This window comes from Passer montanus, unplaced genomic scaffold (assembly GCF_014805655.1).
Source record: "Passer montanus isolate IOZ18808 unplaced genomic scaffold, ASM1480565v1 scaffold63, whole genome shotgun sequence".
NCBI lineage: Eukaryota > Metazoa > Chordata > Aves > Passeriformes > Passeridae > Passer > Passer montanus.
This window is the reverse complement of record NW_024371371.1, coordinates 1,703,072-1,774,634: the sequence shown is the minus strand read 5'-3', so window position 1 is coordinate 1,774,634 and position 71,563 is coordinate 1,703,072. Positions and strand designations below refer to the sequence as shown.

Here is a 71,563-nt window from a genome sequence, read left to right as displayed (position 1 = left end):
ACATCTGGAGATGCTGCCTAACTTAAACCAACTGGATGTTAAGCAGTTAAACACAGTTTAAGGAAATTTTGTAAATAAAATTTAGGTAACAAGGAAGTTTAATTACACATGCACTATCTTAGATCCAGGATATGTTATGGCAGGAATCCAAGTGGAGTTTATCAGTATAGCTGCACTGATAAACCCAGGGCAAGTGACTCTATAAAGCACAAATAGTTTGCTTTTTAAAGGAACACTAAAACCAGCTCTGTGCCAAGAGAATTAGCAGCACCTGGTACACAACAGATATAAAACTGCCATTTGTGCAAAATTAGGAATCAGTAAGTGCTGTCAGAAAGTTTATAATCAGGTTTCATAAAACACTCCAAGTCAATATAAGACAATTACAAGATTCATCAGTTCCTTGGACTTCCTCCTTTCACTTTCCCACAATTCTAACTAACAAAGAATTGCCTTTTTTGTTCAGATCCATATGTGATTACACATCAAGAAAACAGAATCCACTGAGTTACAAACCAAACAAGCTGCCATTTACATCACTTGGGATGAATAAAGTTCCCCAGAGCAGCATGTTTTAATCACCTGACCCACATCTAGAGCCATTTGAAACAAATCTCTTTGAAAATGTTCTACAGCACGCTATACTTCAAGAATAAAAAAGTGCTTATAGTGCTATATTCCACTGAAGCCCTGTGGAGTTTTAGCAGCATTAACTCTGTGCCATAATCAACAGGTGCATTTTGCTGGACCAGCATTTTCTGCATTTTCTTTTAGCAAGGCTGCTCTTTTCTTCCCATACTTTCTTCAGTGTATCCTTCTCCCTCAAGTCTAATTCTCACCTACTTGAAAACTTTCAATCTGTTCCCTTTATATCTCCCTGCACTTTCTTCTCATGTGCATTTCTGCTTCTCTTTCAAGGCTGATTGAAACATTTTGTCACATTTTGTCTCTAAATTTACAAAATCCTTAGGGGCTCAAGCTCCACTTCTGTTTCAGCATTTCCCACTTATGGGGTTAAAGCCTTAAACCTTTCCACTCAAATAACACAGTGCTCTCCCACACCCTCATATCCCACAAATGTGCTGCTCCTCCTTGCAGTCCCTACAGCAATCAGGAGAAAAATCTCTGGAACCATCTCACCATTCTGAATGGCAGTGAACAAAAAGAACTGTCAGGTGGAAAATCAGCAAGGGCCTTCTGTGAATATTTAGGCAAAATACACCAAAAAAAATTCCAACTATTAGAAATATCAGTAGACAAGGACTGCAGAACAACACATGGACATACACTATGGGAGATGGCCTAAAGAGAAGCCACGCAAAAATGAAGAGGTAGAGGAAATGGATAGAAAATGTCAGACAACACAGACCTGATCTCAAAGGAAGTACAGACTGACAGAGAGGAACTCCACTTCAGTAAGGGGGGAAAAACCCTAATGACACTGGAAGCCTCAAGCTGTTCACTTCCACTACAAATGAATCCATGCTTCCAACTTCACATGTGTACACACACACAAATTAATTCAACTTTGGTGGGACAGGGATGTACTTTCACCACTGACAGACAAGTCAGAGCCACCAGCCTACACAAAGTGCTCACAGTCTGTAAGGCAGACTAAATGTCAGACCACTTCTAATTAAAAATAATTCTTTTCAGGTCTGCTCTGAAGGACCCAACATGTGTAAGTATAATTATGTAGTATTACCCAGTGGTTGCAATCATCCCACTCTTACCGTAATTGTACTTGGAAGGGAATCTGTTACACGGAGATGTGGAACCTTGCAGTCCACTTCCCTGGAATGCCCCAAGTCCACATCAAACACTAGGGAGGATTGGAATAAAGGGAACCTAAAGAATCAGTGTCTTTCAACTGCTTTGTTGGCATTCCCTCCAAAGCATTCTCATGTTAATGAATATGCAAATAAGTGTCTACAGTGCATCATCTGTATATAAATTGCACAGAGCTAACTGTATACGAATTACCCTTTCAGCTGAAATGAAGGCAATCATACTTATTAAAGATGCTCTGATTAAAGAGTGCACAAGGATGCTGGGAAGTGCAAACCTTCACCTTTCACTCTTGCTAAAGCCAGGCAATCAAACTCATTTTCCATCAGGCCTGTTAGATCTCATCTTGGTGCAGACAGCAGGACAACCATCCTCCTCTGAAACCCAGGTTTTGGGAAGCTGAGCACAAAGGCCAACCACTGCTAATGCTGTAGCACTCCCGGTTGGATCTCTTCTGCACACAGCTTTTCCTGAAACACTCAGGACAACATGCTTCTAGGAAACTCTGCTTCTAAAAATCATTTCAGAGATGAATGTAAAAACCCACAGATCAATGCAAACACTGGGAGACAAACTGCACATTCCTTTGCAACACATGTATTTTCTTCAGAATAAGATCTACCAAATGCCATTTAATGCTCTTTTGATGACAACTCCATCACAAGAGCTGGGGAGGAATCTCCAAGTACCTGGGCAGAAGCACACTACTGTGGCCCAGCAATGCTTTCCTTCTAGGATCTCAAGCAGACTCACACACACCAAGTCACTGCAGTGTTTAACATCGATCCATTCTGGAACACTTTCAGAATGTCATTTGCCATGAAATTGTACAAATGACCCAATTTGCACTTGCTAAGTTACTTACCATCTTAGTAACACTCCACATTTTACCCGTTTGACTTCCAGTCAAAGCATAATACAAGTAAAATACATAAGTGCCTGGTAATGTAAAAGAAGTAATTTCCACTGCTAAGTAACAAAGAAAATAGTTCATGACACTTCAGCTCTTCAAATAACTGACAATTAAAGTCTCAGTTACACTATGTTCTGTTAAACCTTCAGCCCCAAACAGGCCATTTAATGTAAATCCAAGGCCAAACAACAGGCACTTTTCTCACAATCAGTTAAAAAAGGGGGGCTTATATTATAAAGACCAAAACAAGGCATCCCATGCTGTACTGGTACCAGCAGGTAGTACTTAATTAATTCTATTCATCCAAAGACCTCAAAAAAAGTCGCTGCATTTTCCCAGGAAGGAGGGGAAGCCTGTTCAGGTGAGGGCAGGGGTTTATGGCAGCCCAGGACTGCAGGCAGCTGGAATCAGTGCTCACAGAAGTGCCATGCAAGCAATCCCTGCACTGGAACCCCTCACCAGGCTAGGGCAGATAAACTGCCTGCCAGGATTCTGGCTCTGCTGGAGGAATTCTGGATAAAGGATTTGGATTTTGGATAAAGTTTCCATCTGTCAGCTTGAGAGACACATCCCCCGATGTGTCTCTGAGACACATCCCCCGATGGCCAAGACCAGTTCCAGAGCAAGGAAGGGAGCAGGACTGGACAGTGACAGCACAGACTGAGGCTGCAGAACCACAGCCTAGAAAAGCACAGCTAACAACTCTGCTCAAAGCTCACACACAAAGTGAAACACAAAGCTGGAACTCTCATTCCCATGCAAGTCTTCCTCCCCTGCTTGAGTTACAAGATATCACAGAGAAACAATAAGACACCTCCAAGCACTCTACGTTTTGTGTGCATGCCTTCTTTCCTAAGGCTAAAACAGGAATGGAGCAGTTTAGGCTTTTTAATCCTTTCTAGTGAATACAACTCTCACCTGCAAGCCTGATCTACACCAAGAGTTTGTGAAGGGTTTTTTCCTACGTAAAATACACCTACATTAACACCAACACTACCTGTACTCAGTGTCAGTAAGGATGGAGACAAAGTGATTAGATGTGAAAGACTCAACAGTTTCACATGGCATTCACACAAAGAAAACCTACACTAAAAACATAACACGAAGATCCCGACTGTGGTGCAACTTTATTTGTGCATTGTGGTATTGCTCTAGTCTTCAAAATATCCCAGAACATTACCAAAACCTTCTTTTCTTAAAAAAAAACCTTCCAACTTACATAAATATTAAACAAACTGCACAGTATTTCTCAAAGCCTACAATTTCTGTTGTTGCTATGGCACAAGGGGATAGAGGTTGCCAGCTCCAATCCCTGCATCTCCTGTGTAACTTTGAATTTGTGGGTATTCTCACCTCAAACAAGTCCTCAAATCACCAAGTCCTTACTGTAAGAGTCATAGAAGCCTGTCTATCGCCAAATTTAGGGGAAGTTCATCAATTATGAGAAATAATTGATGAAATAAGGGGAAAAAAATCAAATTGATAAGAGTCATAGAAGCCTGTCTATCGCCAAATTTAGGCGAAGTTCATCAATTATGAGAAACAGGGGAAAAAAATCAAATTGGAAGAGTACAGCCTCACTACATGAAGGAATTATATTTCGAACTTGTATTTAGCCCCAGAGCTCTGCTTCTTCCTAAAGTCCTATAAAGCACTTTTTCATTAAACTAATTTTCAATTTATTCCCTATTACCTTCTGAAATAACGTGAAACTGTCGCAGACCACAAGGAACACAGAATTTCCCAAAGCCTCCAGAGCCCTCCTCCGTCCCAGAGTTAAAGTGTGCCATTACCACCCCAAAGGCGCAGGAGAGGCTGCGTTCTACCCGCCTGCAACTTTTCGTGACACTGACAATTGCACATCCTGCAGCAAAATCGCACCGGAGCCGACAGAAAGCCTGCTCGCAGGAGGGAACACGCACACCGCCATCCAGCACTCAAGAACAAACCACGCTTCACAGGGATGAATGCAAAAACCCACAGGTCGATGCAAACGCTACGAGACAAACTGCGCATTCCTCCGCAGCACATGTACGTTCTTACTCCTGATTTCCACAGCCGTGCGGACACGCTATGGGGACAAGATCTGCCCCTGAGAGCGGGCTGGCTGCCCTCATCGAACCCCCGACTTTTCACCTTTCACCACCCGGCTGCTGCTTCCACGGCTCCGAACGATGCAGAAAAGCCCCGCACGCCCCGCTTGCGCCTCCTCCCCTTCAGCCTCACCGGAGGGCGCGGAGCCGGCTCCGCTGCCCGCCGCTCACAAAGGTACCGGGCCCGCCCGGCCCGCGCCCCGCGGAGAGCGCGCCCGGAGCCCTCACGACGCCGCGCCGCGCTGCCGGCAAGTTCGCAGCCGGACGATGCCGCGCTGCCGCCAGCGCCGCACCGCACAACTGCGCACCGACCGCCCTGACGTCACGTCCGCGCGGCCGGGGAGGGGCGGCGGTCACGCGTGCGGAAGGCGCGGGCACGTGACGGCGCGGCGCCATGGCGGGCGGGGCCTGCGCGGCCCGGCCCCTCAGAGGGAGCGGCGCTGCCCGCGGCTCTGTGGGAGTGGAAGATGCTGCTAAAGGGGCCAGCGGAGTGGTGTAACCGCTCGGCTCAGTGTCCCAGGCAGCCTTAATGGCTGCGTAGTTCAGTGAAGCACCTGCCAGTCCAGCCCGATGGCACTACCCTCAGCCTCGGGTTCACGTCCATAAAACCAATCCCGTGTGGCACATATCCATAAAACCAATCCCGTGTGGCACAGCAGCTCACGGTGCGGGAACTGAGGCTGGCTGGCACGGTTCTGGAAGTGTCACCTAGTTCTCACATCTGTTTTTTGAAAAAAAAATCCCGTTTCCATGAAAACCTCTCCAAGTCAAACAGGGTTCGGGAGCTGCGCAGAGCCTTTAGAGCCGCTCCTTTCATGCGGAGTGTGCCAAGGATCAGGGACAGCTGCTGAGGAAACAGCCAGAGCCTGAGCCTGAGGGTCTGTGTGAGCTGAAATTTAGGGAAAAGAGGGTTTAATCCAGGATTAAACATTCCCTCCAAGGGTGCCAGCAGCCTAGTAAGGCACTCCTGCCACTGTGGAACACCTCCTTAAAACCTCTGCTTTCCCAACAGTTTTTGTTTGAACCCAGGAAACTTTGCTAGAAGTTTGAACTGCACCAAGCTACGTACAAAACTGAAACGAAGAGCACAGTGAATTAAAACAGATGGGATTTATAAGAGAGCTTTGTAACTAATTCTGCATTCTCCAGGTGATGGACGCGAGCCAGCCCTGCAAGTGTTACACCTGCCTGGCTCTGTCAAGGTGTGATCCCAGACAAAGCACTCGGAGCTCCCATCTCAAGAGAGCTAAAATTGACCTTTTAATTACCTGCTGAGGGTGGCCAAGGCAGCAGTGAGGGGCAGGTGGATTTAGCCCAGAACCTGTGGGCATTCCTGAACAGGGCAGCACTGGAGAGCTGAGGGACAGCTGAGCAGGACTGACATTGCTGACCCTCCAAAACTGGAGTGAAATGGGGTGGGAAGAGGAAGCCACACTCCTGACACTGGTATGAGGAGAAACAAAGGGTGCCAGACTAAGGGATATTCTATACAGATATGAAGAAAAACTGCTGCCCCATAATACTAACTCTGAAAAGAGGATGTGGTACCTCCATCCTTAGAGGTGATCAATGCACTGCTGAACAAAGCCTGACCTAGCTGGACTCACTCAGAAGTGCACTGAGTGCTGTGCCCAGCTCTGGGCCCTCAGTTTGGGAAGGACCTTGGGACACTGAGCACATCCAGAGGAGGCAGCGAGGCTGGAGAGGGGCTGGGAACACAAACCCTGAGAGGAACCCCTGAGGGAGCTGGGGGTGCTCCCCTGGAGAAAAGGAGACCCAGGTGTGCCCTCATCACCCTGCACAGCTCCTGAAAGGTGCCTGTGCTCAGCTGGGGCTGGGCTCTGTCTCCAGAGGAAGAACCAGAGGGCAAGCTGCACCAAGGAAATTTAGGTTGGATATTAGGAAAAAAGTTTTTTTACAGAAAGAGTGATAAAGTTCTGGAATGGCCGCCCAGGGAGGTGGTGCAGTCACCATCCCTGGGTGTGTTTAACAAAGCCTGGATGTGGCACTGGGTGCCAGGGTTTAGTTGAGGTGTTGGGGCTGGGTTGGACTCCATGATCTTGAAGGTCTCTTCCAGCCTGGTCATTCTGGGGATTCTGTGAAAACACTCACCTGGAGCTGCACACACCTGTGGGAAAGGCCCAAGCAAGCCAACACTCACAGTGCCCAACAGCTGTCAAAGAAACAGAATTTTATGATGGCTGAGCAGAGGGGATTTGTCCTGAGAAGTCAGTGCAAATAGCATCACTGGCTCTGGGAGCTCCTGGCAAGCACCACGACTGACACCACCAAAGAGGGGCTGCTGGCAGCACAGCAAACCCATTTTTGTTGGTCCTGGGCTGCACAGGAATGCATAAACCAGGGAGAGTCACACTGGCAGCAGGCACAGACAGCTGGTGACAGGTAAAAGCTCCGTGGCCCAGTGCCCTGGCCCTGCTGAGCCCTGGTGATGTCCCTGGGCTGCTGGAGCAATCCACAAATGTGGGTAAATCAACACCCTCAGCCCCAAGGAGAGAAGTGAAGGATGCCAGGCCGTGCTTTGCTTACAGAAGGCCCCATACAAGCAGTGGAGCCCTGGGCAGCACACAGCCCACACAGATGAGCCTGGCACCCAGAGGGATGTGTGTGACCCCCTGAGGTTACAGGGGGCTCAGGAGGCAGGTGAGCTCAGCTTTCACTGGTGTTTCCCTCACTTAGGGGTGTGCAACACCATGAACACCCCACGAGTTACCCCACTGTTAAAACCACAGGGCTGCTGGTCTTTGTGCCAGACAGAATTCTGCAAACTGCTGTAAGTTCAGCTGTAAGTTCCAGCTTGTCTCCTGGTGTAATTCCATACATCACAACAGGAAATATCCCAGCCCAAACAAAAACCTGATACCAAAGAGATGACAAAGCAGCACTCTGAGCTCTTACACCCTGGCAGCACATTCAGAAGGCAATCTCTGTCTGGTTTGTGCAATTATTAGTCCAATCTATTAACTACAGATCAGTTGTGTGGTGCACAACCCCTGTCAACCAGGCAAATACTCACACATAAATGTGGTTGGAAAAAATCACAGTAAAATGGATATTATTGTTAAAAATGAATAAAACTGGAGACCTTCTGATACTTCCCTTGTGCAGTGTCATATTTTCAGTAGTAAAATAGTAGAGGTGATAATGTTCTCTGTAGGAGAAATGCAAATAGATTCTCAGCTTGCTGACATTTATAACAGGTAGGGCAGCTTACACTTTTCTGATTATCCTCAAATGCCTCCCTCTCGTTGTAGCACACTTCCCAGAAATGTGAGCTGACATTCATCCCTCATGCTGGTCACCTGCAGAGGAATCTTGCAGTAAATGGCAGCTACAGGACAAGAAGAATGGTACCATTAATACCTCAGCAGGAATGGGCAGGAAGGGGACTCAGAAATTGTGTCATGAGCCCTTCTGAGTGGGGTTTGTGGGAGGGGAGAGGGTCTGTCTGGGGGATCAGAGGTCACCACTGCTGCAGTGGCACCAAGAGCTGCTTGCAGAGGTGTGGGGGTGACCCTGCAGTGTCTGTTGGGGACTCAGTTTGCAGTAATGAGCCTGTGGAAACAAAGGCACTGCAGGGAGTTGTGCCATCTGCACTGAGGTGATACTTGCTCCAGGATGATTCCCTGTGTTTTGTGGGGTTTTCCAGAGTATTTGAAGCACCCAACATCCCTCTGTTCTGCACGGTAAGATCTGGCTCCCTTGGAATTGCTTGGACTGCTCGGGAAACCTGTGCATCTCCAGTCCCCTGGGGCTGCCTGAAAGGGCAGGTCCCTGCCTGGGATCCCCCACCCAGTGCCAGTGAAACCTGCTGCAACCCTCTGGCATTTTCATCCCGGTAGCAGTCTTGTATGAAACAAATAGTTACTTACTTACTGTCTTCTTAGTGCTTTGTGTAGTGGTTTTGGTGATTTTTTGGTTGGTTGTTTTTTTGGTTGGGTTTTTTTTTGGTTTTGTTTTTTTTTGGTTTTTTTTTTGGTTTTTGGGGTTTTTTTTTGTGAAAAACGCCTTTACTTCCTTGTGAAAATTTCAAAAGTTTAATAAAGAACAGTAGGAGACAGAAATAAAGGTTAAAAACGGCTGGGTGTTGGGTATTTATTTGAGTACACTTGTTATTTTGGAAATACTTGTTATATATTATTTTTATTACATCACTTTGTTAAATATTTATAAACAATTACATATAGTAAACTTTTCCCCCTAAATTAGTTTACATATTCTAAGAACTGTTTAGTGTGGCTCTTTTTTTTTTTTAGAGTATTCTTTGTGGTTTTAGTTTATTTTTATCACTTTCAGTTTTTGGGTCTTGGTCTACACTGTTTTTAGGCAGTGAGAGTTGATAGTTGGTATATCTGTAGTAGTAATTTTCTTTATATGTTTATTGGATGTTATTTCATTTAAGTAAGTATTTTGATACAAGTAAATTTATATCAGCTATTGTATTAAGTTTAATTAACAATAGAAACAAAACTTACATTTTTATAACAAATTAATTTAAACATTACACATATAGAATCTATTTTAATATTTGCAAAAGGCCAATATTATAATATGCATCTATGACAATTTTGAATTTTACTATCTGTGTATTTTAAACCCATGATACAAACTCCAAAGGAAGCAAAACTTGCAGTTAGGACCTGGAATGGAGATGTGTGGAGGGTTGTGTTAATTCAGGATACGTTTTTATTGCTTGTTGTTCAGCACTCTCAAGTGGCCCTGTATTTAAAAAATATCCCTAAAAACTGGCAAAAAAAGTAATTGAAAAGTAGATTTTAGGCAGTTTTGGTTGTCCTCAATAAGACTGGTGAATGCTATAAAAGTATTCACAAGCATTTCTCATTTTTAGCTTCTTCCATTCCTACCCCTTTCTTCATCATCCAGGAATTCTCATGCTTTTCCCTCTTATTTTTTTCCACAAGCTCAAAATTCCATCTCTTTAGGCCTTATCATTCTCCTTCATTAAAAATCTTCAAAAATACATGTTTTGATCAAACACTTAGGGTGGCAAACACATTTCAAAGGGTGGCATACAGAACAGGAAATGTGCAAACTCGTTCTGATTTTTGAAAACCTCCCTGACCCATCAGCCATATGAAAATACCTCAGGGTGTTATTATCCCCCAAACTTGCCCTTTCTCAAGAGTGGACACATTCCCTTTTTTACAAGTTTAATTTTGGTATGGGACACGTGCTTTCCTCTAATGTAAAGTCCCTCACAGGTATCTTTGTCAGGTACACAAAAGCCTCTGAAAACAGCATGTGGACACCAGCTGTGGCACAATTCTAACTCACATCAGACATGATTTATTACTCACCAGAACGGTTTCTTTTGATACTGTTTTATGGGCATCAGAGGCATTTTCACTGAGCATACCTCCTTCATGCACAGAGATACACGGGGGCTGTTAACAGCACTCAGCCAGGCTCTTCATTCCCAAACACAGCATGATAAAAGTAAGTCATACATGGAGTTCACTCACCAGACAAAATACTAGTTCCATCATACTGAGGATTCAAAATGTGGGACAGAAAACGTGGTAAGAACTTCATAATGATCCCTAACATCTGAAAATCAGGAATTACACAATTAAAGAAAGAAAATTAAACAGATTTCGGAGTGTATGTAAATATCACTGTGTCATAAATAGCTCAACTCTGTTACTACATGGGTAAATGAATCTATGAGGTGAAATCCTTGATTTCCTGGTTAGATTTCTTTTGCTCTAATTGCAGACAGATTTTAAACCATTGTGTCCTACTGGCAAACATGTGAACAGCTTTTGCAGAGAAACTATATAGCTGCTTAAAGGTTGAGGAAATAATAAGAGATATTTCCTATGTTTCTATTGTGAGAGCTTACAGTGAGGACCAGTGCCTTGTGGCATTTAGTGAGGCTTTACAATGTTTGTTGCTGTTGTGACTTATTTTAATGATGCAAATATTCAGACACATCTTTGCTGAGTATTGTTGACAGCACTGTAATAATCTCCTTTAGTTCAAAACCCTTCCCAGACCTGCAGGCCATCAGCAGTTCTGGCAGAGTGAACACCTGCTCAGATTTTATAGAGCTCTGAGCCACCGCCAGCCTCTACAAACAAAACTGGCAAATTCTTGTGTTGGAATTTAACAATAAAAATCCAACATAGAACTGTTGTAACTAACAACTAGTTAGCTCCACCCCCAAATTTAATACAAATAAACTGCAACAGATAAATGTTTAACATCATTTAGTCCAGTATCAGCAGAATATTTGGCAATTCCCAGAGAGTGTTATGGAATACTACATTCAATTTTCCCTTGTGTTTGCCAGAATCAGGAGTAAGAACCATAGCACTTAGAAAAGGAGGCTAATTTGTATTCCCTGACACTGACTTATTGCTGTTTATTTGATGCCAACACTTTGCAAAAGACAAGAGAAGCAAGGTTAATTCAGTGCTGCAAAGAAAAATAATGTTATAATGTTTATATATTAAACACAACAAAACATCTACAATTTATGCTTCCTTTTTCATTTGTTCACTACTAAAGTGAATGAGTATATTTGATCTTTCTTATTATTAAAGTAACCAAGCTCTTTTCTGTGCATTTCTCCAGACACCTCAACAAAAAATGACTTAAAGCAGGAGGAAGTTAGGAGCATTACAGAATCTGCTGCAGACAGATCCCAGCTTCTGTTGTCTGTGTTCCAGCCCCCTGGGAAGCAGGTAACAGGACTCCTGCAGGAATCACCCAGAATTAATGTGCTTCACTTCAGGTGTCTATCTGCAAAAATTAGGATCATTTCCTAGAATGTGGAAGGGAAAAAAGAAAATGTTAATATTTTCCCAGTATTTCTAAGTTTTAAGCATGTTTCAAATAACTGGCATTTCTCATTAATTCATTTTTGCACAATGGAACCATTTAACTTTGGTTAAACAAACCTGCAAGGACTTTTCTGCTGCTATTTTTTTCTTTAAAATGGTGTCCTGTTGTGAGTGAGGGATGTGTTCCAGAATTCATGGGGATAACCAGTGACCTTTTAGGCAGGATAAATGTAGGAAAGACAGGTTTCTCTCTGGAATAGCTTTAGAATCGTGGCCAGAATGAACTTCTCTGGCCAAGTGCAAACTGGGAGGGACTAGATGCTGAGTAAAGCAACTCTGTTTAATTCCACCTGTGCCCAAGGAAATGGACCTTTGTGTTTTCTTTGGAAAAGGGCTACATCAAATTAATTCTCCACTTCATTCTCCATTTCTCCTAATAGAAAACAACTGACAAGATTCCAATACAGGCCATTGACTCAGATCAAACCCAAAAGCTGTATTCTTGGTGTTTAATTCCACAGGAAGAGGTGTTGTGGGGATGCAAGGTGGATGGTATTGTATTTGCAGGGATCCCCATGGCAGGAGGATCTGACTCCATGTTCTCAGAAGGCTAATTTATTATTTTATGATACTGTATTATATTAAAGAATACTCAACTATAGTAAAGAATACAGAAAGGATACTTACAGAATGCTAAAAAGATAATAATGAAAACTGGTGACTCTCTCCAGAGTCCTGACACAGCCTGGCCCTGATTGGCCAAAGAGTGAAAACAACTCCCAGCAGAATCCAATGGAACAATCACCTGTGGGTAAACAATCTCCAACCACATTCCACATGAGCACAACACAGGAGAAGCAAATGAGATGAGAAGTTTTTTTGTTTTCTCTGAGGCTTCTCAGCTTCCCAGGGGAAAAATCCTGGGCAAAGGGATTTTTCAGAGAATGTGAATGGCACAGGATGGTTTAGAGATGGGAAAGAAGCTTAAGTTTGCAAGGGATGAGATTTGAGATATTCAAGGAAATGGCTTTGTTAAAAATGCTCTGTGTCCTTACTCTGGAAAGCCTTTAAATACCTGTTTGATGTTAACCAGATGTGCAGGTCTCACAGCAGAGTCCTTCTGCTGCTCTCTTGCTCTCTGTTCTGTCCCCACTGCTTGTCCCCAGTCTGCCCTGGAGCCGAGCAGAGGCAGGAAGGCATCAAGTGTCATTCCATGCTGGAGCAGCACACAGGAGTTCTCATGGACCAAACTGTTCTTAGTGCAGATAGAAACTCCAGCAAATTCCAGCTATGAATAGTAGGAAATCTAGATTGTGTATATGAGAAATAACAGTTCTCAGAAGATTAAAAGTTGGCCCAATTTGTGATAATTCTTAGTAGACAAGAAAAAGCTGTGTGTGTCAGCAAGGTATTATCCATGCCCTGTTCCCAGACTTGCTGAAAAAGCTGTAAGGATCCTGTCCATGAAGTCAAACCTTTCTTTCCTTCCATAGCCACATTTTTGGCCACAACTGAAAAAAGTTAGTTGAAACTCCAAAAGAAATCTCTGGAATGTGAATTGGGCCAAATGGCATTCAACCTGAGTGGCCTGGACTTGGCAACGTTGTAAGAAGTTAAAAAATAAAGATTTATAATGGGATGTGCCATTGCCAGAGAATGTTCATTTTGTGTCAGTGCATGCACAGACCCCCACACATCTGTATTACATACAGATGTACTACAGTGCTACTGCATCACTGAAGATTTCTTAAACAGAAATATCCCCAATAATTAACTATGCTGACAGAAAGACTGTAAGAAGGTAAGAGCTGGACATTTCAAGAATGTTAAAATTGTAGCAAAAAATGTTCAGAATGGCTGTGAAGTTAAATGGGTAGTTGCTATTTACAAATATGATGATTACATACTGTTACCATGGAAACTTGAGATGGAAAATAAAAAGTGACTTTAGCTTCATCTTGGAACTGCCCTGATTGGGAGGAGAACAATAGCTGACATTCCTCCAGCAGGAGGCTAATCGCCCCTCTTGAAGAATGTACAGCATGTTTTTCTGTATTTTTAGCTACTATGCAAAGTTTTAAACCTGCAGCCAACTGAAGCTAAGGCTCAGATAAGAGACACATCTGTTATTAGAATCACAGCACAGTATGATTTATTCTTTTTCCTACTCTATTTACTGAAACACTCACTGTTCAACATTTTCTCTTCTAAGAGTACTTCAAGTGATTTTGGGTCCCATCTAAGCCCATGGCCTGGTAATTCTCCCTAAGTACATTTTTTCATTATCTGTGTCTCTGTTCTGACAAGATAATGAGTGAAGCATGCTCTAAGGATGTGACTCATTTCCATCAAAATGGGCTTCCTGAGAAAGAGGCAGGAGGATGACAACTGGCCCTGGACATTTTTAGGACAATTCTAAATGTGAATCAATAAAAGAATATATGTAACAATAACTGAACAGGTCATTCCTGAATAAAATTTGTACCCAGTGAGATGGCAGCGAGCACTAAGGCAGGAAGTCAGAAGACTGCACAGGTGGTACCATCTGTCTGTCCCTTGGGAATCCTCCTGGTGCTGAAAAAGCCCTTGTGGGGCAGATGCTGAGAGCCAGGGAGGTGTTTGCTGCCAGCCGCTCCTGCTGCACCTGGCAGAGCTCTGTGGATGTGAGTGTAGCCAGGGGGGCTGGCATGTTCAGTGTGCCACACATGGAGATCAGTGAGTGCCAGGTCTGGTTACCACAGGTTGGAAATACCATTAAAAATGGGATTCCAAGAAGGGCAGCAGACCAAGAGCTATGTGTATGGACACTGCAACTTTAGGATGAGTCTTCCACTTTCTCTGATATTACCTTTTCTTGTAAGTTTGTTCCTTTTGTTATCTACACCAGCTTACAGGCCAGTAGTTCATTTTATATGGACACACAGAATCTAATTTACATCAGTTCCAATTCTTGCCTATTTAATTGTAAATGTTGTTCTTGCTACATGGAAACAACATTTGCAGAACTGCTGAACTTGCATTTTTCTTCTTTTGGGGGATGAACTCCTTTCCAAAACTGTGCTTTTTGACAACTGAACTCCTTTGGCTTTTTCACTGTGTTTTTAGAGTTCTTCCAAATTATTAGAATTAACAACAAAAATGAGACACTTTCAGATGGTAATGATTGTACACTTCTGCTCTGATGGGTACCTGTCTCACTCCAATACATATTTGAAGCACTTTAACATAGAAACATCCACGAAGATAAATAAACTCAGCTTGTGAGTTTCTAGTCCAAGTGCTTATAATGGGAGAGATGCAAGTCTTGAGTAGTTATGTAGAAAAGCAAATGACAATTATCTGCCAGACATTTCCATGACATTTTAAAGAGAAAGTGAACATTCAGTGTTCTTTGCACCTCCTCTGTGCAGTGATTTCCATTTGCTGATCAATACACTCCACTTGGAAAGTTCAGGCCATTCACTTAAGTGCTGACACTTGCATGACAGTAATAAGGCCCTGCAGAAAACTGTTTTTTTCCCCAAACTCCTGCCAGAATCTTATTAGAATTAGGAGAACACGGTTGTCACTAAAATGAATAAAAAGCTCTTCCTTGTGTTCCATCCCTGTCAACCTTGTACCTAAAACTCTCCTTGGTCCCCAGGGCTGCCAGCCTGGTGACGAGGAGGGACAAGGCTCTGTTCCTGTAACACCATTCCCAGCAGCAGGGATCGGGCTGGGCATTGCCCCAGGGCAGAGATGGGGCAAGCACAGGGAAACGGAACTTAGCTGTGTCTGCCTTGGACAATATTGAATATATTTCCTGTTATAGGTAAAAATGGATCCAGCCCAGTAGATCAAAAATAAAAATAAAATTTATTCGCGACTGATATACAGTCCTGAGTACCAACAATCAAAGGGATGGCAGTGGGTGAACATCTGTGGCACCGGATCCCCCTGCTCACCCCCGAGGCCGGGCAGAGGTTGATTTTTATACTCTTTTTTTTTTTTTCTTGCCCGCGGTGGAGTCCCTTTGTCCCCTCCTGGAGTCCTTCATATTCATGCTGTGTCTGTTCTCTGTCCTGCGCTGGCCAAAGCCTTATCCAGGCACTGATGTGTATCTGCCCCTCGGTTCCTGGAATCCCGCATTCAGATGTATGTCCCTGACTGTCCTGTCTATCTGGGGTGGGCATCTCCATGGGCAATCATCGCTGGGCGTTCTCTCGTTCATGCCATCGGGAGCGCCCATCTCCTGTGCGAGCTAGGTTTATTTTGTATGTTAATGATGCACCTCCTCCTCGGCTGCCGGCTGTCCTGTGTGGCAATCACCCTCTCCCCTCGGCTGGCATGATGTTAAAGCTGTATTTTATATTACAGGAATAATCTTATATTTCCAGCACGAATTACCCCCTTATTCATAACATTCCCCTTCTCAGTGCAAAGCCTGAGCCACCAAATTAGTGACCTTCCTCTCATTTTTAATTACCAATTTCAAGTTACCCAATCTAAATGCAGCCTTTATCAGGTGAGCCCATTTCCCACACCACATTCTGCATTGCTTTTTTCTTGTTGTTGAGCGATATCCAGGGAAGTACTAGATACTGAAACTCCATTCAGTAGGGGTATCTTTCATTATTTATTCAGGTCCAGAAAACATTTTTTATGATGAAGTTAGGCCCCCTTAATGAAATAGCTCGTGTTTATAGCCCTCTACCACAGGAAAATTCAGTTCTCAGTTGATGTAATTGTTTACCATGTGCTATTTTGCATTGTTTAGTGAATAAGCAAAGAGGGACACTTCACTGAGACTGATCCATAAGACGTTAATTACATAAAACTACTGTGTTGCTTGTCTTGATATAAGCAATGTTTTCAACTGCATTCTCTGATACTTGATGTTAAACTACCACACAGAACTATTTCCAGTCTTCATGGTGCCCTGGATTTTACACTGCAGTTTCTGAATTTGCTAACAGATATGTTAAACATCTCAAGCAGAGACTCTTCCTACAGCTATGGAGCTAAGTAGTGCCTAGAGTACAATTCATTGTACCAAGTAAAATATGTCACATTTCAAGATAAAAACAGAACATTCCTGTTTTTCCAGAGGCTTCATGTGAATAACTAATGTGTAAGGTCTGCATTTACAACAAGAAATCTTCTGTATCAACCAAGGGGTTTTATGCCTTTTCAACATCTGGGGTATGGAATGCTGATATCAGTCTTTTATTCTTTTCTTTTTTCTTTTCTTTTCTTTTTTTTTTTCTTTTCTTTTCTTATCTTTTCTCTTTTCTTTTCTTTGCTTTTCTTTTCTTTTTTTTTTTCTTTTCTTTTCCCATTCCATTCCATTCCAGGCCATTCCATTTTTCCTCATGCAGCTGGTTTCAGCACACTTCTGCAGGAAGGTGTAATACTTCACACCTGTGTGCAAATGCTGGGTGCTCTCATCAAGTTCGACACTCTCTGTTAGTTAGTGCTGCTTTCTGTGGGAGCCTTGACCTTGAATTCTTTGTGACTTTCTGATGCTTGTGGATTTTTTTCTGGGATATCCAGACTTTTAAAATTTGTCTTGGCATGAAAGTAGTACCCGACTCCCATAAATTGAATTCTGGATTAGGTGACTCTTTGGTGGCTGTATCAGAATTGCTTTGCTGGTGGGCTAATGGTACATGTTCAACCCTGCCTGTCTCTAATAAAATTTTACTTTTCAGCATAGGTAGTTTACAGGATTTAACAGCTGCTCTCTTTCTACAAAGTCAGCTTTCTAAAATTATAAGGTTGGATGATGAACTTTAGATGAACCTATTTCACTTGCTTTTCCTGCTATCAGCCTAAGAAGGTATCTAGTCACAAAAAATATTACAAATATTAACTACATCATACCACAGTAAGACTTCTTTTGATATACAGAAAAGTAATCAAATAAAGACAATTCTGTAGCACCACATATTGATGGAATGTGGCTTACAAATATCATTAAACTCCTGTAAACAGTTTACTAAGAAATGGAGGGCAGTCAATCCAATGAAAATGGATACAATAAGCTGTTCACAGCTCTGTATTGCCTTGCCCTTCAGAGCCTTGCACTTGGGCACAGGGACAATGCCTTGGAGTGGAATCTGTGTGACTTGATGTTTCTTAATGGCTTTATGAAGTTCTTCTAAACTGGATTATGTTTGGTATTCTTTCTAACATCCTTCTTCCCTCATGTAACACATACCTGAGAGGGACATAGGACAAAGATCTGAAACATCTCGGAGAAACTTCAATTTTGTTTGAAAAGGAATAAAAAACCCAGAACAAATTCATAACTGAGTATCATGAGCTCCCTGCATTTCTGCAAGTATCCAGAAAATACCAGATACACCCTTTCTAAACAAGCTCTGGGTTTGTGACCCCGTGGTACAAGTCTGATCAGTTCCATGGAATTTCCCCTGCACTTTCCTCCCAGTTCAGCTGGCTGAACTCACCCTCACAGGTTTTTCTCTCTGCCAGTGCAGAAGCTTTCTGCAGCAAAGATTAAGAACAAAAGAGACCCTTCAAAAGTGAGATCCTCATGACAGACACAGTGGCTGCAGCCCCTTGGTTGGTGCTTCAATCCAGCCCGTTCTGCAGCCAGCAGCTGCACTCCTGTGCCCACATGTGCAGCCCTGAGAGCCAGCTCCAGGCCATGGCAGGGCACAAACTGCTGCAGCCAGCGAGGGGTGCAGGGAGAAGAGAGAATGCAAACACCCTGATGCCACAGGCACCTTGCAGGACTTTAATGAACCAGAGCCTGAAGAAGTTACAGGCTTTAAAATGAACCAAAATATAAGGCTATATAGTCAATTATCCCCCTATACATTTAAATAACTTTGAAAGAAGTCCAAAGCAAATATGGACAAGCTACTGATAAGCACATATTGGTATGCTGCATATCCTCTGGGGGTTCTATTTCCACAAGTTTTCTACTTATATAGGCAGTCAGGCATTTTGAAGCCTTGCTAGCTCATTACAGAACCATAGCTCTTGTGGCTCAGTCTCAGCCATGAGAGAGCCTTTCTCTGCACAAGCAAGTCGTGATGGACTCTGTTAGACTGGATCTGTTCTTCCTGGGAAACTGAGTTTTTAAAGGAACAAGGAATGCCTTCTCAGCTGCAGCAAGCAGCTTCCATATCCATGCTGTTTTCATAGCACTGCATGTGACGAGTGCTGGGGGATGTAAATCAAAAGAGAATTCTCCTCAGCTGTCCCCATCCCCTTGAAAGCTCTGTTTATCCCTGGTGAACTGAGTGCACTCAGTGTATCATGGACATGAGAATAATTAGGCTACTGTCTCCATCCCTGCAGCCTGTACCTCGCTCCGTGCCAGTCCTGTCAGCTGAGGCTGGCAGAGATGATTCCAGCAGCGATGTTGTTTCCTTCAGCTTGGTGGTATAAAGAGTGACACCAGGAACCAGATACTCCCTTCTTCCCTATCTGGCAGTCTTTTGATCCAAGAACAAATGGGAGTCCTATTACAACTTGGCATCATTTTTGCCTCCATTTTGTGTGAAACCAAAGAGCTCCCAGGAGGTCAATGAAGGTTTCTGATGAGAGCAAGTGCATGGAGGCAAACAAAAAAATCCACTTGCAATTAATGGGGATGTCTGTGCTGTATTTCTGTTACAGTTGCATCAGCTGTGGAGATGATGTGTTTTATTCCCACACAAACTTCATGAATGAAATATAAAAACTGACAAGTTCCTAAGTAAATTGTTGGGAATACTTTATATTTTCTCATTAGGAAAGGGCTTTGCTGTGGCTCCTCTAAGCAGCTCCTTCTGTCACCATTGCCTCTTGAATTCAGAGCACAGGGGTTGGGGGTGAAAGCATTAGTGCCACAGAGGTGAGAGCATTAATGCCATGCAGAGTTAGACTGATACAAAGAGAAGGAAGGTGCAAAGCACTTGGCACTCAGCTGGGCAATGGCAGCAGCCAGCCCTCACATGGAAGTCTCCAGGAATGATGATTACAGTGCACAGGTGCTAGGGAATTCAACTCAGCAAACGGAAAGTATGTGAGACTCAAAGATAATGATGAACTTTTAATTATAAGCATTTAATACAAGTATTAAAGCCTTTCAGCATTTTTAACACACCTATGCTTTTCCTGGGACAAGCATTATTTAGGTTATTGGGCAGAGCTCTGTGCTACTGCAAAGCACTACAATACTAATGAGTATTATACACAGTTCTCAACCCTTCCCTCTCCCCCAGGGAAAGAGCAGGCAGATCTTTAGCCAAGCTTTGCAGAAATGACACAGTGGTGAGGGCTGCAGGCACAGTTCAGGCTGAAGCCAAAGCTGTCTTTGAGTCAGAGTGACTGCATGAACCCCATGCTCAGCAATCATCTCGAGCTACATTTTCCAAACATTCCAAGATACCCTGGCAAACCCTAGGTCCAGGATGTTTCTACTCAGTGATAAACTCCTCACATACCTGCATTAGGAGAAGGATCACTTTAGGGTTTCTGTTTATTCAATGGCACCCCTAAAAAGAGAAGTTGAGTAGTAGACATTCCTAAAGAACTGAAGCTGAGATGGGTGGAAGCAACCTCTGGAAAGGTCTTTCTGTCTTCTAGAGGGAATCTAAAAATAGTACAGTGTCCCAGTGCCTAATGAAGTGTCTGAAGTTTGACGGGATCAATTAGTACTATGTAAGTGTTTGAAAAGTGTCTCAGAAAGTTAAGAAGCAGGATGATGCAGCTCCTTGGATTATTTATAACATTCATTCCTAACTGCTTCTTTAGGCACCTAATAAATTGGCAAGTCTGCACTTCCAGCTACACAAATAGAGACAGCCTGAGGAAGCTTCCAGGAAATCCTATTACACATTATAACTTGGCTGGCTTCATTTAGGCTCTCTCAGCAGTGGAATTACCACATTACAGGGGCTCAGTGGCTGGCAAAGAAAAGGGCACCATGAAGGGACTCAGAAATGAAATGTTTCCAGATTAGTGATTTTCATGGATTCATTGAATGTGAAACCAAAAGCACACTCAGTGCCAGGCTGACAGTAGGGCCTGGCTAAGACCAATCCTCAGTGTGTAGGGGATCACATAAAACACAGCAGAAAAAAATCGAGTTCCACAGATCCTACATTTTTCTTAGAGGTTTGTAACTTTTTTAGAGTCTAGTGACACTTGAACAAAGAATGTTTGAAATATGCTCTTCATTCTTATGTCTTTGGCTGAAATAATTTCTTTGAAGACATGGGTGTTGGCTGAATGTTATGGTGGTTGGAAACCAGACACCTTGAAATACAGGCACAGCTGACAATGAAACCACAGTGAAACCACAATCCCTAAAATCACTCTATCTGCTTTTCTTGCTTGCATGGTTTTGGAACACAGCTTTCTGCTTTGGAGCCAACTTATTAACCTGCTCAAAGCAAATAAACAGCACCTTATCTGGTGAGCTGGTCTCAGAAATGGGTTCCATTAACCCTTTCTGTACAGCTCTGTTAAATAAGTGACTGCAGGAAGGGCTGCCTCTGTCTGTGCACACAGTCACGCCCCAGCTCTGTCCTTACTGTGACACAAACAACAGCAGAACTTTCCTTTTCTGGTCGTTGTTAGATCATGGGTCAAGTCATGTAAAGAGCTTTCAGTGTGTGCTCAGAAGCCTTTTCTATAAAGATGAGGTTTTCAGCAATTGATCCACACACTGTTAAACATCAGTTGCATATTGGCTCTATGCCTGGAGCTTAATTGTTCCCATCACTGTTTTCTGCTGAATGTTTTCTGCAAGGTACATAGGAAATGTCAAGTAATTGTCTCCAAAGCTTTTGCCTATGCAAAGAACATATGATGTGGAGACTATTATCCTCCTAGATTTACAAATTTGCAAGAAACAGGCATTCTATAGTATTTTTCACTACATTCTAATGCTGGTCTGACACATTGACATGGGGAAACACCTTCATGTACTTCAAATGGAAATCTTCAAAATTTTCATTTTGCTTGCATTTTACAATTACCTGCAAACACCTGACACAGTAAGGAAGTAAGAGAGAACATTTCTGCTCTGATTCAAATCCAATCTTAGCAAAGTTTAGACTTCTAGACACTGTGCTGTCATGTTAGTGGAGAGGAGGAGAAGGGATGTTTCTTAGCTCAGCCTAAGCATTTACTTCCATCTGCCTTTCTAGAAAAGGCAAACCTAGGTGCAGGCTGGAAGGGAACTACCATGCAGTCAGATTTATGTATGGAACATTGCAGCTTGATATGCAATCTGTAGTTGTGCTCAGGTATAAATTCTCCTGATTGTTTCCTCAGGTGCCCATCTCCTAACTCTACAAGTTGAATGCTGGTGCAAAGTGTTGAATTCTCTGTTCTAACTCTTGCAGGCCCCAGGTCTAGAAGGTCTTTGCTTCAATGTCTGTGTATGTGCAAAATATCCAGTCTAGAAGTGACAGAGTGGAGGTTCAAAAAGAACAAGAATAAATGAGAATGATCATTCAGAAGACCTAAATACAAAGGGGTAGATGAAGAGAGACACTTGTGAGACACACATCCATGCTGGCCCTTTCCTTGTCTGGCAGGAGATAATTTGCTCCTGGCTTGTCTTAGCAGCAACAACTGGCGCTATGCTGCAATGTGGTGAGAGGACATTAGTGGGAATACACAACTTAGTAGAAATTATTCTTAGCAAAGAATTCTGAGTACCTGGGTTTGGGTATGTGGAATGCACTGGCCCTCTTACAGGGCCTTGGTTCTGAAAAATAACTGTGGGATTTCCTATGGCCACTTGGAAAAAAACAGAATACCTCAGGAGATCTCAGCTATAAAATAAAATACCATCAGTCAAGCAGCTCTACTCCTAGCCAGAGCTCCTGCTGCTTAATCAAAAGGCATGCAGAGGCTTCTGGGAGAGGCAGGAATTGGAGTCTGTCCCCAGGAAAAGCAGAAATCAAACACAAGCATGCCCCACACATATCAGTGTAGCACAGTATGCTAGTTCCCAAGAGGCAATGGATATTCATCTTCCACTTTGTGTCAGTGTTTTAATGTCTGACTGCTGGAAGAGAAGGGAAAAAATATGGGGCCTAATGGAAAGCCTCTGAAGACATTGTGATTTCTACTAATTCCAGTTGGCAGGTTGGGTTTAAGAGTTAAGAATTCAATATGCATTTGAAGACAAATAGAACCAGGTCTTCAGAGTAAGAGGAAGGAACGGACTTTTAACTCACCAGTTCCAGCAAGCTTCAAGAACGAAATTAGCAAAACTGATGCCCCCTCACCAACAGTTCTTCCAAAGTCCAAATCACAAGCAGCATGTAACTGAAGATAAGGTCAAAAAAATAGTCCTAGACCAAAATACAGATTGGGAGCTTCTCTGCTGGTGGCCATTGGACTGTGGCAGTCTGATGAGGGAACACAAATATTTGACACTTTGGCAAGGGGTGGTGTAAATCTGTTTCATCACAGTGGCACAGATTTTCCAGGTGACTGCATCTAATTCTTACTGCCCCTGTGCTTTAGTCCCTCAGTGAAAATGAAATGTAATTATTCTTTTGATCTCTTCTTTCCTTGACATGTCTTTCCTTTGGCTATGACTGTAGATCTTGTCCTTTGTGCATGTAGCACTCTTTAAATGCTAATGGAGTAGTACAGCCAATGTAAACTAAAGGTGAGAGTCAAAGCTTAGATAATTCAGAGGAAATGCTCCCACTGATGCTGGCTGGATGGCAGACCCAAACACAGTTATTAATGGAAACAGAAATGTTTTGTACTAGGTTTTTCTTCTCTTCCTCTTCAGAATGGCTGCAAAGAGACAGGAACTTCTCTGCAAGTTGCAAAGGAGCTAACCCACCCCTGATAATCCAGTGCCTTTCAAAACTACCTACAAATAAAAGTGAGATCCAAAACTCTGTTCCTGCCAAACAGGCCACATCAGTGACAGTGAAATGGCTTTCCAGTGGCGTGACCTGCAGGCATGTCTGATAAGCATGTGGTCTTTCTCCTGCCAGTTTGTTTTTAATCAGATCTGAACAATGGAAGCTGACAATGAAATCCCAGAGTCTCACCCAGAACTTTCCTCAGCTTTTGGCTGGTCGTTTTGTTTTGTCTGTTGCTCTCAGTGCACACTGCTTCCAGAGAGCTACACTGGCCACCAGGAAGCTGCAGATGCCTCTTATTTGAACACAGCTCTCTGTGCTGTTTCCTCTGTAATAAGTGTCTGAATAGATCACTTCATGGCAGAAATGAGGTGTCTGGAGTGCTGCACAAACTGCAAGCCAGGAGAAGGCAAAGGAGAGCAAGAATGGTTTCTGTTAGAGGTCAAGGAGCTCCTCTACCTTTGCCACCGCCTTCTCACGCCCTCAGGCAAGTCTCTCACTCCTGCTGTCAGTATGCAATCCTTCTCAAGCCTTAGCTCACAGATTTTTCTAAGAAAATACACTTTTCCTAAGGCATTTGAGTTCTTGAATTGCTCTGAAATTGCTTCTCAATTCCATCAACACATCTGTTTCTCACATCACCTTTAGCAAAATCCAGTTCTTAAGTTAATGGCAGCTGGGAAGACAAGAGGCACAGCCCTTCCTGCGTGTCTGCAGCCACTGTGTGCCTCCGTGATCCCTGCTCCAGCAGGGTCATCCCAGAGCACATGGCATGGGATTGTGTCCAGAGGGGTCTGGATTATCCCCAGGGAGGGACACTCTGCACCAGCTCTGGGCAATCTGTTCCAGTGAGCCAGCACTGCACAGGAAGAAAGTTCTTCCTCATGTTCAGGTGGAACTTTCTGTGCATCATTTTGTGCCCATTGCCTCTTGTCCTATTGCTTGGCACCACTGGGAAGAGCCTGGTTCCATCCTCTTGGCACCCCTCTTTAAATGTTTATGCACAATAATGAGGTTCCCTCTCAGGGGTTTCTTCTTGAGGCTGAACAGGCCCAACTTCCTCAACCTTTCCATGGAAGAGAGATGCTCCACTTGATGCCTTGTTGGGCTACCTAAAAACAGAGGCCAGACAAAATTAAGGGAATAAAAAGTAGTTCTATTTATTGAAGGGCCCTCAGGTACATTTAGGGCAGATGAAGCCCCCCAGGGCTTTGTCCATTTTTGGGTGTAGCCCCTGGGGGGCTTTGTCTGCCCAAAATGTACCTAAATGTACCATGGCTCACAGGTTTGTACACTTTCATAAGTTTGGGCCATTTGCATATTGGGGGTTAATCTTCAATTACAGCTTCAGGTAATGAAGTCATTTACTCAAAGTTTGCTCCTCCCAACTCACTTTTGTTTCCATTTCTGGGGCCTGAGGCAGTGAGGTGTCCTTGATTGCCAGGCCTGGAGAGGAATTGTTGTGTCTGCTCACAATGGGAAAGCAGCAGCTCACACTGTGTATGGAGTTTAGAGTTACACACTAAAAAACTGCAGGATTACAAATATATGAAAATATATTAAATATATTTAAATAAAATAAATAACAATAAAATTATAAATACAAAAAAAGAATAATAAACAAAATAAAAATTAAAATAAAATATAAAACATATAGAATATATATATAATAAAATATATGGAAAATATACAAGCTGAAATCCTAAGGCATCACAGTGCCCAGATTATTAGCACATGCTACAGTGTGTGGTGCTGGGCTCTGAGCACTGGCCAGGTTCAGCTGGAGCAGAGCATTTGTGCAGCCTGCAAGCACACTGCCCATTCCACATGCATTATACACGTGCTGTGCTTGGCAGTTCTGTGTTATGTTTTGCTGCATGGATACATTATATGTTGCAGATTTTAGCAGAACAAAACCCAACGCAACCTAAAAATCCATGCCCTTCATTTTAGCTCCCGGTGTGTAAGACAATAGCCCTGCTAGGAGACCTGTCTGTGCTCAGGAGGGAAAGCTGTGCCCTGCATCCTGAGCAGGACCTCCACAGGAGCCCCTTCAGCTGGTGACACACCTCTCATGTGACAGCACAACACAAACTGATCACACTGCAGGTAAAATCTGCCAAGGAACTTTGATCATGGGTGGAGGTGAATTACCCATAGAAATAGCAGGAACTGAAAGCCAAGGCAGTGTGCAGAAAGATGTTTCCAAGTCTATGATTTACCTTTCTGCTCAGGACTGTTATGCACATGGCTAAGACAATACAACCTTCTGGAAAAACAGAAATATGTTCTTTTCCATCACTCTTTCATCAGGGAAGCTTCATAGGCTATGTACAAACTATTGCAACCTGGCTTACTTTCCCAAACAGTTAATCAAGCTTGCCTTATTTCAGGACCTATCTTCTCTGCTATTCTCACCTAATGCCTAACTACTGCTTTCAAGTTGCCCATAACCTTCATATTCAAGCTTTGAAACGCTAATAAATAATAACCACATAACCCTTTTGGAGTCCTAGTTCTTTGAATTCCTTATTCAGATGTTCTCCAGCAACAGCTCTCCTGATCTTTCTGTTGCAAGCAGGCATCTTTGGTTGAATAATAGTTTTCTTGATTTTACTAATTTCATTCCATTACCTTGTAAGCAATGCTGATTCTGGAAAAAAAAAATTAGCCTGATTGAGCATGTGTTAGTTGTAGTAATATTAATAGCATTAATTATAATACTTAATAATGCTGGAATGTATTTTGTTTGAAATGCTTTTTCTTAATGCAAATGTATATTCTGCTTGATTTAGAGGCTAATTATATTTTATGAATCAAAGTGCGAAATTTGAAATTCAAATTTCAGCTGAAGACCCTCAAATGACTGTGAGAATTCAAATGCTTATGTTGGTGGCAATCAAAATTTAGCATGCATTGAAGAGATGTATTATGTCAGCTGCATTATGACAAAGAATTAGAAATCACATATGGCTCAATTTTTCCAAATCCATTTTCCCAAATAGCAATTTCATAGGTGTTTAGAAATTTAATTTGCCAATTCAATTTTAACTGGTATGTTGTAACTATGATGGGGAAGCTGAACTTCAGCCTTGGTTGCTTTCATTCAGGACAATAATGGGAGTAAAAAGCCAGGGTTTGGTAAGTCTTTTAACATTCCAAACATTTTTTCAAAATTATTAGTGAGGGATGAATCTTACATCATGCTTTGGAAGTTACCAGACTGACAGTGCAATTATGAACATTTGAACAAAAGCCTTCACTTTCACATTTTCCTGGCAAATAACTTGAAAAGAAATCCCCAGTTGCAATAGTATTCACCTAAATATTCTCGTTCTTTTGCTCAGGGTATTAATACTCAGGCCTTCAGCTCTGCAGCACAGCTAATTAGAAACTCACTGATCAAAGTTTCCTCAGCAAATGAGGAGCCCAACATGTTTAATTCAAAAGATCTCAGAATGATAAGCCTGAGAGATGTTTGCATGTGTTTCCAGCATATGCCTGGGTTGCTGGCAGACTGAAGATCTGATCTTTCCTGCATCTGTGCCCCTGTCCTGCTCCCTCAGAGGGGATTTCTGTGGCACTCCTGTGGCTGGGTTCAGAGCCCTGCCTGACTTCCCAGGGTGGGTACAGGACAGGACATGGTCCCAGACAGCTCCAAAACAAAGTCTTGATGCTCTGCACCATGGAGAGAATTCTTCCAGGAAACACCTGAGGGTTGCCTGAGGAAGTTTGAAATGGTTTTAATCCTAATCTGAAAATGAAAGTTTTATATGAACCCAGACAGCCAGTGCTTTGAACACGTGCCAAAAAGGCAGCTGTCCCCTTGTGACTGTTCACCCAGGGCAGGATCTGCTGAATTCCCAAATCCTTGAGAGGAGTATTTTTCATTCCAGAAGAAAACTGCTCCCTCCCCCGGTGTAAAGGTTGACTTGCCTTCCACCACTAATCTCATACCTCTGTTTCTGGAAATACTTTTTCAGCAATGAAAGGTGACAGTTTTAGCCTCTGAGAGAGGACTCCTACACAAATAGAATTTGACCTACACAAATCTCGTTTACTGGTGTTTTCTGAAACCTGTTCTGTTCACAGATAGATGATCTCTTTTTATCCCCCCTGTTCTGCCTACACCACTTTTCTGGTCCTTCAGAGATACATGAAAGCAAAGGCCACACTACAGCCTTGAGGTACAGGGCCACAGGCTTTCTGTGTAATTTCTAGTTAGAACTGCAGTTGTGCTCAAGAAGAGATAATAAATGGGTAGGAGGAATTTGAGGAGCTTGTTGACAGATTGAGTCAAATTGCATCTATGATAAATATTATTTCTGTATTATCTAGGCTTAAAGAGATTGATTGAAGCAAACAAATTAATGATTTTCTTTTCTTTTTACTTACAGTTGTTATAATAGTGGTATTCCCTCCTAGGCTGCTAGAATGAGCCTGGAAAAAGTTCTAATAGGAAATCCCATCAATCAGGGGAACTATTATATCTCCATAAGAGGTTGTTCTCATTTTCCAGAGTAACCATCTTGAAATAAATGGGCAGGAGATCTTTCTCCCTTTTAATGCCTTTATAAAGAAGAATCAGCTCAGGTGGGGAGGAATCGATGGGTCGCGCCCACGCCGCCGCTGCTCCCAGGCGTGGCACGGAGGAGGAGGGTGATGCAGCTTTGTCCGCTGGTCTGCAGGCAGAGCTGGGGATTCCGTCCTCACGGGAGAGTTGCAGATTCCTGGCTTGTTTGTCTAACACCCCGGGTCGTCTCTTTAATCAACATCTTTTCAGGTTAGGGTGAGAAGCAAAAAGGATCCAAGCAGGTACGGGACTACGCTCCCATCCTTAGACGTCACTTAGGTCACTTGTTGGCTCGTAATTTTAGGGGTTTTTCCTGTAAAAACTGTAAAAATTCGGGGCGCAATGCATTTCTCATCTGCATACTGGCTCTGATGTCACTGCTATTCTCTTCGTACCTGGAGGGTCTGTCCTGGTGTCCCTCCCTGGCAAGCGGCCAGCATCAGGGGGACAATGGTTAATCACCAGCCATTAACAGGTAATTGAAGAACTTTTCTTTAGCAGTGAAACTAACTTACAACAACTGGTCTGACTTGTTTTTAACTCTGCAACCTAAAAAAATTAGATAACTTTCTATTCATAACAATCTCGTACATTTTGCGTTGGAAAGGAAACACAATTGCGGTGACGGAGCTCATTAGCCGGCGGCACCGAGCAGTGCCCGTGGGTGCCGGTGCCAGGGCGGGCAGCACCGACCCCAGCGCGGCCGGGCGCGGCTGCCTTAGGAACAGGTCACAGAGCAGCCGGCCTCTGCTGCCTGCGGGACTGCCTGGACAAAGCGCCTGCCTCTCTGCTGCGGCTCCGTGCCGTCAGATCAGAAACTGTGGAAGAAAAAAGCCCGTGAAAAGAACCGCTTAGTGCAGTGCGGCCGCCTCTGTGGGGGCCCGGGCAGGAGGCGATGGGTTGGAAGCGCCGGCAAAGCGCGTGTGGCGGCGGGGAAGGCACCGGCGGAACGGGGTCAGTGTCCGGGGCTGGGCCGGGCAAAGGCGTGTGGCGGCGGGGAAGGCACCGGCGGACCGGGGTCAGTGTCCGGGCCTGGGCCGGGCAAAGGCGCGGCTGACGTCAGGACGGGGCTGGCGCTGCCCGCGGGCGGAGCGGGGCCGGCGGCGGCCGCGGGGAGAGGCAGGTACGGCCGGCGGCTGGGCTGGGGCAGGGCCGGCGGGGACGGGAGCCAAGGGGGCCCGGCTCCAGGGGCGGCCCGACCCGCCAAGGTCAGCGGGACGCGAACCCGGCCGGGAGCGGTGCCGGGACCCGGCTGTCGGCGGCGGGGAGGGCGAGACGCGGCTCTCGGGGCAGCCCAGGCCAGGCCAGCCCGGGCGCTGCTGGGCGGAGCCGCCGCCGTGCCCCGCCAGGTAGAGGCGCGGGGGGCCGGGGCTGCCTGGGGCTGTCCCGGGGGGAGCGAGCACCGCCGGGCAGGGCTGGGACGGAGCCGGCCCGGAGAGCACGGAGAGCTCCCGGGAAAGGGCCTGCGCGGCTGGGCCGCAGCCAGGCGGCTCCAGAAATAGCGAACTTGCGCCGCTGGGAGCGGGGGGGCCGGGTGGGGTTACGTCTGAGCACTGTACTGCCCGCACTGCACCCGAGCACGGAGAGGGAAGTAACCGTGGGAGTCTGCGGGCACCGCCGGCTCGGCTGCTCTGGTGTCCCAGCCCTCTCCATCGGCACGGGTTGCAGCATCGGGCCCACTGCTGGCTCAACTGCTGATTACAAGCTGCAGGGAGAAACACTTGTTTTATTTTAAAGTGTGTGTTATCAAGAAGGGGAGTGGAACAGGCTGTTGCATATTCAACATTGTATTCCATGCAGAAAACTGCTGTTCCAGGGAGCAGAAAGGAATCATCCCACTCCTTTGCTGTATCCGTTCCTAACTTGAGTTCAGTTTAGAGTGCTACTCCTCTTAGAGTTCAGTCACCAAAACACTTTTATTCATATTGGTTATAAATTAATTTATCTTTGGTTAAGTCCCATTTTTCGTGTTGGTAGCACTGGGCTGGTTTAACAAGCAAATACTACTCAGATGCAGCTGATCTTGCTAGGCTATCTTCTAGCTCTGCAAATATACTTTTAAACATCATGTAGGAGGAGTGTGAATACTGTACAGGACTTCAAATGAGCCCTTGTGCTTAAAAAGGACAAGGAAGAATATCTGATTGTTTTTGCACCTCCTACTTTAAGTGCTGACAGATTTTTCTGTGTGATTCCTTGCTCTCTCTCCAGAGCTGAAGTTTTGGGCACTCTGAACTGGGAAAGGGTATTTATTTGCTGCCTCTGAGGTTACATGCAAGGTGCTGTACAGCTGCTGAAGCCCCGTTTGCTCTTGCAGCTTTAGACAGCTCTGAGAAATTCTGAATGTAATGTATTCTTCATGAGCTGTTCTGTAATCACAGGCAAAACTCAGTTTGTCAAGAGGGAGGTTTTCTTTGGTTCTTCCCCTTTGTGTGTCTAAGTTAAATCTAATGCTATTGTGTAACAGAGTTGGTTTAAAGGTAGCAACAACATTCCATGGCCTAGTGTAACACTTGCAGCAGAACTGAAGTTCATGCAAATTGTTTTTTGGCTTGTAGTCTAGGAAACAGTCTCCAGAAATAGTGATTTCACCTAATTGGGCAAACTGGGAGACGTGGAAACACCGTTAGAGACACTCATTCCTGTGAAAATGAAGAGCAAGCACTGTTTGCTTGTAAAGGATAATCAAGGAGACAGAAACCTAGGTTGGGGTGGTGGCAGAATGAGCCTCAGGTCCTTTGTACTGCTTTGCTACTTTGGAAGAATTACTTGGCCTCTATTTCTGGAGCTCTCTCTCTGTTTAGGGGTGACAAGAGCATGCTCAGACCCCAGAGCAGGACCAAGTGACCACAATTAAAACAGAACAGAAGTCTGACACTCCCTTTCAGAAGTGGGCTCTCAGTAGAATCTTTTTTTTCCCAGCAAGCTGGTACAAAGTCAAGAATAAGAGGTTTATCCTGGAGTTCAAACTTTACCTGAAGGTGGTTCTTACCATCATATCCAAGCCTGTGCAGGATGTGACATTGCTTAAATATGAAATCCTGATGGTTATAATCTTGTGTGCTACAGTATTTGCTCAGTAGTCTAAGAGGACACAGCTATAAGTAATAATCCATTAGACCAGGAAACAGATGGATGCTTAGTAATTTCATATTTTACTAGAAGATTACAAAACTCTTCTTTTTCTCCCTTCTCCTCAGCTTTAAACACATTCTGCTGAGGTTTGTCTGGGAGCAGTTCCTCTATCAAATCTACTATGCCACCTTTCACCCCGCCATGCCCCCCCCCTTATCCTGTCACAAGTAAAATGTTATTTGTTAGGTTTCACTATCATTTCTGTCTCTCATTTTGTCTCTCATATCTGTCTCTCTTACAGGCCACACAAATAATTTCTAAAAAGCAGCCTTCTCAGGGGAGGCTTAAAATGCTTGTTCTTCCTTTTCTAGTTCAATTGCATCTGGATAGCTGAGTTTTTCTAATCTCTTTTAAAACAATAATCAGAACACCATTACGCTGTAAAATAAAACCTCATTTTCCAATATATCCCATGTTTGATGTCTTTTTTCAACATGCTCATAAACCAGAATGCAGTGGCTGAGTATTTAATGTCACGTGTGATGACTTGAATTTAACACAGAGTCCTTGCCATGTTATTTCAAGCTTCATTTAAAAGCTGAGGAGAACTGAGAATCTTACTTTATGGGCTCATCTTTTACTTACTTTAATTCTTAGAGTGAGCTAGTGATGATTTGAAAGAAACATAAGTCAAAAAAACAGCTTTCTCCTTCCTGTTTAAACTGTTTCAGCTTTTGTTTTGACTGGACTTTGAGCCAGTGAATGAAAAACACAGAAGAGGAAGTACAGGGGAAAAAAAAAAGGTAGGTAGAAGTGCTTGGTAACTTGAGACTGCAGAATACAGGATGTACACGTATGCAGAGAGAAGGGCTTTGAGAGGAACTGCTGGTGAGTCAGGAAGCAGTCATTGCAGTCTGGCTCTTCCCCATTTTCCAAGGGCAGCAGCTGTAGGGTTTTGTTTGCCAGTCAAACATCAAGGTGGTCTCTGACACTCACGCTGGATTGCAGCAGTTGCTCTTGTTACATCCTGCACCACCAGTTGTGCTTACTGAGTATCTTCAGCTGGGATCTGCTGCGTCTCTGCAATGTGAGCTGGGGGCACACAGCTCTAATAGATGGTACTGAGATGCCTCTTTCTAATGTATTATTGTGAAATACTGACAACTGCTTTTCTCCCCCCTCCCCCTTCCTCTTCTGCTCACTAGATTAAGCAACAATGGCATTTGTGAAGAGCGGATGGCTGCTCCGGCAAAGTAAGTCATGGGTCTTTCTCTTCCTTCTCTCCCTGTTCACTGGGATTTCTTCAGAAAACATCAGAGCAGCTGATGTTGGAGTAATTCCCAGGTTTTCTTAAAACAAGTAGTTCTGTGGGTTGTTTTTGTTGGGTTTTTTCCTTTTTACTTTAAGGATACGTCACACAATGACGTGTCATGACAGCATTCCCATGTGACCTTTGGGTGCTCCCAGGATATATTCCTGTTTGTATCCTGGGAAACAGGATATAAACATATCTGAGGTGTGTGACTGGTATCCAGCTTCAGATGCTGCTCTGTAATTAGTGCTGTGTAAGTGGGGACTTGAAAACTTTACCTGACACCTCAACTTTGTGTCTTTCAATTAATCATGCCCTCTGCATGTTCCTGCAGCAAGTTAGAACTCAAGCATCAGGTCATGTACTTTAAATAAAACCAGTTTTGCTTTGAATTCATGAAATATGGCACCCAATTCCCAAGTGGGGATGTTGTAATACAGGATTTTGCTTGGCACTTTTGGAATATTGTTTGGGGCAACTGTGAAGGACATCTTGGTTTAGTAACTTTAGGACAGAAATATTTCCTGATATGTGCCCTCAAGAGTGACTGTCTGATTTTTAAGGTACTATTTTACGGCGTTGGAAGAAGAACTGGTTTGATCTGTGGTCTGATGGCCGCTTAATATTCTATGATGATCAAAGTCGCCGTGATCTAGAGGATAAAATCCACATGCGAATCCACTGCATCAACCTCAGAGTGGGGAATGAATGTCGAGGTACTAATGAAACCTTCAGGATTTGTGTGTGTATCCAGAGATTCTTTACAACTTCAGTGCCTGTCCAGCACACCACATACAGCACTGCTGCAGATGTAAACGTGTCCAAAATGTGTGCAACTTCACTGGTCTTGAATCCCTCACCTTCCAAAAAAACTCAACCCCACCAACTCCTAAATTGCTTTAGAGATACTCAGGGTGTGGGATCACCATGTGATAGGTTAGGTTAGGGTTTGATGCTTCCTGTTAAAACTCAGTGAGGACTGTGTACCATGCATGCAGGAGGATGGGGTGTTCCCAGCAGGACTGTGTGTCTGGTACAGAGCTTTCCTGGCTAACCACAGTGCTGGCTGGATGGAGAGGCACGGCTAGAAATGGGAAACCTCAGCAGATGGTTTTCCTAAGCTCCTTCTGGCATTTGTTAGTGATCCACTTGGTGCTGACACAAGGGAAGGACACAAGTGCTGGAGAGTACCTGCTGCTGCGAATGGATTGGTTCTGCTGTGAGACACTTGCATTTCACAGGAAAGGTGTTCAGAGCTGCTTACTTTCAGGCCACTCTGAAGAGTAAGAACAGATTATTTCCTTCTGGGGCTCCTTCTGATGCTGTGAAAGGCATCTATCTCTGGCCCTAGTTTATTTTTTCCAGACTTGCTTAATCTGAGTCCCTTGTACATGTGCTCATGTAATGCTGTTTATATTCGTAACTCATCTCTGTTTTTCTCACTCAGATTTCCAGCCTCCAGAGGGGAAGCAGAGAGACTGTTTACTGCAGATTGTTTGCCGTGATGGGAAGACAGTCAACCTCTGTGCAGAGAGTGCAGATGACTGCCTGTAAGACAGCCAGAGAATAATGGTTTTGATGCATCTCCCTTTTTTATCCCTCTTTATCTTCCTCCCTAGTTATTTTCCTCCCTTCTAACTTTCAGAGAAATGTTTTAAGAAAATTTTCAAGCAGATAAAAGCAGGTTTTCAGTGACAAAAACCCCAATATGTCTCCTAGAAGTTGTCTAGCTCATGCAAACTAACTTCAAGTTAACTCACTGAAACACTGAAGGGTGAGGAGGAGTAGAAGAATCTGATTAATATGATTAATGCAAGACTTGTTGAACAGATTTTTTTAAGCTTTTGCCATTCTTCAAGAGCACATGATGTGGCATTAGCCCAAGGACATCCCAGTAGCAATAGGAGGAATATTCCATGATTGTGAACTCTCAGCTGAACTGGGCTGTGTAGAATTAGCTGTGTTTGCCAAGAAGTGTTTTCCTGGAGCATGCTCCCAGCCCTGTGGCAGAGGAGGAGCTGGGTGAGGTGTTCCTGCCCCCTGGGAGCAGCAGCAGCAGCAAGGCCCCTGCTCTAATCAGCACAGATGAGCTGTTCTGCTGGGGTCCATCTCTTCCCATTACCTCATCCTAAGCATGATTGCATATTTCCCACCTGTTGTGCTTGCAACAAGGACCTCCAAAACTGCATCCATTCCTCCTCTTGCTCCTCCTCATTCTTTCTCAGCTCTGCAAAGGAAGTAATTATTTCTTAGTCTTGGTGTAACACTTTTGTGCATTCATTTAAGTTCTCATTAGGCTTTGACACATGCAGTACCTCAAACTCTGCTCCTGCAGTACCTCTAGTTGCTAACCTTGTTTGTTTCATTGACCTGAAAGAAAAAGGTGGCATTAATTTTTATCAGTGTTCCACTAACCAATGGGTTTTTTTTTTGCAGGGCATGGAAAATTGCTCTCCAGGATGCCAGAACAAACACAGTGAGTGTCCTACCTAGACTTCATAGTGATAGAGAAGCAGCACATCAGTGTTCTGTGGGTCCAGCAGTTTAGTTCTGAAATCATGTTCCATCCTTCTCTGCTAGAGAAAAACAGGGTCATGAGCATGATAGTAAAGCTTTGTGGGTGGAGAAGAATGATTCTCTGGATCACAAACACATCCTTGCAGCCAAGTCCAGGGAAATGCTGTGTAGAAAAGAATGATTTAAAGGAATGATTTCTCTGGGTGGAAGTGAATGTTTGGAAAGCTGGTCTGTGGGCACTGAGGCTGTGGGCAATAAGCAAATCTTCTGCAACCAGCAAAAATGAACTTTTCACTCCTAGTGTTTGTTGCCTCCCAGGTGGGTGCAGTGCTAAAGGAAGCTTACTACACAGCAGCTGTTTGTTAATGTACATCCATCCCACTGTGGGATGCTTCTTGGCACAGACATGGGGAAGAGTGAGATGCTTGGAGGGGAGTGCAGGCATGCTAGGAGGAGTGTATTACCTCTGCATGTTCTGCAAGTTGTTTTTCCTTTAGACTGCCTTCCAGAGTACTCTGCAGCACTAGCTTTCCTTGGATGACTAGGCTGAGCCAACCCGAGGTGTTTCTGTTCCAGGGGAAATGCTGTGTTTTGTAGACGCTATCTCAGTTTCTGATGGGTCACATTAACATTGCCACTGTACTGGGGCATCTGTCAGATGGTATAACTTAGATTTGTAGATACCCAAAGCAAACACTTGTCATGGCACAACTACCCCAGACATGACTGCCTCTGACTGCAGCCAGGCTGCACTGCCTGTGGCCTTAAATGAGAAGTGAAGGATTTGTCCTCATGCAGAGGACACAACACTCATGGTCTGTCTGCTTAGTTTTAGGGGAGTTATCTCACCTGTGTGTGAGATGGTGGCTCCTGGTTTCAGGAAATGGGAACTGCTGTTTTCATGCCTCTGACACTGCTGCCAGCCTTGATAGATGGCTCAAAACGTGGCAGTGCTGACCTTGGTCAGCCAAGGCAGACCCCAAGGCTACCCAGGTAGCCCTCTACACAAATTAATACATATATTACATAAATTAACATCTTCCAAAGCTATGAAAGGTGTCCAATGAGGACTTGGGCTAACTGGGGAAGTGGGTTTGAGTCTATAGGTGTGTAGTGTGACACACTTTTCAAAAATTTCAAGCATCCAGCAGTACCTCCTAACTTCACTGGAATAGTGGGGTGATCACCTTGGCTTTGAGAACTGTATCATTTACAGGTTATGCATTGCTTGTACAGAGATCCCTGTGGCAGGGCAGAACACATTTACTGCTAAGATGTGAGCAGATTTCTCAGGTGATGGAAATACCACTTCATATAGTATTTTGACAGTGTTTCAAGCAGTTCTTAGAATCTTCACCATGAGTTTGACTTGGAATATAACCATATTATGTCCTCAAATGCCATGATTTCATCAGTCCAAGAGATAATACAACATTTGCTGTTGGTTTATTAAAATGTTCCCTAGTGAATTAAAGAATGGGAGCTGGTTTTTGCCTTGGAAAAGGGAATAAGAGCATCACTGTAGATCTTTGGATATTAGGGGCAAGAATACAAATGTAGTGTAAGAAATCAATTGTCTTTGAGAACTTATTCTAAATGGACTCAAGTGTTACCAGCTCTGCCTCAGGAACCACTTTTGGCTACTGCATTTGTTTCCTTTACCTGCTTCTGCAGAACTTGGTGATACCAAGTCACCACTTGGTGATACAATAACTCTAGGGTGCCAGGAAGCAGCCAGCTTAGTTGTGAAGATTTCTTTATCTGAAAACAGAAAATGAACAGGAGGGTAATTTCTAAATCTGAGGCTCTGGAATGGTGGAAGGAGCCAGGGTGCTTGCATGTACACATATGTACACACTTCCCTGTCTGTGGCACACACACAGGGAAAAAATTTATGCCTCCTTTCTGTGGCTGATCAGGAATTTGTATTGTCCCAGGTCTAGTCTCCAGGTACTTTCTTTCTGCAGCATTTACAAGGTACTCACTGCTTTCTTAACATGCAGTGTGGCTAAAGGTTACTTTTTCTTTGGGGTCATTAAGTTTTAATCCCTAGACTGCTCTGTCTGTCTGTAGGAACAGGTGATAACTGCTCTCTATCCTTGGTGTTTAGGGCTACGTGGGATCTGATGTGATGTATGATGAGACAGCCATTTCCTCAGCCCCTCCTCCCTACACAGCTTATGCCACACCATCACCTGAGGTAAGAGCTGCAGTCAGGAAGCATTAACATGAGTGAGGCATCAGGAGCAGCCTCCTTCAAGCACTCACAAAGTGCTCTGCATTGTACTCTTACACCCAGCGTTAAAGCTTTTACAACAGCAAAGACACTATCAGTCTATTGCTGCTCTTATTTGAGATGGATTTCTTTTGAAAAGGATGAGGCACATTTGGTTGGGAGGTGTATAAAGGGGTGGCTGCTCAGAACTTGAAAAATAAAGCTTCTGAGAGACAGAATTTATTTGGCTGATCTTCAAATATATTGGTTGTGCAGCTTCTAGCATAAGGAGGTGTAACTACACTTTGATGTTGTGCAAGCACTGGAAAGGTGTAAGATCAGGAGTTTTAGAAATAGGGTGTACTGACAGGAATTGCCACTTTTAACATGTAAGGATTTTGTACCAAGATGTCACAGCAACACAATAACTCCAGTTCCTGGATACACAGTTCTTTTGCAGTGAAGGAGTAGCTTTGGCACCAACCAGGATATGTTGGGGAATTCTGGATGTGCTTAGTGATGTGCAGAAACATGTGAGGGGATAGTTTGGAGCACTATTGCTTGTTGCACTATGTGCTTCAGCCTCTCATTCTTGTTAAGAACGAGTTGTGGTGGAAGCTTCCTCTGTGCAGCCTTCTCTTTTGGAGAAAAAAATGAAATGCAATGAGAAAAAAATGAAAAAAAAGAAGAGAAAAATGTATGCTTCTAAAGCATACAGCTCTAGAGTGTTTGTCTTTAATCTGACATTTGCTTGCAGCATACCCTCTTGGAGGGCTGGATTTTTTTTGGGATTGGCTGCTGCCTTCCTGGCACTTCTGAGCTCCCCAGAGAGCTGCTGTTGGCATGAGGGCAGAGAGGAGAAGCTGGCAGGGCTGCTGTGCCTCTGCCTGATGATCCAGGCCCTGCCTCTGCTGTTGTCCAGGGAAGGAAGACAGCAAATGCTGCTTAGGAGTGCCTTTTTTTTCAAGCAGCTGTTCTGAATTCATTCCAGGGAGTAGGTTGGCTATAGCAGGACAGCCTGGATACTTTAGTGAAATTTTAATTACATTAGACACGAAGGCAGATTGAACAGTGTGCTTGACTGGATCCCTAGCAGAGTGTACTGTGTAACAGCCCTTTTTAATCTCCCCAGGTTTATGGCTATGGCTATGATCAGTACAATGGTGCATACCCCCCCGTGGGCCCTCAGATCATCTATGCCTCCAATGGACAAGCTTATGCTCTGCCCTATCAGTACCCATACCAAGGTAATCAGCCACATCCTCCACCTTCCCAAAGAAGCTGTTTGAGACAATCTTCCTGGCTTTAGCTCTGTTAATCACCATCCTTTACCAGCCACCAGTCCTGCACGCAGAGAAAGAAACCTGACCTGGAACTGGAAGCCAGTCCAGTCACCCTTTCACAACAAGGGACTGCAGGGAAATTGCTTTTAAGGGATTTAGCCTTCCCAATGTGATCTCAGCATAGTTACATTGCTTTATAAACTCCTTTTGAAGCATACAGAACTCTTAACTACAGCATGTTTCCTAATGAAAGGTGTAAGAGCCAGAAGAAGATGTAATTTTGTGATTCAGTACTCCATATTGGGTATTGATGGAGATTTTCATTCATCTGCTGTTTTTAAATCTAGTTTAATTATTTAAACACAAGTTTCAAAGGTAAATTCACTCCCTGAGTAAGGTTGTAGCTGGTTCCTTCCCCATGTGCTGGAACTGCTGTAAGGCATGATTTCAGCCAAATTAAATCTTCTGTTGCTCTTCTCAGGTGTGTATAGCTTTAAATCTCAAAAACGGGAAGCAAAGAGTAAAATTGTAGGGTGTGCTTTTAATCAGTCACCTTAATTTAGGGTTAGTTTTGCACAGAGCCCCAGTCCTACAGAAATGGGGCTTTAGAGTTGTATGGTACTAAAAATGAGAAAACTAATTGTTTATGATCTGACTGCAAACAAGAATCTCTACTGAGAATATTTTATTTATTACATCTTTTGAAGGAGTTTTTGTTTTCCATTTGGCATTTTTCAGGTTATTTCACTTGCCTTTTCCATTTTTTTATATAAGGGAGGTGCATCAGCCTTTAAAGCTTTTAAAGTTTTCTTCATGTAAGTTACTGAAATCCTAAGATACAGAAGATACATATTCAAACGCAGAGGAATGTGTGTCCTGTTGGCTCTCAAAAGCAGTAGCTTTTTAAAAACCCAAGAAATGTTTTTGAAAACTTCCAGCAGGCCAAACCCAAATGATAACAATGCAGCATCAAACTCCCCTGAGCAGTTTGCAAGTGCAGTGTGTTAAGGTACTCGTTACTGGTTGGGCATAGTAACCAAGGCTCAGTGTTTTCCTTCATCAGAGCCACTGGAACTAAAGCTTAGGGTTCAGATTCACCACAGCACCTCACTTAACCCTGTACCTTCAGCTCTGCACTCCTTCTCTGCAGTGACATAGTCCTTCTCAGGGGGGAGAGTCATGCATTGCTGAGAGTCAGTGAAAACCTTTCCTAGTTGGATTACTTAAGAATCTGTTACAAAACATTGTGAGATTTTCAAGGACATTTAATCTCCCTGAAATGTGTGGAAGGGAAACCAGTACTGTTATGTTTGCTTTGCAGCTAGGAGCTGACTCAGAAAACATGACAGGTGAAGCTGTTACAAGTCTGTTACAGAGCAGGGGTCAGCTGGTGGCTCCTTGAGTCCAAGTTAATTTCTTACTAGTGGCCAATCTTCGTCTGAACAGAAATGTAGCAGCTGTCACCACCCCACAGATCAGTCGAAGATGTGAAGGCTGAATTGCAGTAGGCAGTAAATGTAAATAACTGATGCACAGTTTCAGACAAATGACTGGCTTGAGACCTGTCAAATATTTTTTCAGGGGGAGGGTGTAAGGGGGAGAACTAAACTATTTGCCTTAACTTCAAGGCTGAATCAATTTTTAGAATTATTTCTTACATTAAATCCACAAAGTGAATACAAGTAATTCATAAGGTCTTTGCAGAACAATGTTCACTTTTACATTTGTGATGACTTTTCCTCACAGATATTAAGCTGTTACAGGGCTAGAAGTGTTGCTTGGATTTAATTAATGTGGAGGCTGACTCCAAAGCAGAAATGTATCCTACCTGTGCAGCTGACAAAATATTAGTATTCATTTGAAGGAAGAAGGTGAAAGAACAGGTGCTTTGAAATTGCAGTTTATGGAATTAAGATGCACATTTCTTTTGCCCTTCTCCCAACAACCTCTTATTTCCTAGGACCTTATGGGCAGCCCCCTGCAAACCATGTCATCATCCGAGAGCGCTACCGTGACAGCGATGGAGATCTTGCACTGGGCATGCTGGCTGGAGCAGCAACTGGGATGGCTCTGGGATCACTCTTTTGGGTCTTCTAGATTCCCCTTTCCTTATCTCTGTAGTTCCAAACCCCTTTATTGTGTGCAATAATATATTGGCAATGTTGTTTACTGTTAAACTTTGAAAAATGCAATAGTTATTTTTCAGTAGTGACATCTTAATAACTGATTCTTAACTGTCTTAATGAGAGTTTAAAGGCACCATTTAGTTAAGTGGTTGGAAATGGCATGTGCTGCTCTTGAATTCTGGTCTGATGTTCAGAATTATAAGGATCAATATGAGCACCAGTGTCATGTGGTAGCAGTCACCTGCTTTATGAACAGACTGCTATTGTAAACACCATAGGAAAAAAAGATTTTTTTGGGGGAGAGGGGTCTAAGATCTAGCTCAAATAAGAGATTGACAGGAGTCCTGCATTAGTATACACATACTACTGGCTTTTAAACATTCCCTGGAAAAAAAATAGAGCTCAGCAAAGATTCTTTGGCATTAGACAGTCTGCCATGCCTGAGGGGTTTTTTTTTTGTTTTCAGACTTGCCTGCAGACGGTAGTGTGTTTTCTTAGGTGCAGCCCTGTACCTGCCTCTCACACCATCTAGGTGAAGTTGTTTCTGAGAATGTATGAGCAAACCACTGAGAAGCAGCAGCACTCCTCAATTCTTTTATTGTCCCAGAAATGTGAATGACCAGTGGCAAGGAGGAGCAGTGTTTGTTGTTCTAGCTCCCTCTTTATCCTGGATGACTCTTCTCTGGTCAGATGGAAGTACTGGATCTTTAGCTTTGCAGGTGTCTGCAGAACAGCAGCCTCAGACACTGCAGCAGCTGCAGTGTTAGGAGCCAGCCATTGTCTCTGCTCCTTACTGCCAGGGCTCTGCAGAGGCTGCAGGAGGAGAAGGAACTTGAACAGCCCTTGCTCTGTTGGGCCTGCCAGCCCCTCTGCAGGCAGGAACAGGAGGGGAGAGACAAGCAAAACAAGTAGAGCTTGCACACAGGCACTTTGATATCAGCTGCCTTGCCAGGGCTAGGATAAGATGCCTGCTTCTTAGCCACCAAGGTTTGCTGAACCAGGTTCTTAATTTGCAACTAATTTTGAGCACAGCTGAGCCTGGGTTTGTTGTATGTACATTTCCCCCTCACATTCAGCAGGTCTCCTCTTCCCTCCATAAACACTCCAAGGAACCTGTCTGGCTTTGCTTGTATGTGTGGTTTCTCTACACAGCGTGCTGTCCCCTGGAGTGCAGCTGTTTTGTGTGTTACATGGCCTGTTTTAATCCATGCTGAGCTGTGCTTGGCAAGGAAAGAGAGCTCTGAAGAAATGCATGGGCTTTCTTGTTCAGGTAAATGAGGCAGGGTGCCTAAGCTGAGCTCTTATAGTAAGAGGACTTATTTTTATACTTCCACTTTTAGCTTCCTGTATTCGCATACTGTTTCAATGTTATGTCTTACTTATGCTTCCATTTAGGAGAAGGTTAATTTCCTTATGGTTCACAGGGTTTCATGTCAGGAAAATGAAAATAGATGAGAACTTGCACCCATATAAATTTAGCTGAAGTCCCAATCTTCTCTATTTCATCCTAAAATTCTCTTTGCTCTGTCCTACTTATTGAAGCAATAGAGGTCCTGGACAAGAGTTTGGGTAGCAGCCAGGGGAAGCACTAGGCTTTCATAAGCCTTAGCACTAACTCAACCAAGTGGAATCTCTGAAAGTAAACAGACAAATATCATTGTGGCTGCTTTATAGGAGTGGCCTAATCCAGGAAGGTAAACTGCCTTCAGGAGGCTGGCTCTGAGCTGTACACCAGTGTGCAAGCATGTCCTTTCACAGGTTAACACAAGCTGCACGTGTTCAGCCAGGCAAATGTACTGAAAGGACATTCTGGAAGTGCAAAAAAGGACTGAAGTGAAAGTTTCCTATTGCTAGTCCAAACCAAAGGAAATTGCAGTACACTACTGAAGCTCTCTTAGAGACCCCGAGGTCAGAAAGGGATGGAATGTAAGTGGACAAACATGTCTGCCCTTTTAAAAAGCCTTTTAAGAGGTGAGTTTGATTACAGGTCTGTGCTGCTGTTTGGTTTGTTCTGCACAATGCCTCCATCTCCTCCTAATCCTCTGTGATTCTTAACTTGTAAGGAGTGGGGGAGAATAAAACCACTGGGCATCATATGATTTTCTGAATTTCCTAATGACTGGGAAAGGATAACAAAAAGTGAATCAGCTGGGTTTTTTGTTTTGGTTTGGGCTTTTTTTCAGAAGAACTGTTAGTCACAGCAGGGGAACATGTCTTTTGTGTTTTCAGGAGATAACTCTGTCTAGGTCCCTAGTTTCTTCAAGTGAAGTATATAAAATAAAGATTGTTGATTCCAAAACATTCCTGGGTTGAAATTAAAAAAAAAGTATTTTAAAAAGTTCAAATTGTAAGTAATTCTCCATTAAGAAAATAACCTTACACTTCTCAGTGGAAAAATACACTGCAAATAGAAGCCAAAGATTGTAGTTTCAGCTTGGAAACAGTAGGCTGCTTTTATACAACAGTCATGAACTATTTTCTATCTCAGAAGCACAGGCATTTAGAACCCAGAAAGCAAGTGTACAAGCTTGTGCTAGAGCCTGAAATCAAGAGCACAGTTCTCTCCCTGCAGGTGCTTGTAGCCTTTCTGATCTCACTGCAGAGACAGAAGTGGCAACATCCTGGTGCACAAAGCAGCAGCATGGATTGCCATCTGAAGTTCCTGGATGTTGAAGCTCAGACTTGCTTCCTGAAGACAGGCCCGTGTCTCCTGTTGCTCAGGAACAGAGCAGAGCTTTGGTCAGGTGCACAGGAATGTCTGGCTGGATGCACAGTCGTGACTCAGTAGCAATTTTCTGCACTTCATGTATCTGCAGTTGGTGTGGGTGATGCTGTGGGATGAAGGAGATGGGATCTGGGGCTTGGAGGGACAGCCATGCTAGGTTCTGCAGACCACTGACACCACAGTCATGGGAAGAGGCTGCAGGGGTGGCAAGATAATTTTCAAAGCAGGTTGAAATGATTGTTTCTGAATGGTGCTATTCATTACTCTAATTCCATTTATATTTGCATAGTGCACATTCCTGCTTTGGGCCCAATACTGAAGCCCCCTAAAGCTATGGGAGGTTCACAGGTACCACAGTGGCACTGTTTTTGTGCAGTGTACACTGTCAGGCAAGGATAAATCTGTTGTACAGCAGTGCCAGCCTGTTCAGAATTGAGGAGGTCACGAGTCCAGATGTTCATCTGGGACTTGTTACTTTTGGGCTTGCAGTTATGGACAGCTGGACAGAGCCAGGCTTCCTGAGAGTGGGGTGGGAATGCTCAGCTCTCTAAGTCTGACCACATTAAAGAGGTCAATCAGGGTTATTCTGAGTTACATGTGAAAACATAACCGTTGGCTCCTTTTGCATGAATTTGAGGGAGAGCCAGTCTCTTCCAGTGAGTGGGTAAAGGCTTATGGACTAGGGAGGAGGGGGTGGGCAGAGTTTCTGTACAGAACAACTGCACTGACTTCCAGCAAAGATACACCTCCCCAGTGCTGAAGCACATTCTGAGCAGTGTCCAGATGGAGCTAGCCTGCATGTCATCCAACCCTGGCTTACTCTGTTCTTCAGTGAAGATTCAGCAGGTGATGGAACCAGCTACACAAGTGGACTGGAGGAGAAAATTCACACCCATGTTCCTCAGATGTGTTTGTGCTTCTCCTCCTCAGCATAAGTCTGTGCAAGTCATGGACGGTAGCATGCAACAAGTTTCCCCTCCAGAACCTTTATGTTCTTGTGCACTCCCTGTCTTTACTGCAGCTTTTACTGTATGTCCTCATTCTCATTGTTAATTTATAGCAAAATAAGCATAGCAATAAAAGTCATATTTAGTGTAATTATTTTGTCTTGACATGTTTACTAGCCTTTATTCAACACTTCTCATTTAGCTGGAGTGCAGACACCTCAGGCTGACATACCTTGGGCATCTCAGTTACCATTTAATAAGCGTGATGTAAGGTCTGTGAAATCAGCAAAGTAACTCCACACTAACACCACTATACCAAGATTAGAATTAAGACATATTTCTTTCTAATGGAGTTGAAGGCTTTGACTCAGAAGTGTTTAATCTTGGATATATGCAACACTGATCCAGATTTACCATTTGACATTGTGTTATCAACAGATTTGTACTGTTTAGTGTTAGACTAAGCTGCTTGGAACACAGATGTTGCTCTGGGCAAAATGCTACTGGTTGTTGTATTGGTATTTCCTGTTTATGAATTGCTTCAGAGCAGTTGGGTACAATCAATAAGTTTGCTTTGACGAAGGCACTAAATGACCACAGCCCTGCCTCTTAAAGGCAGACAATCTTGTATGTTTGCAGGGAATTAAACTTCTAGTCCAAAGGACCACAGTGCATTTTGTAAAACAGTATCCCTGCTCTGTGCACATTTTGTTTTTACTGCTGGGAGGTGGGGTGGGGCGGGTTTTTAGCCTCTCAACTGGGGAAGAAATGAAAACAAAACTGCTATTTCAACCCACCAGCTAATGTCAGAGTATGCAGTGCTTTTCTCCACAGCACACTTTGTTGACTGTGCCTGTTTTGTCAGTCAGCAGTTCCATATGATGGATTTGCTAGCACATATGTATACCTAACCCTACCCATCCCAACCACTTGTACTGAAATTCTCTGCACCACAACAAGTTAGGGAACTAGATTGCTGTGCAAGGCTTAGCAGCTCCACACCTTCCTGAGCTTCCAACAGCTTCGAGAATGGGCTTTGCCTCTGCTCCTGCATTCTCTCTCCTCTTTGTGGTTGCAAAATGCCACTGCCATAATTAACTTGGGTTGTATTCCTAAAAGCACCTGCATTTGTCCCTCTCTCCTGTTGCAGTTCTACTGCACTGCATTGCAGTGAACTCAGTGTTCCCTGAATTTCAGTGGAGCTGAGAGTGTCCCTCTCACCCCGTATGCCATGAGCAGTCACTAACCACAAAGCAGAGCTGGTCCCAGCTGGCTGGCACAGGCCCAGCTGCTTTGAAGCCTCCCATGTGCCACAGAGCATCTCACTGGGTTTCAGAGTTTTTGATGCATCTCTAAAAGGCTCCAGGACTCACGGAGCACATAAAAGCTCCAGTGTATCTGCATTAATAATTTCAAGTTTAAGAGCCATGTGATGATTTTTAAGGTGCAGGTTGGGAAAGTTTCAGACCAACAATGCTGAGCTTAACCTGACTGGCCATGGTGGATGCAATACTGATTCTACCCAATCCTCCATGTACTTTATGTACCAAGATTAGCCATGCTTTTTGCAAAGTATGACAGCTAAAGTCAAAAAGAGTGACCCCTGATAAGCCCCCTGGGCTTTCTAGGGCCAGGTGCATGGGGGCTGAGGTGAGCTTACCCCAAGCAGCAGCTGCATCTCCTGCCATCCATCAGCTGTGCCCCTGGAGGCCACAGCCACCTCCCAGGTTTGGAGACCAGCAGAAAGTCCTGTACCTAACTGAGTTTACCCTTCCTGAGCTCATGGATGACACCAAGCTGGTTGGGACTGTTGATCTGCTGGAGGGCAGGAAGGCTCTGCAGAGGGATCTGGACAGGTTAGATCCATCAACTGAGACCAGCTGTATGAGGTTCAATAAGGTGAAGTGCCAAGTTCTGCTCTTACCCCTGCAGCACTACAGGCCGGGGACAGTGGCTGGAAAGTGGCCCAGAGGAAAAGGCCCTGGGGCTGCTGTCAATGGTGGCTGAACCTGAGCCCAGGTGGCCGAGAAGGCCAAAGGCACCTGGCCTGTGTCAGCAATGGTGTGGCCAGCAGGACCAGGGCACAATTGTTCCCCTGTGCCCAGAAGTGGTGAGGCCACACCTTGTGTGCTGTGTCCCATTTTGGGCCCCTCAATTCAAGAAGGTCACTGAAGTGCTGGAACCAGTCTAGAGAGGGGAATGGGGCTGGGGAAGGGGCTGGAGCACGAGTCCCATGAGGAGCGGCTGAGGGAGCTGGGGGTGTTTAGCCTGGAGAAAAGGACACTCAGGGGGACCTTATGGCTCTGCACAACTCCCTGACCAGGAGGCTGTAGCCAGGAGGGGATCACCCTGCTCTCAGGGAGCAAGGGACAGGATGAGAGGACATCGCCTTGAGCTGTGCTGGAGGTTCAGATTGGACATTATGAGGAATTTCTTTCCAGAAATGGCGATTGGAACGGGCTTTGCGGCGGAGAGCTGTCCCCGGGGCTGTGTGGGGACAGCCTCCCGGGCGGCTCCGGCAGCCGCGCTCCCCTCACGCCGCTCCGCCCGCAGATGGCGCCGCGGCCCCGGCGATGGCGGCTGGGCCCGGCCCTGCTCCTGAGGCTCCTCAGCGGGAACGGGCACGGGCAGCACAAGCCGCGGGGCTGCGCAGTCTTTCCAAGCCGCCTGCTGATCAAAAGCAGTTTTTCATGGGAATGCTCAGGCACACGAGTGTAATGAAAGTCATTTCCATGCCAGATTTCCCTGCTCAAATCCCTAGCTGCTTCAGCTGAAGAGCTGTTTGTGATAAAGTGACGGCGTTTTTCTCGTGCTGGAGGTAAAGGGGTATTTGGGCTGTCCTGCCTGTCCTGCCAGGCCAGCAGATGACAGGTCCGAGTTTTGGGCAGTCCCCAGGCTCGGAGCCCCCCAGAACAGCCCCCCAAAAAACTGGAGCAGCCCCCAAAAAACCAGGAGCACACCCCAAAAAACAGGAGCAGTCCCCAAACAGCAGCACCTCCCAAACAAACAGGAGCAGTCCCCAAACAGGAGCACCCCCCAAACAAACAGGAGTACCCCCCAAAAAACTGGAACAGCCCCCAAAAAACAGAAGCAGCCCCAAACAAACAGGAACAGCCCCCAAACAGGACCAGCCCCCCAAAAAACTGGAGCAGCCCCCAAACAACCGGGAGCAGCCCCCCAAAAAAAGGAACAGCCCCCAAACAAACAGGAGCAGTCCCCAAACAGGAGCATCCCCAAAAAAACTGGAGCAGCCCCCAAACAAACAGAAGCAGCCCCCAAACAAACAGGAGCACCCGCCAAAGAAACAGGAGCAGTCCCCAAACAGGAGCAGCCCCCTAAAAAACTGGAGCAGCCCCAAACAAACAGGAGCAGCCCCCAAACAGGAGCAGCTCCCCAGAAAACAGAAGCAGCCCCCCAGAAAACAGGAGCAGCCCCCAAACAAACAGGAGCAGCCCCGCAGCACTGGGCAGATGCTGGCAGGCCCTGAGCAGCCTGGCAGGGGCAGCTGGCAGAGAGCAGGAGGTAAAGGAAAGTTGGTGATTGATGATCAGGGATCTGGTTTGTCCCTGCCTGTATTTAACACAGGATAATGGGCTAGGAGCCCTGGCCTGAGATTAGGATGCTCTGGGTCAGTTTTCCCAGCTCTGTCACAGGCAGTTTGTGTGGTGTTGGGAAGAGCCACTTTACATTGTCACATCTTACTTTTCACTTCCCCAAAAGAGAGACAGCAATGCAAAAGGAACAGACAAGTTCATGAAAAGCTGTAAGCTGTTCCACTCTGTGCATGCACTGAGGACACAGTGATATCAGCCTGGGCTGACATTTTCAGAGGCCTTTGATATGATCATAAAGAACAACAATTAACAGTGTTTAAATTAGAAACAACCTAGGATGCAGAGGGCAAGGGCTGGCAATTCAAGAACAGCACCATGTTTCTTTACACACAGAATATATGACGTGAGGGCTGGAAAAGATTTTAACACATCGTGATCTAAAGCAGGCTCAGCTCCATCACCTTGCAGCACATGCAGGAAACACAGAAGCCCAAGCCCCAGGATGGTCCATGGTGCACAACCTCCCCCTGATGCAGGCAGACAGGGCCAGCAAGACTGAGCATTATTCCAAAGCAGGGAAGGAAAAGTAAAGAAACAGAGTTGTCCTTAGACAGATATTTTTAAAAGGAAATGCTAAATTTCAATCCATGTTTCAAGCTCACTTTATCTATCCAGACAGGAAGGATCAATTTAGAAAGTGCCTCCCTTCAATTCACAGCAGCATAAGCAGCATCAGCATTTCACTTATGTTGCCATCTTTCAAACCTCTGCCGAGCACAGCAGATGGAGATGCAACTGTGTCATTCACATCAGACCATGCGTGACTCTGAGTACATTATTTGATTGTCTGGAACTTGAGTCTTGCAGTACTTTATGTGCTTTTGCAATGACTGGCTGACAAAGAAGGGGAAAAGGGAGACACAGTTGTTATTTAACTACCCTGAAAAATACTGAGGTCGCCATTTCACTACCAGAAATTTCTCCTGATGTGCAAGTTCAGTATAATGCCATGGGATGGCATGTGGCTTGTACTGAACCTGCATGTGCAGGCTGATAATGAGAGGCCTGAAGAAAACACATCTGGGAGAAAATCCCTCCCACCAGCATAGGACAGTTTGCCTGGATCTCTAGAACAAATCCTAGTCCTGATTTCTCAATCAGCTGCTCAGCATCACAAACCACTTGCAATTTCTGTGTGCCTTGGTTTGAAAATGTGACTTAGCCATCTCCCAGTCCCAATAAAGTTCCTGTTCCCAGGAACATGATGAGCATATGGCCTTTCCAGACTGGTTCTGGCCCTTTTTACATCTTCCTCATTAAATCTAGGCAATGCTTTCAGTCTCAGATTTGGATGGCTGAAAAATAATCAGGAAAAGAACCCTGGCTTCCTATACTCCTCTATAACTTTTCTGAAAGGTGTTCAATCACCCCAGCATAATTTTTCCCCCCAAAACTTTCTTGAAAGATTATTCCCAAAGTTCACACCATAGCATCCTGCTGAGTTAAAGCAAAATTGTACATGTACAGACCAGAAGAATCCTCTTGAGTCAATCAATAGCTATATTTCTGACTGTTCTAAAACCAATTGTTTCAGATGTCACTATTCCAAACCAGGTTTTGTCCTGATCAATACCTTTGACAGCTGTTCAGATAACCTACCAGTGGAACTAATTGCTGATAAAGCTATGCACCTATGCTCAGTCAGGCTAGGATGTGTTTTCCTTATGTAACTGCAATAGAAGACCTCACATGAATTCAACCCATGCATGCAAAGCACAGCTACTTTCTGGGATGGGCATGTTTCAGTTTAGCAGAAAAATCATACTTTGGTGCTTTCTTTGTCCTCGCCACAAAAACGAAATCCAGAAATATTTCCATTATTTCAGCTCAGTCAGTGTGCTAAATTGTAGGCATGGAAATAGCTGCATTGACTTGAGCGTCATGTATTGTGCATCCTGAAATTCTTGTGTTGTTGGACAGGACAACAGTTTTCTAAAAACACAAAGCTCCCAAGAATACATTAGTAATTTGTGGGGGAGGTGGGGGAAACTCTTTAAAATGCTGTGTTTGTCAATATGTGGTGTGAAAGAGGCCAAAATCTGCACCAGTATAAATAAGCAGAACACTAATGAACCCACATGCCAGCCCACTCCCTGTTTTACAGCTGATGAAGGCTTCCAAAGAGTCATTTTAAGTTAAGGAAATGCCTGTGCCATTAACAAACCAGTCTGCTGCTCCCTTCATCAGAATTATTACCAAATGCTTCAGAAGTGACCCAGTTGTGTGTTTTGCAGAGGCATCAATGTACTCCTGCATGCACAGAATCACCCACAGATGTTGCAGCACACTGCACTATATTTTAGTGGCACAGGGGGAAAGGAAGAAGTTCAGAGCTGTGGTAGATGGTCTCTGTTACAGACACTGTGGGCAGGAAGGAGAAATCTTGGTTATGATCATATTCCTGATGCCTTAGGATTTTAGCTTTTATATTTTTCAAGTGTGTAAGTCCAAACCTGTCTAAAAATGTTAATTGTCTTCACATTTTGGTCAGACCAAACAATGCCTCCAGGCCTGAAGCTAAAGGACACCTACAGCCTCAGGCATCAGAAGCACAAACAAAAGTGAATTGGGAGGGAGCAAACTGGGGATAAATGACTTCATTAGCTGAAGGTCTAATTGGAGAAGCCCTGATATATAAATGGACCAAATTTACAATAGTCACAAAAACTGGTGCCCATTGTCCACCTTGGTTGCAGCCTCTGGGAGGCTGTGACTGCCCAAGGTGAAGCTGTTTGAAGGCCTTTAATAAATACCCACTTTGTTCTCTTCATCTTGTCTAGCCTCTGCTCTAGGAAGCCACTCCAAAGCATCATCCCAGTAAACCTGGCTAAATGAGACATGGTGAATCAATTCCAGGGAAGGGAAGTGTCCTGTCCCAGCACTGAAGCAACTGTGAGGTTCCAGATATTTCTGGTATAAGCACTTGCAAGAGCATTTTAGCTGAGATCTCACTGCAGATGAAAGCCTACTTTGTTTACTAAAACTGACCACATTAATATTCAGACCAGAGTAGATTAGTTTTTCTGTGGATTGTTCTCAGAGGACAGCTCTCATGAAGACCTTGCCTGCATTTCCAAGCAGGAGCCTTCACTCTTCTGCTGAGAATTTACCATGAATACAGCAATTTCTTTCCTTTCCTTTCCTCACACCCCAGAACTGGAAACACCACTCTTCAGTACAAAGTAGATGAAGATGAGACTTCTATGTGAAACAGAAGAGCTCTTCAAGCTGCCAGGGACTACAGCCAGCAACTCAGAAGAGGGAGCCATTTGAATCTTGCAGAGTCAGTATTAATAAGATTGCTATTTGTATAAAATAGCTCATTTCCCACCCTGAATAAAAGAGAGGCAGGAGCAGCCCCAAAGCTTGGTGGAGCACCTGTCTAGTCAAGTATGACATGGTGAGCATGTTCAGAGAAACCAGATACTGTCCACAAGCACCACAACTGGAGCTCAAGTGCCGGTTCAAGCCCCTGACACATGCACCTTGCAGTCGTGGTTTTACAAAATGTATTAATTAGTTTGAAACCTTTCTGCATCCTACTCTCTGCAGAGGTTCTCTTTATAGTGGACTTTTTAACCTATCCTGTATGAAAATTTGGGTAGTTGGGTTAATACTGCAGCAATTGCTGTATCTGAAATAAAACCTGTAATTAATGTAGAAAATAATAATAATAATAATAATAATAATAATAATAATAATAATAATAATAATAATGTATTAAACCTGCTGTCTACATCCAAAATCTGGTCCTATTTCTGTGACCTCCAAGTCTTACACTGACATATCATGAGCAGCACACCAAGTGCTTTACTCTGCACAGAAGTATGCTTGGTATGCTACCAAGGTCTGCAAAACTGCAATTACATCAGCCTTTAAATCGAGAACAACGCTTTACATTAAGTGGTACCAATTACAGAATAAGTACCTGATGCTAAGAAAAGTGACTGTTATATTTATGTGCTTATATAACTAACAGATTGAGCGAGCTCTTGCCCTTTGCTTATCTGTTGGGCTCTTATCATTTCAGGAAATGAGAATCTACCTCCACGGGTGATCTCATAAGCCAGGAAATGCAGATTTTAAAGTTAGATTGCTGATAGGCCTCTTGGAATAGGAGTAGTGTGGAGTTCTGTTGTTGTGCTAAAGACAGTGCTTAAACTACTGCACTGCACTGAACCCCATTTCAAGGAATCTGAAGAGGTTCTGAAGGAAATCTGAAGGGAATCATGAAGGGCTGAGGTTGGAAGGCATCTCTGGAGATCATCTGGTCCAATGCCCAGCTCAAAGCGGGGTCAATTAGAGCAGGATCCTCAGGACTGTGACCAGTCAGGTTTTGACTCTTTGAAGCTGGAGACCCTACAACCTTTCTAGGCAATCCTACTTCAGGATTTAATCATCCTCACATTAAGAGAGCTGTGTCTGTGTTTAAAGAGCTCCTAAAATCAGCAACATGAGCACCTGTGCTGTGCCACCAGCCAGGAGAAGCTACCTGAGCTACTGTGTTATGTCAGTGACAGTGGCACTTAACCAGTGCAGCAGAATTACAGCCCCAGCACAGACCAAGCTGTTTGTAACCCTGGGCCTGTTTTACTTTGTGCACTGAATGAAAACAAATGGTTTCCAGAGACAAGTAATGCATTCTGGCAGTATTTGAGACCAGTGGTAGCTCAGCAGAGCTATAAAAGCCTCCAGACTATACAGAGTTCTCAGATTTTAAGTACTGGTGGTCCAGTCTCAAACCACCAGAGCTTCAACCCATCCCTCTTTCCAAAAGATACTGCAGGGGCTGGATTAGCCTCTTGCAGAAGGGATTGAAACAGCACAGAAGCAACTAAGGCTGTAAAAGCTCTTTAAGTATAGCTAGGGGGTAGGGACCTTAAAATGCCACTCTGATTAACCCATACCAGCTCAGGGCCACTTTCCCAAGCCCTGCTCCATCACAGGAATATGACAAGCAACAGCACCCACTCCCTCCCCTCAACTCTGCTACGAGGCAAATCTTGTTTGTTCTACAGTTCTTTATGACCACTGGGTATATGACTTTGATACTGAGGTTTTAAACCTTTTTTTTCCTCTGAAGATTATTTGAAGCAGAAAGATGGTTCAAAGAAAGAGGAAACAGAAGCTTATATGCTGTGTTGGTTGCGTGCCAAGAGTTGGGATATTCCTCTGTAGAGTCAAGCCAGTGTTTGTGTTATTGTCAGCAAGCTTTCTGCAAATTGCTGTGCAACTACTCAAAGTCACAAGGCACTGAAGCACCAGGACCAGCTCGGTGGTCAGGTCTGTGGCCATGAGTATGTCAGTTCTTTGGAGATGATGGGCAGGCTTTCAAAACAGAGCAGAAGTCCTGCTCTGCAAGTCCCTCCCTCCATGTCTTAGGTTACAATGGAAGATGTCACCAAAAGTATGTATTCTGTCACCACCTCCCTAAGCTGTTAAAACCAGGTGAGGCAGTGTTCTTTATCCCTTCCATGACTCATTCCTGACACCTCCCTCCAGGGGATACCTTCTGTTCATGAGCCATCAAGTCTCATTGCATGACGGATAAAATTCCATCATCCCATTGTGAGCCACTCCACCCAGGGGAAGGAGCCAAGCATTTCTACATGGATATAAGCTGAGGTTTGGAACAGTACAGCCAGCCCTCACCTACTGGATTCCCAGGGAGCAAGAGCTACATAACCACACTGGACCTTCAGAGGAATACCAGGTCCTTCTCCAAGATGAACAGAACCTCATTTATCCCTCCAACAGGACTGCATCCACCATTTAATGGGACTGCTACCAGCACCCTGACCAACAGGGTGCCAGATGGTATCCTGACTGTCAGTTTAAGCCAGTGTTTTCTGCCTTTATTTTTATTTTTCTATCAAATTGTACTGACTTAGAATCTCCCACTGGTTTGTTTTCAAACTAGTACACTCAGCTACAGCAGGGGCTGAGAGGATCCAAAAACCACCAGGAAAGTTCTGAACATCAGTGTGACATCCACAGATCACCCCCAGCAGCAGGGCATCCTTCAGGAGTGACCTACCCCTGTTCTGGCAGGGCTGTGGAGGATGCAGGAGGCATGATGCTGGCAGGAGATGAGGTGCAAAGCTGCAGGTGTGCCACTGACACAGGAGGGGCCTCTGGAGCTGCAGAGGCAGGCCAGGCACACGCAGGCAGTTTGTGCTGTCCTGGGGGGGCTCCTGAGGAAGGTACACTGCTCCCTTTGACTTTGCTGGGCGCAGCTTGTCCTCACAAACATTAGAGTTGTGTCAGGTTGTACAGTGATTTGTGTTGGGGTTTCAGTTTCCTGGACTATGACATGCATCAAAGCCACAACCAGGCATCCTGGGGCCATCAGTCAGAGCTCTGAACCACATGTAGTTTAAGATGAGACATAAGGAGACGGGAAATATCCCCGATGGCCTGTAAAACCAAAATCCAACCAGAATAATAATGAGCCCGGAACACAGAAGAGCAAAAACAAAAGGGGACTAGAAAACAGAAATGATCAGTGCTCTCAGAAACAAAAGCACCAGGGACAAAGGCAACCACCCTGGTGTTGGTCTGTTTGGACAGTGGATAAGGAAATGAGTCAGCCTCAGAGCTCTGCATTTCACATGGCTGGGAAAAACTTTCTTGGGTCCTCAGTAGTCTCACTCAGCTTCTTCATGCAGGAAACAATCTAACCATCTCCCTCTGCAAGGTTTTTGATTCTTTTATTTGGCTTTCCACAGTTGTAACTCATTAAAAATAAGAAAATGCGAGGTTTGACTGTGGTGGGTGAAGGAACAGCTGGAGTGCATGTGAAATAGCAGGTCTCCTCTGATCCAGAATGCTGCATCACAGGAGAGCAACATAATGGGAGCTACTAATACAGTACTTTAATGATGAGAACCCCCATGCAACATCTGACTGTGTGGATATCCATACTTTATATGCTTTGGCAATTCTTGCTTATAATCCCACCTACAGCTGACACTGTGCTGATACTTTGGTTATAGACTGGAAAAGCACAAACTTCATTTGAAATGAAAGGAAGAAAATAATTACCTTTCATAACAAAGTCATTCTACACTGAAGTGGAAATCTGCTTTACTACTGGGTCCCAAATGACCGAAAAATTACTAGACCAGATAGCACTGTGGTAGGTGATTAATGGAAGAGTTGCTGCTGTCCTACATTCACCTGATGCCCAAACTGCCCAAACTGCTGAGGATCTCAGAGAAGTCAGGTAGACTGGAAAAACACAAACTTCATTTGAAATGAAAGGAAGAAAATAATTGCCTTTCATAACAAAGTCATTTTACACTGAAGTGGAAATCTGCTTTACTCCTGGGTCCCAAATGACAGAAAAATTACTAGACCAGATAGCCCTGTGGTAGGTGATTAATGGTAGAGTTGCTGCTGTCCTACAGTCACCTGATGCCCAAATGCTGAGGATCTCAAAGAAGTCAGAATCTCTGTCCCTAGAAACCATGTCATTAATGCCAGTTTTAGAAAAACACTACAATCAAGAGATTCTCAGAAGACCAAATTATTTATACTGTCAAGCAGAGGAACATGGATAACTAATATAACTAGTAGAACTAATATACTTTCAAATTTAGCCTACAAGTCTAGAGGTCCTTTTGCAACTACTAATTCAACAGTCCATTATAAACAAGCTTAGTGTGTTCAGGGCAACAGCAATGAGGAAAGTTGGGGCAGGCAGACCAAAACCAACTTCAGTTCAAACAGTAAATACAGAGCAGTGGGAACTGCCCTTTCCCCCCAGTGCTAGCCCATTCCTCATCCCAGCAGGATATCAGGAGCAGCAGTGCTCACCCTCTAGTGACTCCATCCAATGTGATGTGTGTTACAAGACCAAAATTAAAATACAGCTTACAAAAGAAGGCAGTGTTTAGTAGTTTCCTTGTGCAAGAAACTCACTTATCCATTCCTGAGGCTCACTGGTGGACTTGAGTGTTGTTAGCCTGAAGACTTCCATGCTGATGCTCAGGAGTGCAGATCCTGCACGGGTTAGCTGTAAACAAGTTCCTACCAGGGCTACTGTAGGAAATGCAAAACAGCTTTGCACCAGAATGCAGTGTGGAGAAGACTGATCCCTCTCAGTCTGTGCTGTGGGAAATCCCTGACTGAGTGCTTGACTAAACCATTGCCTTTCATGAGCAGCAGACACTACCATATGTTTTCCTGAAATACTGGCCCAGAAAACTGTGCTTCCTGGTGCCTCACTCAAAACACAGATTGGTGGATGCTGACATCCCTGCTGGGACCCAGTGGCTGCCTCTGTAGGAGTGATGATAGAGCAAAGCTATTTGGCTTATTTCCCTTGGAAGGGATTTTCTTGAACCTATTACCAGCAGGAATTTCATTAATGACCCCTGTAAAGTGTATACACATGCATATGATTCATTTGAGCATGAACTATAGGAAGAACCAGATTATCTTGTTTTTATGGTTTGGTTGAGAAGCAAGATGAAGAATTACATCCTCCATTATGTTTGCCACATGAAGTTTAAATCACCATGCAGGACTGCATGCAGACAAACAATCAGTGAAAATTCATGCATGTCCAAAAAGCAGCCCTGTATATTTAGCCCAAGTCCTGACACTGCTCCCCTATGAAATTAGTGAAGTAGAAGATCATTCACAGGATCAGTTCTGCAAAGCTGCACAGCAAACATTCTCTGCTTGCAGCAGCTCTCACTGTGAAGCCAAGGCCAGCCTCACATTCCCTGAGAGGAGGGGAAGTTTGAGTGGGTCCAGCCTGGGTTTGGCAAGCTGCAGACCTTTCCCACAGTTCATACTGTGCTATTCACAATACACAGTCACTCCCAGGGAAGGCAAGTTACTAAAAGAAAACTTTATGATCACAGTTTTACTTTTAAAGGTTTTCAGGAAAGCTCTCAATGTCCATTACTCACTTGGTTTAGAGGTTGTACTGCTATTGCACAGCTGTCAGCAACAGAATGTACTCCAAAACTGCTTTTAGTAATTCCAGTGTCAGTAGCAGCCCAAGAGAGTCAGTTCCTGGCCATAATTTGCAATACATTGGCTTTTATCAGGAGCCCTTTGGTGGTCTTACAGCCCCACACCTGTGCCATCACCTCCACAGCAGAGTCTGAACTGCCTCCATACCATCTGGTAGAAATTTGCTTTCTCCTTGCTGCCAGAAACTGTGGGGAGAAAAGTCATGTCACAAAATAAGTTTTTTCATATATGTGTATATAGAGTAAGTCAATACAAGCAATTTCTTCCATGATAATTCAATTCCTGAAAGCTCTTTATTAATCATGTTTCCAGAAGATGTGATGTTGCAATAAAGGTTTTGCTATGAATACTTTCCAAGTGAAAGGAAACAAAAAAAAGGCAGTTGTAAATTAAAACAAGTAATACTGCAAAACACCTTATCCAGGTGTGTTAGGCCTGAGCACATTCAGACATTGATTCCTGCCCCTGCTTCCTCCTTTGAGCTGCGAGGTAAGGAGCTTTACAACAAGGGAAGAAGGATCTTTTAGGGCAAAGAAAGAGAAAAAAAATACCTGGAAGAAGTTTTTTTTAAAAAGAAAACCTCAAAACAACTGCAAAGAGGAGTTAATTTGTCCAAAAGAAGTGTTGCCCTAAGAGCTAAACCAGCATCTTGGAAAGGATCTTTAGTTAACATCTGTCTTTTCTCCTTTGGTTTTTCTGCATTTTAGAAAAGATTAAAAGAAAATGACTATGTTATCACTAGGAGACTGTTACTCTGATATTTCCAGCACAAATGGAATCAAAAAGGCCCATGAAAGACTCCTGATTTCACAGAGCAGCACTGAGCTAAGGACTGCAGCACATGGGCCTGTGTGCTCTGCTGGCATTGCTGGTTAAGACCAATACAGCAGAGCAGCTGTTCAGCCAGGGAAAACATTTCATTCTTTATACTTCTGAAGCCCTAGCAATTAATGCTTGCACACAATGCAATCCCCACCTTGTGCTGCAGCACCCTCAGAGGGACTGGTGAGCACAGTCACCCCATCTGCACCTGCAGGCTTTGGGACAGACCAGCTCTGCCCATTCCACAGGCAGCAGCAATAAATTCCACTTCAGAGCTCTGGGAGGTGTGCACTGAACACTGATTTATCTGGATGTAACCCCAGTGTTACAGCCAAATAAATCAGTATTTAATAAATACTGATTTAATATTTAATAAATAAATCAGCCTCCAGTCTCAAGGCTCTTCCCAGCACCAGCTTGCTTTAGACACCTGGCTGCACCATGGAATGTGTTTTTACTGGGTTTGAGTACAAGGGGAGTTGGCCAGTAGGAAGGTGGAGCTAATCTGAGACCAAATAGACAGGTATCTACAGCAATACTTTCTCTTAAGTTCAAGGAAGGGTAAATAAGTGTTAAGAATAAGATTAGGAAAATACCACCTTAATCAATACATTGTGTTCAGTAAAGTTCACAGCTCATTTGCAATCCAGTACCTACCACTAAGCCATTTCCCAGCTTCAAAGTCTCAGCTGAGTTTTCCCAGGTTTCATTTAAAAAATAAAATCCTATTTTATGTAGAACAATCCCATGATTTGCAGCTCTCCTTCTCCCTCATCTTTATTGAGAGATTCCCAATCAGTCACAGGCCCTATTCCAGACACCCTTTCCCGTGTCAGATCAGCTGTAACCATACTTGAGGGCAAATATTTCTCTCTGAGCATTTCAAAGTTCAGCTGAATGGTGTAACCACACTGAAAGCACAGTCTAGCTCACCAAATGCTTCCTCCCTATCTGAGCTTTATTACTCTTCCTGTAATTCTGCAGAGACTAATTATTTGCTTGGGTTTACAGTGGGTCAATGGGTTGAGGTTCAGGTGTGGTCAGTGCTACTTTAATAATGCTTCAAATGACTTTCTCAAAGGACAGTTTTCCATGCCCCAACCTGGCATTGCAGTTATTTGGCAAACAAAGAAATTCTGGAGAGGCAGTTTTGACACTTTGCTAATATCTACCAACAGAAAATAATAATAAAATCCCCTTTTTACCTTGACTCCTTGATGTGAAAGCCAGATTTCTAAACAATAATTTGCAACATTCATTTACCTTCCTTTTAAACACAAAGCAACACAGCCATTGACTGCTGCTTGATGCCACACAGAGCCAAAAGTTCATCCTTCTACAGCAGTAGCTTCCCAGGGAGCACTGACTACCCAGGGCACTTCCTTCACCTCCACTCAGAGCAAATATTCTGCGAGTTTTCACAGCAGAAAAGCATTTCTCACATGAAAGAGGTTCGAATCTCTGTGTTAAAACACTTGGAAACCCAAAAAGAGAAAAGTATTTTAGGAACCCATCCAGCAACCAAGAAATACAATTTGAAAGTAATTCTTAAAACATGTTATTTTCCTCGCTGTTGAATTTCCAACTGAATCATACAAAAAGTCTCAAGAAACATAAGAGAGCACACACAAATCAGTAGACTTCAGGAGAGATAGATGAAGAGGGTTTTAGATGGAGAAGCTAAAGTTGTTTTATCAGAACAACTGGCAGAATAGGAACCCACACAGCCTTTCCTACTTGGAGTTGTGTGTGAGACAGCTTGACCCTGCTGCTTCCTCTGTCCTTGGGTGGAATTTCCTGGTGTCCATATGCAAACCCCAGCAGTGCAGCATTAAATGTGAGGGTAGAGGCCAGGGCAGGCACCTAGAAGCAACACAGGAGCAGGGTCCCAGAGCTTTCAGCCCAGCTGGTTTGTTCTAGTCTGAGTGGTTTGCTCCAGGCTGATGTCCACAGAAGGTGTCCTATCTTCCTCTGGGAATAATTTCTACCTCAAAGATCTGAGTGCAATTACCAAAATCAGCACTTTCCACAGCTTCCTTCTGGAACAAGACTACAGCACTGGGAGATGACATGTAGCACAATGTCAAGAATTCCTCTGAACAAAAGCATTCCATCTGACAATGGAGGAGGAAAAAAGTAACCAATACTATAATAAATACCGTCTTCAGCCTGACTTTGTGTATGCTGCAAGGATTTTCCAACACCCTGTCCAGACAATGGGATCAAACATGCAGCAACCAAAGCAAGCTGACAGCCCTTAGCCTTTCCAGGCTGGAAATGTAGCCCTGGTAGCAATTGATGCCTTAGGATTTTAGCTTTTATTTTCCATATATTTGTAATCCTGCAGTTCTTTAGTGTATAACTCTAAACTCCATACACAGTGTGAGCTGCTGCTTTCCCATTTTGGGCAGACACAACAATTCCTCTCCAGGCCTGGCAATCAAGGACACCTCACTGCCTCAGGCCCCAGAGATGGAAACAAAAGTGAGTTGGGGGAGCAAACTGAGGGTACATGACTTCATTACCTGAAGCTGTAATTGGAAGATGATTAACCAAACTGGAAGATGGAGCAAACTTCTAGAAGTATGAAACCCAGTGAGCAATGGTCCATTTTTGGGTGCACCCCCTGGGAGGCTTTGTCTGCCTGAAATATACCTGAAGGCCCTTCAATAAACAGAACTGCTTTTTATTCCCTTGATTTTTTTTTGGCCTCTGTTTTTAGGTAGCCCAAAAATGTATCACACTGACACCCAGGTGAAGGCAGTCAGAAAACCAAAGTCTAATTAACCCCTGTTCCCACCTGCTGAGCCTCCTGCTCAGTTCATTCTCCACCTTTGCCCCAAGTGTGGAGCCCGCAGCACACAGATCTGGATCTGTCCCCAGCACTGAGGCAGCTGTGACCCAGCTCAGTTCCAGGTGCCAGAATTCAGCTTCATGCTGTTCTCACTGCTTGCTACATCCTGAGCAGCCTCCCCTCAGACCCCCTTCCTGCTCTGCTCCCTCTCTGAGAGTGACAAAGGGACTCTGGGCTGCTGGGGGACAGCTGGATGCTGCCAGTGTCCACTTTTTGGACACTGTGTGCCTGCAGGGGTTAAATTCCTGGGCAAGGGACATGCTCAAACCAAGTAAAGCACTCAGGCTGTGAGCAGGGGCCAACCATGAGCAATGAAACACCTCCTTGCAGTGCCAGCAGAGGCTGTGGGGTGGCAGGAGGCACAGCTGAGGCTTCGGAGGTGTAGGAGCAGCGGGGCTAGGATGGTCAGGATGGTCTGAGATCTCTGAGGCCAGGTCTTGGAACTCGTGGTTTATTGCAAAGGGTGCAGGGGCCCTGCAGCCACAGCTCTGAGCAGGCCCCAAGGAGAGAAAGACAGGTAAAGAGACTGGTAAAGAGAAGGAAGGCAAGAGCGTGGTAAAGAGGATGAGAGAGAGCACGAAAGAGTAAAAGAGAGCAAAAGAGAATGAAGTTCCTGTTACAATACACTAAATCTTCTGTGTTGAATATTCTAATTCTCACTAACCAGTCTAATACAAGATACAAATCCTATGGCATTTATATACAGCCTAAAAGAATCATTCCATTACCATACTGTGTTACATTTTAAACCCTAAAACCTACTCTTTGGACCCCTTCTGCCAAGCCAGTAGGGTCTGCTCTGACCCTTGGATCTGTCTGCAGCACAGGGTATTGTTCCATCAAAAGGGGATTACCTTCAGCCAGCCATACCATTGTTTTCCAGTTTTTCAGTAACTAAGGTATCTCAAAGCTTGCTTTCATTTCAATCTCGCTTATAGTTTCCATATTCTCAAGATCTTTTGCCAGGCAATCATATTTATAAGCCTTTCCTGTTTCATCGTCCCCAACACTTGGGGACAGTGTGGGATGAGCTCCAAAAGGGAAAGCTGGGACAGGTGTGCTGTAGCCATCATAAGTACAATCACAGCAGCCCTGTGCTGCCCAAAGCATTGGCTCCTGCTGGGCACTGGCAGTGGCACCTCTAATTTGGCCTTAAATGGGGACTCCCTGTTTGCTGTCCTGCACCGTGGCACCGAGGCAGTGCCCAGGGGGCTGACAGGGGCCTGTTTGCTTGTTGGTTTTCCCAGCTTTTATAGTGACAGGGTAATTGAGAGGTGTTTTACAAGATTTTATTCCATTATCAGTCTTGATGAAGAGTGAGACATAAGAGATGTAAAACTCAACACCATTTTATCAGAAGCCAGCCCCTTTCCTTGTTACAATCACTTACAAATATTTTTCCGCTTATTAGCTCTTCCCCCACAATGCTACTATTACTTCTAACACTAATCACTTATGTTTTTACCCCATGTAATTTTACTATATCTCTCACAATTTAAATTCTCTAAAATATTTAGTCTTCTTACAAAGCCATATTTTAAAACTTATTAAAACTTATTTCTAGTTCAATTTCTCTCACAACAATATCATCTCTATTTCCTAAATCAACACACCTTATGTCAGTATTCACATACAAATATACAAAACTATGTAAGCTTTCTATTAAATTTTAAGAATTTTTACAATTCCATTTCTCACATTTGCTGTCCTGCACCGTGTCACCAAGGCAGTGTCCAAGGGGTTACAGGGGCTGCTGTGCTGCCCTGTTGTGCACCTGGGAGACAACTGCTGGCTGAAGTGTCAGTGAGGATGGACAGAGAAAGCCCCAGTTTAAAGACCAGTGTAATAAATAACCAACCCTCAGGTCAGGATTGAAGAGAAAGAGAGAAATGCATCTCTGATTACGTCTGAGTAGTTTGAAAGTTTCTCTCTGCACATGCTCTTCAAAATAAAGCATTTCTGAATAGGCCTTGTGTATTCTGGGGGTGAGGGATGGAAGAGAGGAGGGAAACCAGGTGGAAGAGAAAAATGCCTCAGATGACAGTGACTGAGAGGGAGAGAATTGCACAGTAACATGCCATCCATCTACTGGGCAAGATTCATTATTCACAGCTCAGTCATCTGGTTCTAAATTTTAAATGTCATCTAAAGTGCTTTTTGAAGTCATCAGTTTAAAAGATATTTACTAAGAAGCAAAAGTGTTGTGCTATTGCTCAGAGGCACTGGGGGCTGTTTTACAACAGGCAGTGTGTCGGGTGGTGCAGAGAGCAGCCAGCCAAGCTGGAAATCTCTCATCTGCCATCTGAGGTGGATGCAGGCACGGTGCTGGCTGGTCTTCAGCTGCCCATGTCTCCATCCTACACAGTGCTCATCCTTTCTGGAAGGTATCTCACAGATTTCAGACTGGCAGGAGTGAAGAAGGACCTCGTACACCTCATTTGCAGCCTCTACACCATCACTGCCAGAACCACCAGTGCCCTCAGGGCACCTCACACACCCTCTGCCACACAGGGCTATGAACTGATGAGCAGATTTTTACATCTGCAGGGCTCTCTTAGACAATAATAAAATCTCAGCCACAGAATGTGGTTAGCAATTAGAAATCAGGCCTGAAAGAAGACACAGTACTGTTCCCTACCCCCAAATGGTGAGGTCCCCCTGGCACAGTTCCCATAGCATGATCACTCCCACTCTAATGTCTTCTGCTCTCACAGTCATTTCTTCACTAGCAATCCCATGCATATCCTCAGGATATTTAAGCTATGCATTGTGTGGTAATAGCTTTGTAATGGTGTTCATCTATCACCCATTTTAAATATCCTTGCTCTGCCTACTGACCCATCTCCAGTGGCTGCACTGCTCTGCAAACAAACATGGCTGATAAGTTTTAGAGAGGCACAGTTAGGAAGAAAAAGGAGTGCAGGGAAAGAACCAAAATGAAAACTTCCTAGCCCATTCTCAGGGCCGCATGACTCAGGTAAACTTTGAGCTGACTCAGAGCTGAGATGCAATGCCTAGCTCAGAGAATAGCATCAGTACTTTTGTGGGAATTACATTATTCCCTTCCTATGTCCATGGAGATTGTCAAATACAAAAAATAGCAAGAAGCTTTAAAGAAATCTGGGCATAGTGAACACTGTGTTGGAGACTTGGAATTAGCATCCTAGGGATTCCTCCTCCATTTTGTCTGGCTTTCCTGTCTCTGCTGAACCTATTTAAAGCACACTGGCATAAAGAAAGATCCCCACAGACTGGATAACTCAAAAACCCCAAAATATCCTACAGCTGAGCTTAATTTCTTCCACTATTTACAGATACAAAATTTTGGTTCTGCTTTGGTTCTGGGTCAGCATAAAAGATCCTTCCAATTTTATTTGAATCACTTCACTCATGGAATAATAGAATTATAAGGATTATAAAGCAATAATCCTCAGCACTCCACAGGATCAAAGCCGTATTGAAATATTAAGAAACACTCACAGAAGATAGGTCAGGTATTATCCTCATTTTCCAGAAGAAAGATGGGAAGACATTACTTTTAAGCACAGGACTTCTTCCAGGTGGATTTGTGTTGGGAATCATGTGCCCCAGGCCAGCTGGAGGAGGGAGTCCCTCCATCCTGAATGCTGTGCTCAGAGCCTCAGCCCTGCCTGGTCCCTCCTCACCTCCAGGGCACTGCTCCTTAGAGCTCTTCCTTCCCTGCCAACTGCAGCATTCACCAGTGCTCCTGCCTGTGACAGATGAGAAATGCCATGGCTGGCTCTCACAATTAAAAGGCAAATATCATGTATATATGTTGAGAGAAGTTTTACAGACTTACAGTTATGTTTTACCCTTTTGTGTTGCTCTCAGGGGGTGGCCTGGGTTTGGGACATTTGGGAGGGTGGGATTGTTACTGAGGCAGCACCTGACCTCCAGTCAAGATGTCAGGAAGTGATCTCCACCACTGGACAGTGAAGAAGGAGATGGACAGAACTTTGGGAGACGCTAAAGGGTTAAAAGGCCAAACCTCCATTGTGTGGGTGAGCACACAGTGGGACAGATCCTCTGTTCTCAGTGCTATAACATTTTCTCTATTCAGTCCTCTGCTGTATTTTTGATAAGGTTTTAATAAACCTTTTACATTTTTGGAAGTGAGTAGCATTTCTCACAAGCCTTTTTCACTAACAACTGAAATATGAAATATCAGCATCCCAGAGCCTGCAGTCCCTCTCCCACCCACTCCCCCAGCACGAAGCTCTCCCAGCCCTGCCAAGCCCAGCTGAGCTCCTGTGCCAGGAGCAGATGTGACCAACGCCTGCAGCTGCCAATGCCACCAGGCAAAGGGGCCCCAGGCCACACCATGACCACAGAGAATAGCATCAGTACTTTTGACCACAAACATGCGCCAGGGTGGGAGCTCAGCTGTCCTGCTGTGCCCAGGCCCCACGTTTCCCCTTTGTCACTGGTTTAATGAGTTCTGTGTGCCCAAGGCACCTGCACAGGAGCCCCACGCTGCTGCTCAGGGGCCTCAGGTGATGCTGCTGAAGTAAACAAGTGATGATCACAAGGAGGAGGGAGAAAATAGAAGCTGGCCACGGTGCTGCACTGTGTTTACTTAAATAGAACTCTTGAATAAACAAGTTCCAGGAACCAGAGAGCAAGGACTATCCAATTTTCCGCACTGAAGTGCACAAGATCATATGCATTAAGGAAGATAAAGAAATACAGCTAAAAGCCAAATACAGGTTACAGTGGCTGGAGATCATCTTCAGGAGATGAAATATTCCTTAAATGATGAAGACAATAATTCACAAGAATGAGACTCTCCAGTGAATTATGGGAGTCCTCTTCCAGTAAGTTAGAAGAAATGCAATTCTAAGATTTAAACACACTCATTCATCACTGATTGTGCTTAAATAGATTTATGGAGATATACATATTTTACTATTTTTTATATTTTTATATGTGTGATATTTTAGTTCACCTGTAGGTGATACTGGGACATGAAATGCACCAAAAACTTCACTCCACCCCTCATGTATTATAGGCATGGAGAACATTTTTAAGCTCAAGGACCACTAGAGCTGACAAAACCATAAAACAAGTTACAAAGGAAGTTTGAAGTTCTTGTGTCACTTTGGGGATGGGAGAAAAGACGGATACTGGCAGATTAACCTTGGAGCCCTGTAAAAACTTTCTGTGACCAAATCCAAGCAGCAGACATTTGAAGTTGACACAATGGACTCCAATTGAGCAAGGTACCTAAAATCAAGTCCCTCACTTTAAAAGCAATGTGATTTACTTCAGTGGTGAAAATTCATGTGCACAAAGTTACAAGGTCTTACTAGAGCACTTTACAGACAAATGCACTTCTTCTTACACTGGATAAATTCCTGGCCTTAACATTTTGCTCAGATATAAATACACATCAGATGTCCAAATATTCGGTCTTTTGACCTAAATTGAGGGGACCTTTTCTGTTTTTTTTCTAATATTTTCTCTGATTTGCTATTTTATCTTATCCAGTGATTGCATGTAATATCTAGTTTGCAAGGAAAAGGAAGGAAGGAAGCAAGCCAAGCCTGGAATGGCAGCCTGGGTCCCAGTGCACAGCCATCTGTGTTGGTACGTGCACCTGCACAGGGAATTACCCACTGTGCCCCAGGGGCCAGAGATGGTATTTCACTGGTGAGTAAAAATCTCTGAGCATGGATGTACCTGTAATTTGAGTCTAGGGCATTGGCTAGAGAGCCATGTTAATGTACAGAAGGCTGCCACGTGGCTTTGTGCTCCATTTGACACTGGAGCTGCATTCCCTGTTTAGGCTACAGCTCTGGATTTCACTGCAGCCAGTCTAGGGGCTGCTCTCCCTTCTCTCCTGCTTTGGCAGCCCCCCTCACCCCAGGTTGTGAAGTATGTGGTGCATGATCCATCTCACTGAGAGAAACCTCACCAAAATAAAAATGGCATTTTGTGCTGGATCAGCAAGCTGACCCTGTGTGTGTGGTCACAGCACTGCTGGGCAGGGCAGAGGCAGAGCATGGAGTGGGAAGCTCAGACACTCTTCCCCCTCACCTGCTGCAGCCTTCTTCACATCTGATCCAACCTAGCAAATGCCCTAAAGTAGGGAGACCTTCATCCAGAAATCACACCCCTGACACACAAATGTCAAACCTATCAGCCAGCTGCAGAGCACTGAGCACATTTTTTAATATCTGAGTGCTTAATTTCATAACCTTTGTAAAATCTTTGGGGTTTCCTTTCCAGTGCAGGTGGTTTGCACATGGACTCAGCCAACTATGGGACAGTGGGCATAGGATCATAGGCACTTTTACACCCCCACACATCCCTCAGAAAAAGCTGGCACATCTTTCAGTGCAGGCCAATACCTCCCTCCACTTTCTCACCAAAGAGTTACCCTAACCCTTGCAAACACACACACAGCTGCCCAAACTGTGCCACCAGACACATCAAAACCCTGTATCCATCACTGCTTTCCACTGACAGCCTTTATTGCTAGATGCATTCTCAGCTAGAGCTCACAATCACAAGAAGATTTGTTTAGCTGTATCTGTATTGATATTTATGGAGCTTGAGGCACATTCTAAACCAGACCAAATGTATTATTTTATTCTTTATTGAATAGTTACTGGTAATGCAAGTTGTCAGGAGAATACATTGCCAAAAAAAAAAAAAAAAAAGCTCTCTTAATGTTAAATCAATGATTCATTTACTCACTTCATGATTAATTGCAAAGTATTTGGAACTCTAATGACTTTTGTGGATGCAATATCATTTAATCTAAAGGAAAAAAGATCCAATCTGCATGGCCATACTGATTTTTCTCCTATGTCAGTAAAACAAGGAACTATTTACTTCCACTGCTCCAGGTGCTAGGGAAAGCTGTCAGAATCAATATGGAAGCCTGGATACCTCAGTATGGGAAATCCAAAACTGTTTTTCTTTTGGAAAGGTGGATCATCAAAGGTGGTGCCTTTGATGCTGTACAAGTTAACACACGACCAAAACAATGGACTGATCCACACCAATGTGCTGGACAGAGCTGGAATCACAGATATTTAGCCAGGTAAAAACCAGACCACAATCTAGCCCTCAATAGTTTGCAGGCTGACATTGAGTTTAGCACCTCTTAAACTTCGGCTTAAGCCTAAGCTACAGCTGCTATTGTCCTCCTGTGGATCCTCATTTCCAAGGCTGGATCAGCCCCAAGCAAAGCACCAGCACGGCCAGATGTGACCTTCCAGTGCCAGGGAGCCCTTCCAGATGCAGAAAGATTTCAGAAGAAAAAAACAGGCCGTGCTTTAGCTGTCCCCAGGAGCACACTGACCCCCAGCACTGCTCGCCCCTCTGCTCCCTGTCCAGCACTGCTCTGCTGTGTGCAGTGTGTGATCCCTGTGAGCTCAGCAGGGCTGCTCCCCCTGCAGCAGCCAGCTGTGGGATAGCACAGCACCCCCACTCCTGCCCACACCCACACAGGATTGCTGAGGAGTGCACCTGACTCCCACCTGGCATCATACTATTATTAATGACGGAATGAGACTATTGTGGGGCTAAAACCAGTTTATTGCTCAAATAAACATCAGTCTCAGACGCCATGAGGTTTGAGAGAGCGGCATTCAGACACAGCTCAAAGTGGCCACAAGTTCTTTGTAACAAGGCAATATAGAATTTTCTGATCCAATGGATGCCACAAAGTTTATTTTGCTTTTCTAACCTATCACCTTCACTTAATTTTACTGTACTGTGGACACTTTTGTCCAATGGGCTTTTGTCATATGTACACACAGATGCTTCTAACTCCTAAACTCTTAGTTTACCCTCTCCAATTACATTACTATAATTTAAACCCTTCACCATCTTATCAATGCAGTTTCTCACTTCACTTACTTAAGGCATATTCTTACTTACAACTATAGAAACATAAGTTTATGATTTTTCTGCCTAATGTCTGTGTACTTTATATTTACATCAATCCAACCTTCTTCCAAGGCTGCAGCTCAAACCCTCCTATGTCTGCAGATCAAACCCTTCAGTGTTTTATCGATTCCCACATCGGGATGGCCACACAGGGAAGTTTCCTTTACAGCATCCTCACTGCCCCTGCTGAGCTGGTGGGCATTGCAGAGGCATGCCCATGGCCCAGCGCAGCTGCTGTGGGCAGTGTGGCAGTGCCAGGCCCTGGCAGCCACACACTCTGTCCCTCCTGCTCGCCCCGAGCTGGCAGCAGGACTGGCAGCTCCTCACAGGCAAAGCCCTGGCCATGCTTCAAGGAGAAGAGGGGAAAGCACGGAGTTTAAGGCATGTCCAAAGGACATTTAGGCTGGCTTTTCGTGCCAATTTAACCCTTAATATGTAAATGAGAAGTTAATCCACTATAGAATCACAGGTTGGAAGGGACCTGCAAGATCATCGAGTCCAACCCAGCCCCAACACCTCAACTAAACCCTGGCACCCAGTGCCACATCCAGGCTTTGTTAAACACACCCAGGGATGGTGACTGCACCACCTCCCTGGGCAGACAATCCAGAACTTTATCACTTTTTCTGTGAAAAACTTTTTCCTAATATCCAACTTATATTTCCCTTGGCACAGCTTGAGGCTGTGTGCTCTGGCTGTGTCAGTGCTGCCTGGAGACAGAGCCCAGCCCCAGCTGAGCACAGGCACCTTTCAGGAGCTGTGCAGGGTGATGAGGGCACCCCTGAGTCTCTTTTTCTCCAGGGGAGCACCCCCAGCTCCCTCAGGGCTTCCTCTCAGGGTTTGTGTTCCCAGCCCCTCTCCCGCTTCGTTGCCCCCTCTGGACATGTTCATTAATGTGTTGTCTGCCCTTCTGCAGTCTGATCACACCACCAGGCATCACAGAAAGCATCCATGGTGCTGCTCCTTGTTAGCAATGGTTTTATCTCCTGGCAGATCCTGGGGTGGTCACAGCTGCTCCCCAGGGGTGACCTCCCATGGTGCTCCCCAGCAGTGCATGTGGTCAGCAGCATTTCTGCAGGGAGTGCAGAGCTGGAGAGCTGCTTGGAGATTGGTCCCTGCCCTACTGTGGCAGCTGAAAGGTTTCTGTCCACCCACCATTTATGTGGCACCACGTGTCCAAGAGGAGACCTTTGCTAACGTAACATAGCATGGAATAAAAATGCTGGTAAAAAAAAAAAAAAAAAAGTAATACGGGACAAGAAAAGCTGCTTTCAGCAGCAAGGGACTTGACTGCCTCAGTCCAGTCCCAACGAGAGTGGAGAGAGGACACAAAAACACTTGGCAAACTGCAAAGCTTGAGACTGGGACAGGAGCTCCAGCCTTGGGTAACACTCCCCTCACATTAAATATTTGGCTTTTCTCCTTGTTTTTCTTCCTTCTGGGATTTCTCCTGTGTGTTTCCAAAATGTAAAGCCCTGGTGTGGTGCTGCCCAGGGAGCCGAGCAGGGGGAGGCAGCAGGCCCAGAGTGCAGGGAGGGAGCTGAAATAGGGGACAGGGGAGGCTGAGGGCTCTCAGCTGGCCAGGGTGGCTACAGCCCACAGCTTTCCTCAGACCTAAAGACCAGCTAGCCCAGGTGAGGAACAGGGATCAGAGATCTCTTGCACGCAGAACATCCTGCACAGCCATGCCTGTACATATTCCATGCCACTTTACTTCAGGCAGGGCTTGCTGGGACTTTTCACTGCCTGCCCAGCTCCAGTGATGCCTCAGGTTTCAGCTTTTATATTTTTCAGATTCTGTGCTGCTTTAGTGTGTACTTCTGAGCTTCACATTAGGGGATTGTATGCTCTTTTCACAGAGCAGGGAGACAAAACAATTCCTGCTCTAGCTGGGGACCAAGGACAAATGATCCAAATCTCAGGCCCAAGAGCACAAACAACGTGGGCTGAAGAGAGAAAAACAAGAGGGATGGGACTGCATGGGCTAAAGCTGGAACTGGACAATGAACTGAAATCTGCAAAAGGAGCAGAACTGATCACAGTGAGAGACCCTGTGAGCACTTGTGCATTTTGTGACCATTTTGGTTCATCTTGGGTGCAGCCCTGGTTGGGCTCTTGACAAGGCATCACCAGGATGGATCCTGTCCTGTGTGCTGCAGCAAACACACCTGGGGGAGGCTGCCAGAGCCTCCACTGAGGTGTCAGACATTCTGCCCAGGGTGCATGAGCACAGGAGACCAGATTCCTTCTCAGTCTTGCAGCCTCCTGAAGTTCTGGGGCTCTCCAGGACACAGCTCAGAACTCTGCCTGCTCTGTGTTTAAACAGAATAGTCCCAACACACATTGCAGATTGCTCCAGGAAGGCATGAGATGAGCAATGTTCTGTTTATAAATAGCTCTGTCCCATGTTTGCCCACTGCCAGCCCATGCTGGCAGGTGAGAGGAGCAGCAAGTGAGGACTTCATCTGCTGCTGGAGCCCTGAGCTTGGCACTGCACCCTCTGGCAGTGTGGTGCCACTTGCAAAAAGCAGCTGAAAAAATGCCAGACATCTGTGCCCTCACTGTGTGAACTAAAATGGAAAAGAACCAAATACTTTTCTTCACACTGTGATTTATAAAAAACCCCTGTGTGATCTAAACTGACACACAAAATGACTGTCTCCTATTGATTATTTTTAACCTAATTTAGCTGACACTAATTGTACTGGACCTCTATAATTGTGCACAGCACTTGGATAGAATTATCATCAGCTTCCTGGGGCTGATGTTATGCCAATATCATATTTGACCCATGTTTCCAAGACAGTCAGGCATTCACTGAGAATCAGAATACAGGCATTTCCTTTTCTTGGGAGCTTATTTTTTCCTTTCCTTTCACATTTCCTTCCACTTTAGATACATCACACACAGCTGAAAGTATCACAGGTTCTGCCTGCCCACCTGGCAGCTCTTCCCAGAGCAGTGATCCCATCAGCTTTGGTCAGCTGTCCCCAACACTCAAGTTCTGCTCCTGGCAGCCTTGACCAAGCTCACCCCATCCCTTCTCCAGACATGTAAGAAGGGAAGGGAGTTTTCTTACACCAGGAGGATGAAAACACTGAAGTTTGGGTTTGAGAGGGGGCAGAATCTCTTACTCC

General features: G+C 44.5%; 2 protein-coding genes across 5 annotated transcripts in view; one reads left to right on the top strand and one right to left on the bottom strand.

The window, feature by feature from the left end:
- The window catches only part of FAM168B (family with sequence similarity 168 member B), an 18,608-nt gene extending 13,728 nt beyond the window's left edge, over nucleotides 1–4,880 (bottom strand). The window contains exon 1 of one of the 3 annotated variants that reach the window (XM_039728066.1): nucleotides 4,745–4,880. Coding sequence is in view for 1 of the 3 variants with exons in the window: in XM_039728065.1 (XP_039583999.1) it covers nucleotides 4,395–4,491 (97 nt within the window). In the remaining 2 variants the exon portion in view is untranslated. Of the gene's footprint in view, nucleotides 1–4,394; nucleotides 4,629–4,682 lie in introns of those variants that run through there. The other 2 variants (XM_039728067.1, XM_039728065.1) reach the window with 2 other exon arrangements.
- A 24,160-nt stretch (nucleotides 4,881–29,040) lies between these two features.
- Nucleotides 29,041–44,379, top strand: PLEKHB2 (pleckstrin homology domain containing B2). Of its 2 annotated transcripts, none has more exons than XM_039727894.1 (8): nucleotides 29,041–29,151; nucleotides 32,309–32,356; nucleotides 32,979–33,131; nucleotides 33,863–33,965; nucleotides 34,852–34,891; nucleotides 37,043–37,132; nucleotides 38,280–38,394; nucleotides 40,391–44,379. In XM_039727894.1, the coding sequence occupies exons 2-8, from the start codon at nucleotides 32,320–32,322 to the stop codon at nucleotides 40,525–40,527; spliced, it is 675 nt and encodes a 224-aa protein (XP_039583828.1). In that variant the 5' UTR covers nucleotides 29,041–29,151; nucleotides 32,309–32,319; the 3' UTR covers nucleotides 40,528–44,379. The 2 variants fall into 2 exon arrangements, with proteins under 2 accessions (XP_039583828.1, XP_039583829.1); XM_039727895.1 differs by lacking the exon at nucleotides 29,041–29,151 and adding an exon at nucleotides 29,180–29,236.
- The last annotated feature ends 27,184 nt before the right edge of the window (nucleotides 44,380–71,563 follow it).

Excerpts from the sequence above, each read along its gene's own strand:
- PLEKHB2 (XM_039727894.1), top strand. The coding sequence starts at position 32,320 with ATGGCATTTGTGAAGAGCGGATGGCTGCTCCGGCAAA. Across the intron at positions 34,892-37,042 it reads AGGATGCCAGAACAAACACA|GGCTACGTGGGATCTGATGT; the intron begins GTGAGTGTCCTA and ends CTTGGTGTTTAG. Across the intron at positions 38,395-40,390 it reads CTATCAGTACCCATACCAAG|GACCTTATGGGCAGCCCCCT; the intron begins GTAATCAGCCAC and ends CTTATTTCCTAG.